This window comes from Eurytemora carolleeae, unplaced genomic scaffold (assembly GCF_000591075.1).
Source record: "Eurytemora carolleeae unplaced genomic scaffold, Eaff_2.0 scaffold616, whole genome shotgun sequence".
In the NCBI taxonomy this organism is placed as follows: Eukaryota; Metazoa; Arthropoda; class Copepoda; order Calanoida; family Temoridae; genus Eurytemora; species Eurytemora carolleeae.
Window position 1 is genome coordinate 114,394 of NW_019396576.1, and position 59,810 is coordinate 174,203.

General features: G+C 32.4%; 4 protein-coding genes across 5 annotated transcripts in view; all 4 read right to left on the reverse strand.

The window, feature by feature from the left end:
* Positions 1–9,203, reverse strand: part of LOC111705783 (MTSS1-like protein) — a 41,278-nt gene extending 32,075 nt beyond the window's left edge. Inside the window, exons 1-2 of the mRNA XM_023478449.1 lie at positions 8,903–9,203; positions 6,348–6,483 (exon numbers count right to left, since the gene is read on the reverse strand). Of these exons, the coding sequence (XP_023334217.1) occupies positions 6,348–6,483; positions 8,903–8,977 (211 nt within the window). The 5' untranslated portion in view covers positions 8,978–9,203. The remainder of the gene's footprint in view (positions 1–6,347; positions 6,484–8,902) is intronic.
* A 23,211-nt stretch (positions 9,204–32,414) lies between these two features.
* Positions 32,415–45,583, reverse strand: LOC111705784 (centrosomal protein of 83 kDa). The gene is made up of 18 exons (XM_023478450.1): positions 45,426–45,583; positions 45,054–45,122; positions 43,275–43,342; positions 42,412–42,481; positions 41,435–41,528; positions 40,931–41,004; positions 40,276–40,369; positions 38,442–38,517; positions 37,827–37,889; positions 36,738–36,833; positions 36,101–36,305; positions 35,537–35,723; positions 35,006–35,232; positions 34,624–34,692; positions 34,477–34,563; positions 33,676–33,786; positions 32,558–32,653; positions 32,415–32,450 (listed from the first exon to the last, which is right to left on the reverse strand). The coding sequence occupies exons 1-18, from the start codon at positions 45,576–45,578 to the stop codon at positions 32,415–32,417; spliced, it is 1,875 nt and encodes a 624-aa protein (XP_023334218.1). The 5' UTR covers positions 45,579–45,583.
* A 2,791-nt stretch (positions 45,584–48,374) lies between these two features.
* Positions 48,375–48,967, reverse strand: LOC111705786 (histone H1.1). Its single transcript, XM_023478453.1, has one exon. The coding sequence runs from the start codon at positions 48,922–48,924 to the stop codon at positions 48,472–48,474; it is 453 nt and encodes a 150-aa protein (XP_023334221.1). The 5' UTR covers positions 48,925–48,967; the 3' UTR covers positions 48,375–48,471.
* Positions 48,968–57,359: 8,392 nt separating this feature from the next.
* Positions 57,360–59,810, reverse strand: part of LOC111705785 (serine/threonine-protein phosphatase 4 regulatory subunit 1) — a gene marked incomplete at its 5' end in the record, with an annotated part of 23,082 nt that continues 20,631 nt past the window's right edge. For both annotated transcript variants that reach the window (XM_023478452.1, XM_023478451.1), the window contains 4 exon segments: positions 57,360–57,592; positions 57,689–57,782; positions 58,651–58,743; positions 58,888–59,001. In XM_023478452.1, the coding sequence (XP_023334220.1) occupies positions 57,375–57,592; positions 57,689–57,782; positions 58,651–58,743; positions 58,888–59,001 (519 nt within the window).

The following is a 59,810-nucleotide window of genomic DNA, read 5'->3' on the forward strand; positions in this document are numbered from 1 at the left end:
CCCCCTCCTCCATCTCCATTATCTTTTGCTGTGTACAAAGGAATATCCCCCATCACGTTAGATTTCATTATTTACATTTTTAAAATGAATTTCCTAGTGCTTTGATGTAATCATTTAACCCATGAAATGCATACTCCTGTATTTTAACATTTGAATTTTTAAATTCATCACTTTAAATTTTAACACTTAAAGGGACTGTAAGCGTAGTTTCGATTGACCCTCTATGCGAAGATTGCATTACCCGATTCACAACGGTACCTTAGAAACCTTTAGTTGATCAATAATTTTCTTAAATCCTGTCTAGAGTCAATATCTATGCAGATCATAACACCATGTCTTTCCATTTATTAAGTCCTGTCTAGTGTCTATGACTTTTCCCTCTATTGTGTCTAATATTTCGTCCTAGTAATATCTTCTAAATCTCCTAGAGTAAAGAATAAAGGTATAATCCTTCCCTATTCAAGCTTCTCTGCTTCTCAGTCCCTAGCCTATATTTGGAGACACAGCACATTTATCAAATCCTATTTAGATATATACGTTACAGTATACATTATATTCACACCGAACTCAGTACAAGAATTAAACGTACATTATCAGTGTACTATCAAAACGCATCTTTCTTTATTTTTTTTACACAAATCAAAATATATTTGGAGACACAGAACATTTATTAAATCATATGTACATTACAGTATACATAATGAAAGCACACCTAACTCCATACATAATTTTTTTTTTTAACGAAATTAGGAAAATGTATTTCTCTATCAAGACTGAAGATATGTTAAAAAGCTTGCAAATGGTATTTTTTTATTTGCTCAATAATTTTTCAAAACGACCAATATGTTTTAAACGCGTTGAATATGTTATGAAAAATGTGCTGAATATGTTTAAAAATATGCTATGTAGGATTCATAACGTGCTAAATAATTTAGATATTTCAAAACGTGCTGAATCTGTTTCAAACCGTACTGAATCTGTTTCAACCGTGGTGAATCTGTTCCAAAACGTGCTGGATCTGTTTCAAAACGTGCTGAATCTGTTTCAAACCGTGCTGAATCTATTTCGAAACGTGCTGAATCTGTTTCAAAACGTGCTGAATATGTTTCAACCGTGGTGAATCTGTTTCAAACCGTGCTGAATCTGTTTCAAAACGTGCTGAATCTGTTTCAAAACGTGCTGAATATGGTTTTAAACCTGTTGAAAATTAGCTAAAATTAACTAAGCTTTGGCTGTGTGTGATAAACCTTTGTTAGTTCATTATACAGCGTAAAAACTAGACTTTTTTTGGATGTTTTACAGATGTAAACAACACTCATATTAAAGGGATTGTGAGTGTAACTTCAAGCGAGCCTCCATGCAAAGATGGCAATGCCCGATTCACCCTTTAAAGCGTTGTCTTATAAAGTATGAATTAGATATCAATGTTTATAATTTAGAAAACTGATTATTTTCAAATGTGATTTTGCCACTAAAGGGACTTGCGCATTTTTACTGCTGGAAAACATGGAACCGTTGAGATTCGAGCATTGTTATCTTTGCATGGAGGGTCACTTGAAATTACGCTTACAGTACCTTTAAGTAATTGGTAAAGAGACTAAAGAATTGAGTCTTTGCCACAAACTCAAATTTTCTAAACTCAATATCTGGGTAAACTATTTGATCTTACCGAATTCAAAGGTTGAAAAATGTAAGGTCTGCGACATTGGATTGCAAAGATATTGGGATTAGAAAATCAGAGTTTGTGACAAAGACTCAATTCCTTTGCGATTTACTTAACAATCAATTTATGATTTAAAAAGAAAAATGAAGGCACTGTAGAACAGGTTTTCTCATTTTTACACCCCATCTTTTATAAACAAAATATAGCACTGTGGAGTTGGTAGCACTAGTCTAGTCTAGTCTAGTCTAGTAATTTTAATCAATTAAATCTCAAAAATACAAAATTACTAAATTACTTCAAACCGAGTTTAATTGAGGAAAAGGGGTTTAATTGCAACTAATTGAATTTCCCCCTACATGGATTTACCCCCCCCCCCTTTTTTTGTCTGATTTAGATGGAGTGGGGAAAGCAAAAATCCCCCCCTTTCTCCCTTCTGTCTGGTTTAGGGTGGGGAAATCACATTTATTTTTATAGCTTCCTGTAAGATTCTACTATTGAGACGTCTAGTTCTAGAATATTTTACATGAAAAAACCATATAATGTCCTAATATTCTGCTGAATACAGGATGTCTATATAAACATGAAAATTTAAATAAAATAAAGTATATTTGCCTGCTTTTATATTTTAATATCTTTATTTTATATCCACACTATAAAAAATGTGTAACTTTTTTTCGTACACACTGAGTCGTTACTAACGATCTTTAAGATATTGTCATGTGGAACACCTTGTAATGGCGTTGTACACTGTACGCTGTACAGTCTAAATCATATTAGAATGTGTTTGATCTTTTTAAAGAAATACACAAAAAAACGCAATGAAATATAGTTAATAAGAATTAGAACATTTCATCGTTAAATAAAAAGTTATAAAAAGCTTGTAGTTTATGTAATACATAAATCATGTTTGGTGGCTCTCCTGCAGTACATAAAAATCTTTGCATTTACACCCAATCTTAACATTGGCATTTATACTTGATCTTTATTTTTAAAATCTTTGGTAAATTTTCTCTAAAATCTGATCATAAATGTTTCAGCAGGAAAGGTGGGAGGGAGAGGAAAAGAGTTATGTTCACATATTTAAGAGGGGGAATATGGGGGGAGGGGGGGGGGGTATAAGAGATATTGAGAGAGTATATTTCATTTTATGAAATGTTTTTCTTTTAAACAGATTCAGGGAGGATATAAAAACAACGGGATATTTATTCTTTATTTACTCGGGACATAAATATATTATTTGAGCTTTATATATCGGGGACATAAATAATACTTTTTAAATCGGGTATATAAATTTATTATTTTTATTAAATATGTTACTTTCTAACTAGCTGCAGTGCTAAAATTGTTACATAACAAGTAAAACTAGGACCAATGTTGGCCTGCATATCATCATAATTATTATGTAATATGTTGTAATTTTGATGCCTTCTCTTTACTGTGCTCCGTAATAATGAGTAATGAGTGCATCCGGATAAGTGCGTTCGGATAGTGACTTAGAATAATTGATTCCGGATAAGAGCATCAGAATAAGTGCGTTAGAATAAGTACATAGGGATATATGCCGATTTGCTTTTAACTTTACTGGGGAATTCGTTAGAACCACATAAATGTTTTTAATTTGGTTTAAAAATTCTAAGTTAAGTAACTCGACTTCTGTAGAGTAGGCTTAGATTTCCAGCTTGGGTTTGAAAATTCTAATTTGAGTAGGTTGGTATTAATCATATAATCTCTTGTTCCAAGATTTAAGTATGTCGTTTCAAACACTTCATGTGAGTTAAATATACAGTATTCAAGAGCTTAAGTCATCAAACACTTGAAGTGTAAGCTTTCATATTGGCGTTAATGCATTTTTTCTCGGGGGGGGNGAGCAAGTAAAAGGACAGAAAAAGCAGGGAGGAAGTGAATGGGAGGAGTGGAAGGTTGAGAGCATGGGAAGTAAAGGATAAAAAAGGCAGGGAGAAAGAAAGAGGAGAATACGAAGGTAGGAAGCAAGGGAAGTAGAAGATGGGAAATTAGGGAGGTAGTATGCAAAGTAATAAGCAGGATAAATAGGTTATAAGGAGCGAGTGAAGAGGAGGATAGGAAGGTAGGGAGAAAAGAAAAGGACAAGAAGGTAGGAAGAAAAGGAAAGGGCAGGAAGGTAGGAAGAAAATAAAAGGACAGGAAGGTAGGAAGAAAATGAAAGGACAGAAAGGTAGGGAAAAAACGAAAGGAAAAATAGAAAGGTAAAGGGCAAGAGACGGGGAGGGGGGGGGGTAGGATGGTAAAAAGGAAGGAAACCCGAGGAGAATAGAAATTGAGGGAGCAAGGGAAGGAGAGGATATGAAAGTAGTTAGCAAGGGAAAGGGAGGATAGAAATGTATGGTAAAATTGTGAAGTGGAAGATAGGAAGGTATGGAGAAGGGAAGAGGTGGATAGGAAGGTAGAGAGCAAGGGAAGGGTAAGATAAAAAGGCAGGAATCAAGAGAAGGGGAGGGTAAGAAGGTATAAAGAGGAAGTGTAAGGATAAGAACTGATTTAATCAGCTCCCAGGGTTTAAGTGTTTGTTCTACCCTGGATATATTCAGACCACAGCTCCAAACCTCTACATGCAGATTTCATCAACATCAGAGAGAAAAAGAAAGAGAAATAATTTCAATTCTGAAAACCTTTCGAAGTTGTCTCAAATAATTTGTAATTCATCAAAATGCAGAAAAAAATAGTTTTCTCCGATTTTGGAGATTATTATTTAAAAATAGAAAAGTTACGAAAAATCTTTTTTATTTGAAATTTTGAAAATCTGAAAAATGTATCGCTTTTAATTGCAATATCCAGTTTGTAGATTTACGCCTCCTAAACCCCAATTTTCCATGTAACACAAAACATAAAAGTTGGCCTGTAGAAAAATACTTTAAGAAAACTTTTTTAATTAGTCATATAAAAATAAGAAAAAAATCTAACTTTTTTTGGATGTGATTAATTTTCAAACCAGGAGATATTTACTAGATTTTGTTCTGAAGGGGACTAAAATTTTCGTTTTAGAGAAAAATTTTCCATTTTGGTTTCCACTAAAATTGATTTTTGGATTTGTGCATCAGAGAAAAGAAATCATGTATTTTCTAGACATGCAAACACGACGATATCTTCCTTGATCATCATTTCATCATGAGCTAAAGGGTAAAGTTTTGAGTTGGGCTTGCCAAGCTTTGAATTAAGGGTCACTTAAAATTACGCTCACAGTCCCTTTAAGGCAATGCTCGATTTACAACGATACCCTTAAAATCTTCGACTTTCTCATTAATCTACAAATTTAATTGTTAAACACTTTTTTTGCAAGCTGTTTTATATTAAACAAAAACTATACTTTCTACATAGAACTGGCAGAAAAAAAATTCTCACGAATTTTTGGAAACCGTTTTAAATATAAAGTATTCGATAATGTCAAGTTATACGTAGTACGTATCAGGACAAGAGCTCTATTTACTCGATTAACAGTCAAAGTTTTAAAGGACATTGCCCTCAATGCATAGAGGGTCACTTCAAATCACACTTTCAGTCCCTTTAAATTTTTAATTCTTTTATTCAAATTCATGAAATTTCAGTAAAAAAAAATTTAAATAAATTTACATCGTTTGTGTATAAATAATGATTTATGATGTTAAAATGAAATAATAAAAAATTTCTGAACATTATTTTTTGATAGTTTTAATTATATATTTATAAGGATTAACACATTTTTGAAAAAATATCTACCCCTTGTTACTCAGTTTAAAATATATAAATCACAGCTAGGGTACAGGGCAAGGTTCAAGAACATAAAAGATACATTTATCAAAACCAAATCTTCTGTCGAACACAAATATTTATTTAAAAAAGCGTGTTTTATAAATGTCAATAATCTACATTTATAGTTCATCGTTTCGAAATATATTAATACTCTTTGATTTTAACATTGAATTGTTGCTCTCTTATCGATTTTTTTCCGTGGATTTTGAAAATTAGATTTTAAGGGCAATTTTTTTAATTTTGATCATCCACGAACCTTCCCTGAGGTCTAAGCTCAATCGGTTGAACCATTGAAGTTTACTGGATACAAGACAGACAGACAGACAAGTAAAGTATATATATAGATAAAATAAGTACTAAAATTAGCTCCAATTTGGGAAAATGTACTTTTAATTTTCAAAACTAAAAATATTATTGTGTATTTTGGAAGAGTTGTTTTGAAGCTTATGTGTTTTCATTAAACTTTCAGCTGTGATATCGAGTTATATATTTATATATTGTACAAAAATTCAGATCGAAGGTTGAAAATGGATCGATCAAGATAAGTTTTCATTTATAGGTGTATTTGTAAAGTAGTAATCTTTGTTGTCTGTTAGGATGTTTGTTTGTTCGATCATAACTCAGAAACCTCTTAGCAGCAGATTTGCCGCAAATTTGAATTGGGAACTCAATAGAGTCTGGTTTCAAAATTCTTGGTGAATTTACTGGTACGACTTTGTGCCTTTGTTGCTCCACTAGTTCTGACTATACGTACAAGTTTGAGAAATGGATATTTATTTAGTTTAAAATATTAGCAATTGAAAACATTTTTCTTCTTCTCAATATACTCTTTAAAAATAAGAGTTATAATAAAAAATTTATGATTTTAATCTTTTTTTAATCTTGCGGCCAGTAAGTTTGACGCGTGATGGTTTATTACCTTTAGTACTTGTTGCTGAGTCTGCTAGCTTCTGAAAAGTATCAAGAAATGATCCAAGTACTGTAGTTGTAGAAACAAGCTGGGTTTGCAGTTTAGTCGTCTTCAAAACTAGCTCATCAAACAGGGGGAGTCCAGTCTGGAAATATATTTATATTATGATAAAATTATAATTCTTTCCCTTGTTCTCATATTTATATTTATATTTATTTTATGATAAAATTATATTTATATAATAATCAAACAGGGGGAGTCCAGTCTGGAAATATATTTTTATCATGATAAAACAGGGGGAGTCCAGTATGGAAATATATTACTATCATGATAAAATTATATTTATATAATGATCAAACAGGGGGAGTAAAGTCTGAATATATATTTATACTTTGATAAACATGGAAGTCCAGTCTAAAAATTATATTTATATTATTATCCAACATGGAAGTCCAATCTGAAATCACATTTATATTATGATTTAACATGGGTTGGACAAAATAAATAAATTTTTATTTATGATCACACATTTATTATTATCTTTTTATTTTGTTTGGTTTAGCAAGTATATAGATATATGATACATTTATCAGATAAAAGTGAATATGATATATGATGATGATAATGATGATGATGATGATAATGGTGAAATGAATAATTGTTCTTCACTATTTATTTCTCGGGTTCTTGTTTTAATGCATTTATGGAATATTGTTGTGTTTTTTTAAATAAAATCTTGTCTATGTGTTTACTATATAAAATCTTGTCTATAATTTTACTGTATAATCTTGTCTATGTGTTTACTGTATAATCTTGTCTATGTGTTTACTGTTAAATCTTGTCTATTTGTTAACTGTATAATCTTGTCTAGGTGTTTATTGTACAATCTTGTCTAGGTGTTTACCAATATCTATGTGTTTAGTGTATATTCTTGTCTATGTGTTTACTGTATATAATCTTGACTAACTGTATATTGAAAACTCTTGTCTTTATAAATAACCCTTCTAAGAAAGCTAGGTCAAGTGTATAGAGTATAGACATTAAAGGGACAGTAAAGGAAAAATGAAAGGGGGTATAGGCTGAAAGCTAATCACTTTAGCTTTTCATCGAGACCCTTGAGACGCCTATCTGAAGTTCCTAACTCGAGAGTTGATATAAAGCTGTTTCAAACTTGTACGAAAATGCATATATATACAATTTCGTATAGAAATAGTAGGTTTAAACAGACCATGCTCAGAAAAACAGCAACCAATCTGAAAAAGATGATATCCCAGAGAAAGCTAATTGTAATTTAGGTTTACTTTTATATTTGTTGTTTCTATTTTCAATAGATTTCATTCATAATATTATTTTTACTTCCGTATTACTTGACCAGAAATTCCACCAATTGCAGTGCAGTAAAGTGGTCACGTGATACAGGCAGAGACACGTGACCAGTATACTGCTCTGCCATTGGTGATAGTTCTGGTCACGTGATTTAAGTTTCAGATTTTCAAAATTTTACATATATGAATTTTCGTATAATTATAACACAGTTTTATATCATATTCTCGAGACAGGAACATCAGATAAAACTTTCATGGGTCGCGATCAAGAGCTAAAGTGATTAGCTTTCAGCCTATACCCCCTTTCATTTTTCCTTTACTGTCCCTTTAAGTATGAAAAAGTACAGAATGTAATAGAAACTGATTTATACATTTACAGAGACCATGTATAAAGGTGTGCTGATATACAGTTAGCCATAAAAATACGGAGATACAGGAAGACGACATGATAAAAAACTACTATGCTATTTTTAAAAATATTTTTTAGTCCCAAATAATACTCGCGCGCACGTACCTACAAAGATTTAAAATAAGCTTTAATACCAAGTGTAGATTAAAAATATCATCTATTAAATAAATTTGACCAATTTCTGTCACAGCAAAAGAAAATAATCGAAATTTAGAAAAAAATAGAACTTTTTCTATTTTTATTTATAAATATTGACAATACAATCTAACACGATATGCCAATATGTGATATTTTCTGACATGATAATTAGGATTAAGTTAATTATTCAAAGGGGGTCAGATTACGTAGTTAAAATCCTTATTGGATTCAGGGGGCTTAGAACTCCTATAAACCATTCACCCCACCCCCTTCCCACTTTGGAAAAGTGATAAATATGATTTGCAGGGGTTTTAGCCCCAAAAGGAGGCTGAGCCATTGATTGAGTCCGCCCCAGACGAATTCCTGTAAACCTTCGATCAGGATATGCAATATGTATTTATATAATATGAGAAAACAACTGGTTTATGTTTGAATCCGTGACATTTCAGATTGTAAATAGGATACAAGCCGAGCTCAGAAGGAGGAGGAGGCCTGAAAATGTTTATTTTAAAACTGTCTCCGAATCAAAACATTGAGAGGAAAAAGTAAAACATGAACTAGTTTTTATATCAGAAAATGCGGGAATTTCGGTCAAACGAGGGAGAGGAAAGGGGAGCAAGGGAGTGGGGAGAAGAAAGGGGGAGCGGGGGAGAAGAGAAGGAATGCGCAAAAACTGTCCAATTTTCACATACCTTGCAATCCTGTGCAATTTTTTGCACTAATCCTGCCAAGGAATGCAGCTTCTGAAAATCTGCCTCTTTACTCATTTTTCACTTTTTTCACTTTTTAAAACTTTTTACACTTTTTACACTTTTTTCTGTTTCTTCGCTTCGTTGCACTAATCACTGCTGTTAACACACATTTTAACAAATTAGAAATGTTCTAAAACATTTCCCACAAGGTATAAGAAACAGTTTCATCTTTTCCTTGGGTCTTTTATTTTTCATTTTCACATTTCTCCACGCTTGTTTTCAAAATTTAAAGAAGATTAGTAATATTATATTAAACTTTTAAACAGTTCATAGAATTCTGAAAATAATCTAGATAATAAATTTATGAGAAATATATTTGATATTTCAAAATAAAAGACTAATCATCCACTTTGCTTTCACTACTCCACGTGGACATCATGGTTTAGATATCTTGGTTTAATTATAGTCAGCAAGCTCTCACTTTCAAGCCAGTTTTCTACCATTTAAATGTATTTTATGGTATCTTTACGTTTTTGGGCTTTATGCTTTTAATAACAAACAAACTAACTGTAGAGTATTACGTTTTGTCAGATAAATGTTTAATGACAAATTTTACAGAGTTTATTTCTTAGCAGATTTTCAGGTTTAAGGTGCTTAACCGCAATTATAAGTTTTGGCAGTAAATATCGAGTTCAGTCGCTGAAGTTAAGCGTTATCCCATTCAATCAAAAGGTTCTACCTCTGGAGTCCGAACCTTCTGATCCAGGTTTGAGGAAAACAAGATTGCAACCTATGTTTATGGTGTCTCACTGTATTTAAATGTTTAACAGTAGTCGGCGTTTATATCAACGCAAGGAAGACGAATTTCTATTTAAATTTTTACTTTTAACAAGCTTTTTTCTAATTGCAAGTTTACAAGTGAAGAAAAAAAGGCTGTTAATTTACAGCTTCCCTTTCTTTTCTTGTTGTATGCGTATTCATGTTGTTTGAAAGCTGGGTAGAAATCAAAAATTAAATTGAAGTATTCTTCATTGTATTGATATATACGAGGACTGTGTATATTGAAAAGAGAGAACAAAGGGTATAAAAGTGCAAGAAATATCTAGATCGGTTTATATACAATACATTATATATACGATTTACAGAGAATACAATTTTAAGAAACCTTTAGAAACCAACACAAAGATGTCAGCTAGATACAGGATAAAGAATACAGGATACAGGATACAGGACTAGGATACAGGGTATAGGATTAGGATACAGGACACAGGACACAGAATACAGGCTACAGGATACAGAAGCAGGAAACAGAATACACGGATAGGATACAGAACACAAGAGCAAGAAACTGTATACAGGATACAAGATACATGATACAAGAGTAAGAAACAAGATACAAGGGTAGGATACAGAACACAGGTGTAAGAAACAGGATACAGGATATAGGATACAGGATAATGAAGCAGGAAACAGAATACACGGGTAGGATAGAACACAGGAGTAAGAAACAGGATACAGGATACAGGATACAGAAGCAGGAAACAGAATACACGGATAGGATACAGAACACAGGAGTAAGAAACAGGATACAGGATACAGGATACAGGATACAGAAGCAGGAAACAGAATACACGGGTAGGATACAAAACACAGGAGTAAGAAACAGGATACAGGATACAGGATACAGAAGCAGGAAACAGAATACACGGGTAGGATAGAACACAGGAGTAAGAAACAGGATACAGGATACAAGATACATGATACAAGAATAAGAAACAGGATATAAGGGTAGGATACAGAACACAGGTGTAAGAAACAGGATACAGGATAGAAGATACATGATTCAAGAATAAGAAACAGGATACAAGGGTAGGATACAGAACACAGGTGTAAGAAACAGGATACAGAAGTAAGAAACAGGATACAGCATAAGGATACAGGACACATGATACAGAATACAAGATACAAGATAGTACTAGAACAAGGAGTAGGATATTGATTAAATCAATCTAAGATGACTGTTGCCAAAACTGTATTTTTGTTGTGAAGAATTGTCTAGTGAAGATTTGTTTTTATTTTCCTCTCTTCCTGGATCCCACCCCGTGGGCCTCCGATAACTAGATAAAAGAAAAAACAAAACAAAAAATAAAAATATTTTCCAGACTGTCTTAAATCAAAAAAAAATAATAGAAAAAAATATTAGAGTTACCATGTAACCTTTCTAAGCTCATAATAAGCATATATTGGTTGGAAAGATATAGGGATTAGAAAACAGAGTTGTAATCCATATCCTTTAATTTATATGGTTTACAAAAGTTTGGTCCCAATCAGTTCAGCTATTTTGACGTTCTTTGTATAAATCAAAACCCAGCAGAAAAAAAAACAAAAATGGCGGATAATAATTTCCAGCTTAAGTCTGACTAATTGCATAAATGTCACAATTACACATTTCGGGTAATTTATTTATCCTACTTTTCATCCTTATCTAGATTATTATTGGATAAAGCACTACTTCAGATTTAGGTTTAAAGATCAATTCCTAGTTTTCTGATTTAGTAAATTAAATTTTACAGGGACTTATAGATAAAATTATAAGTGACCATCCATTAAAAAAGGTGTATGCTGATTCAGAACGTTACCCTTTAGCCGGGATCTAAGAAAAATATTAAAGATATACTTTTTCTAGGTCTAAAAATTCATCATTTTAAATTTTGATTTCTCTTCATAAGTTTAATGCTGATTTTGCAGCCTATATAAATAATAAGAAGGGTTAAGAAGTTTACCCTTTTAAAGTCATAACAACGACGCTAGGTTCAGCATTGTCGCTAAAATTAAGGTTTAAAGAGCACCAACGTTAATCGGTTAGGAAATTCCTTAATCGGGGAATCTGTTGTATTTTCCTGAACAGTCCCTTTAATGCTGTATTAAACCCCTTCACGAAGATTTAAAGTAATTGGACTGACTTGCTACAAACAGTTTATATTGAGGTGTTAAACAAGATTTATTCTAGAATAGAATTTATAATATACATTTGGAATGATATAATGACAGGAAGGATATGATAGGACAGGAAGGATATGATAGGACAGGAAGGATATGTAAGGACAGGAAGGATATGATAGGACAGGAAGGATATGTTAGGACAGGAAGGATATAATAGGACAGGAAGGATTTGATAGGACAGGTAGATTATGATAAGATATAGGAAGGATTTTATTGGACAGGAAGGATATGATAAGACAGGAAGGATACCAAGACAAGGACAAAAGACAAAGATAGGAAATTATAATAGGACAAGAGTAGAACAAGAAAAGAAAAGAAAATCAAAATCAAAAAGAAGATTTAAAGAATAACACAAGATAAGATGGAAAGCAAATGAAAGCCCTCTCAGGATAGAACAAACTTAAGGAAAAACAAAGAGAGAAAATGAAATAAGAAAAAAAGAATGGAGAAATAAGAGAAGAGATAAAAGGATAAAAAAACCAAATGCATTCGACAAAAAATAAGAGAAACAAAATGAAAAAAGTAACAATGGGGATAAAAACATAACAGTACTGTGGAGGAGATTTGAAAAAAAACATTTGTAACATTTTTCTACGCAAGCAAACGTAGTACAATAACTGTGCTATATATCTTTACTGTACACTTCACAATGTACATTGTACACTTTATGATTAGACCAAAACTATAAATCCTTCCTCCCTGGTTCACTTTGTAATAGAGACGTACAAAGTCTGGGAGTAACTAGCAACTAACAAGGAGTGTGGGAGAGGAGAAGAGACCGGGTGCTGCGTAGAGACAATATTTACAAGTTTATAGGCTCTACACAGTTCAACCCCATACATACTTCCGCATTTCACTGGAATTTATGCCAAGGGTTTGACTTCAAATTAATCTGTTTAAAAGTATCTTTCTTCTTCAAATTAATCTGTTTAAAAGTATCTTTTTTTTCCAAATTAATATGATCAATAGTATAGGTTTCTCCTCCAAATTAGTCTTTTTAAAAGTATCTTCTTTTTCAAATTAATATAATCAATAGTATATCTTTCTTCTTTAAATTAATCTGTTTAAAAGTATCTTTCTTCTTCAAATTGATATGATCAATAGTATATTTTTCTTCTTTAAATTAATCTGTTTATAAGTATCTTTCTTCTTCAAATTAATATGATCAATAGTATAGCTTTCTCCTTCAATTGATGTATTTATTAAATAATGAATGATGCAGTATTGTTTAAGATGAAGGTGGAGCCCTAAAAAGTTCAGAGTTCTGAAAATGTTTGATATCCCGAAAAGGGTAGAAAAATACAAATCTGAGTTCTTCATCTGTTCCATCTCATTTTCTGCAATAAATATAATCTTTGTCTTTCCATCTTGGGTTTTGTATTTTTCATTTCTTTCTTTTTGATTTTTAAACCTAATCTGGATTTAAATGGGATCTACAGGGTTACCCACAAAAAAACGAGAATTTAAATTTATTAACTTTATTTTAATTGACCCTCCATTTACAGAGTGTATTATGTCATTATCACAACGAACCCCTGTAGATTATTATCTGCAGCGTTAATGATGGAGATAAAGTTCTTTTTCTCTCTGAAAAATTGTTATTTTCTTATATTTTTTTCTTTGTTTCTGCTGCAAGTCAGTTTCATAGAGAAACCGCAATATTATGCTGTCTGTGTTATTTATCCTTGATTAGACAAGGATTTAATAAAGGGTATCGTTGTAAATCGGATATGTCTGTCGATTGGAACGTAAATGTATCGAGGTACCTTTTATTACAACCTGAAACTCTGATTTAAAATATAGACTTTGAGTAATATCATCTCTTTAAATAATATAGACTTTGAGTAATAATAGACTTTGAGTAATATCATCTCTCTAAATAATACAGACTTTTAGTAATATCAACTCTTTAAAGAATAAAGACTTTAAGTAATATCATCTCTTTAAATAATATAGACTTTGAGTAATATCATCTCTTTAAATAATATAGACTTTGAGTAATATCATCTCTTTAAATAATATAGGCTTTGAGTAATATCATCTCTTTAAATAATATAGACTTTGAGTAATATCATCTCTTTAAATAATATAAAAACTAAAAAGTGCTCCCTAAGAAATTAATTTATAAAGAATAAACATTCTGGCGCGAAAAATAATCATTATTTATTTCGAATACTTCAAGTGCTGCAAAAAAGTGTAAATAAGTGGTATTGTCAATTAATTAAGATCGAATCTAAATATAAGGCCTGGTGACACTTCAAAGTCATGACTTTTTGCAAGGAAGAGTGGATGTATGGAAGGAAGAAAGGAAAAGCAGGAACCGACTTGACTAGATGTTTATAACTCGGGTCAAAATGAAAATATGTTAAATTTTAATAGGATTAGAACAGGTCGAATATTATTAATATGAATTATATGAATTTAGATTTTATATTCTGCATATTGTAATCAGTTTCTTAATCAAGCATGCGCTTGCTCAAGGAGAATTAAATAGAAGGAGGGGGCGATAGGGTTTCCGTACACTTTGCTGTGACGTTTTTGACCTGCTGAAGAACTAGTTTTTGCTTAACAACAATAATAAAGATTGTAAACAATAACACAAATGATAAACAGACATCTGGCATCTCTGGCGCGTTAGATGAAGATTCACCGTAAACTAACTCATGTTTGTTTACATTAGATCAGCTGCCTTTGTTATTGTTGTTACGCCCCCTTCTTCTATTCAATTCTCCTTGCGCTTGCTCATGAAAAATTATGATAAAGGATTTGACTAATATAGCACCTTCAAACATAAATTCTATATCTATGACTTTTTTAAGTTATGATAATTGTCTTTGCTACTTGCTTCGTAAAAAAATAAAGGTGTAGAAGGTGTAAATATAAAATATCATAGACTCAACTGTTTACAATGTAATTAGTGGCCTAGATATACCCTAATTGTACGATTCTGTTTGTTTGAACGTACTGTACAGCTATAGCTTCTACGAGGTGTAATCAATATATCAATCAAGAATAGATACATCAGTGTTCGTCTAGTATCCGAGGAGGATAAAAGCATTTAATTTTGATAATTTGGAAAATTCTCATAATAGTTTCCTATCACCAGAATATTTCATAGATTATTTTTGTGAAAATGGATTCCATGTCAGGCTGTGACATCCGTCTTGTGTTTACTTTTCCGCTCAAAGACAGTACATAACAGTACAAAAAAATGCGTATACCTCTGAAATAACTTTCCTTGCATTAGTTTCTTGAACCCCATTAGCAAGGGTTCAAGAATTATGTTTGCCAGACGGCTTTGTATGCTTTTAAATTGTAAACTAAGTTGAAAAGCAAGATTTAAAAATTACAAAGATCTGGGTCAAATTTGTCCCAAAGTCTCTGACATAGGACAAAAAGGGATTACATTGATTATGGATCTCAAATGAATCAAAACCAGAAAATAAATCCTCAATAGTCCTTCATACTTTCGATACTCAATCTCTCTTTCCGTTTGATAGCTCTTAAAGGATCTAAAACAGACTCTGATGGATCAAGTTTGGGCCCATTCGGAAAATGTTCATATTGTTACGAACGAAGCTGATTACTTTCGGAATTTGGAAGAACGCTTCTAACAAAACAACAAAGATCTGATTTATATTAACTAGTATAGGTAAAGTGAACTTAAAAAAAAAAAAATTTGCGAAATTTATTGTATATTTATTTCACTGAACTTTTTCAGAGCCCAAAACTCTATGCTATCCATCCAATCAAATTAGAAGTTTTTTTATCTAATTACGAATTTTAATGTAAAGTCCTACAGTGAAAGAAAGTGCAGTCATTTGGGGAAGATGGGGGGGAAGTCGGAGGGAGGGATAGTCGTGAAAAATATCTATCTATCTATCTATCTATCTATCTATCTATCTATCTATCTATCTATCTATCTATCTATCTATCTATCTATCTATCTATCTATCTCTAAGATCACCCTATTTCTCTCAACCCAATGATCTAATTAACTCTAATTCATAGATAACAACATTCTCTATCCTAACACTAAGACTATAAGTGTACTAACCCTAAGTAGGATGCAGCTTCCCAAAAAAAAATACATTTATCCAACATGTCTAAAAAATCCCAAACTGTTGAGATATAATATTCTTCTTGTGAGGAAAAAGTTCTAATGTGTTAACGCGCAAAGGAACTAGTCTTTGCCACATACTCAAATTTTCTAATCCCTATATATAAACCTTTGATATTTTAAACTTTTATATTTATTCTAATAGAATGCATAGTTTGAAATATAAAAGGTCTACGGCTTTGGATTGCAAAGGGAATGGGATTAGAAAATCAGAGTTTGTGGCAAAGATTCAATTCCTTTTGGAAAATGAAGCTTTGGAATTCGGTTGTATTGTAAGACATAATTACTGTACCGTAGTACTTGTGCTTAAATGGAGTGACCGGCAAAGTATGGTATTTGAACTGAGAATGTAGTATTGTGGAGAAATTTTTTAGGATTCATTTGAGGCATATAAAACGTTTTAATGACTTATAATTACTGAGTTTGGGCGCAAAATCGACGTTCAAAATCATCCATTTGGGTGGTTACGTCTTAAGAATAGATTTTTTTTAATTATTAAATAACGACAACAAAAATGTAATAAATATTCTACATTAAACCAATTATTTGGTTGTTGTTAAGGCAGTTCTTGAAAAAGACTTTACACATCCCTGGGATTTTTTCAGCGACTTCCCATAACTTGCTCACCACAGAATATTTGAGCAAACTAAACTCAACATTTTTGGTTTTTAAATCCCATATAAGATGTTTTAATTGAACCTTTGTGCTGTTTCATATTGAAGTAAAACTTTAATCAAATTCCGCAATTTCATGTATATCCAAATACCGCAACTAAGGAAAATATTTTAATAGTTTTTTAGTATGCATAACTGAAAATATGCAATACTTACAACATTGACACTTCAGAAGCTACTAAAGATCTATATGGAGCAACTGCTTGAGGGGGAAAAATTTCTAAAACAATTAAAAAAACCTTATTTGCATTTCATAGCTCTAAAATTTGAAAAATGCATTATTTTGCATATTTGTTTTTTAATGTGCTGTAAATGTTAACCAAATAACGCACTTTACTCTACACTGAGTTTGGTCCTAAAACAACTTAACAACTTCCAACATCGTAAGAAATCAAACTTTTCTCAATGAATTCAGAGATATTTTTATCGATTCCATATTCTTTAAAAGTTTCCTAAACTTTAGTCATCTTTCACTCACAAAATTGTCATCTAATACATTTTCTCTATATTTTCTTTTTTCAATATACTTTTTTATCGCATGAGTTGCATCTATAATGGAATTATTGGAAATCAATTTTTTTCTAAGAAAACAACAGTTTTTTCTTATTTTCTTTACTTCTTTTAGGAGGATAATTTGTAAAGTTTTATCCTTTTTATGTCATCATAAATATTAAAAATGTATCCCAAATTAAAGTATTTTCATTGGGATTTTAAAAATTTGTATTTGCAAAATAAGATGAAATATTTGTAGCCTAATTGTTGACAGATAACAGCAACACGCCAGATGAACTTGGATTAAAAGGCCCGTCGGAATTCCGGGGAGGGAAATATATTTAGTCCGGATAATTCCTTTCCGTTCGGCCGCAAATACACACAACAGAGTAACCCCGTCTCAAGAAAATCGATAACAAAAGCTTTATTTCCTAAAAATAACATAAATTATAGATCATGGTTACTTGTACAATGTTATAATAAATATTAATAATAGAAAAAATCTTACGATCTATTTTGGTATGGTACAGGGAAACTTATTGTTGATCAGTATTGAAATACGTTTTTAAACTTCTGAAAAAATTACAGTTGAATATTTAACGAAATTCACTAATGCTTCATATGAAAATATTCTTGCTTAACTTTAATGATTTCACAATAACGAAAATGTTTTAAAGCTCCGTGGGGCGGAGAACAACGAAAATGCGGGCTGACATTATTTGGTTTGGTTTGTCTCCGAGAGGAGATTTTAAGTTGAAGACGACATTTCTCAGAGGTTTTAAAGTTAATGGTTAACCACTAATATATTGATTATAAATGTAGAATTAATGGTAATGTAATACTTGAAGTAGAAAGGTTTCTAGACATTATCCTAATAAAATGTAGAAAAAGGATATTTTCTAAACAAAATTTAGATATTTTCTAAATAAAATTTAGATATTTTCCAAACAAAATTTAGATATTTTCTGGGCAAAATTTAAATATTTTCTAAAAAAAATTTTAATATTTTTAAAACAAATTTTAAATATTTTCCCAACAAAATCTGACATAAAATATAGTTTGAAAGGTATCCCTCATGATTTTGTAACAGCAGAACAAAAGATTATCAACAAATTCTGAATAAAGTAATTGAGTATTTGATACAAACTCTGATATTCTAATTCCTAGATCTTTGGATTCCAATGTCGTATACCTTTGAAATTTCAAACTACGACTTCTGTTAAACCAAATAATATAAGTTTGAAATATCAAAAGTTTACGACATTGGGTTCCAAAGATATAGAGACTAGAAAATCAGAGTTTGTGGCAAAGACTCAATTCCTTTCGTGCAATCATCGTCAATCCTTTGTGGATAACCCTGTTTATAGTAATTCCTTTTTTCTTCTAAAACATAGAATACAGGAAATAAGCATATAGTACAGGATGAACCACAAAGAATGAGACTTCAAAGACGACTGTTTGGAATTTTTACGGTCTGTTTCTTATATTCATGATTCCCTGCAACTTTATATTTTTTCTTTATTATAAAAATCATTAATTTTCAAAGATTATATTAAAGGCAAAATACTAAATTTACTTAAATAAAGAAATTTTAAAGGATACAATTAATGCAAAAAAATTAGAAGCGCAAAGCACCTTGAAATATGTGTTTGAAGATACCTAAGACCCGGAAAACTAGAAATAATACTTCATGTACATGTACATAATACATATACATGTACATGAGCACAAATTTTGAAGAATTTTGAAATATAAATCAAACGAGTAAAAGAATTCACTGTTGAAAGGTGGGTGGAGGGCAGAGGGGGGGGGTTAGCCAGGGTGTATAGGGTTAACAAGATATATAATTTAGGGAGGGGGGGGAGGTTAGCCAGGGTTAAAAAGCTATATCATTTAAGGAAGGGGTGTAATAAATCTAGTTCCCGAGATTACGCTACTCAAAGTCTGATTAAAGTCTAACTGACTCTATCTCTAGCCAAAACTCAAGGCTCTGTATACGTCCGTATAACACAACGATTCATTTAGAACTAATTTATTTATATGCAGGTGAAATTAAACTGACCGGACTGGCCGGACAGGGTCAACATAAAAATAGATAAGATATATTACTAGCATGGATAACATAGATCGTACTAAGCATTACTACAGAATATGCTACANGGGGGGGGATGACCTAAAATGTTAAGTATGCTATGGTTAAACTAAATACATTACCATCTTTTAATTTTGTAAAATTGATTATTCTATCAAAAAAAATATATTAAATATTCATCATTTTGAAAAAAATTAAGTTTTTATTAGCTCACAATTTAGCTCAGTTAAATAGGAATTAAAAAATATATTTATAAGTTCTAATACATATTTTTTAAATAGTCAAAAGTTGTCTTTCATAACTTTTTTCTTTTTTCTTCAAGAATGAAGCAGGAAAAATTTCAATGATGAAGAAAATGAATAAATTTGCATGAATTAAGTTTAAACTATTCAACACACAGATTCTATTTTATTTCATTGCACTATTTATTTCATTTATTTTATATTTGAGAAATACAAATGAAAATATTATTCCATCCGTAACATGAATTAATATGTATTTAGTTACTGACTAAAGTGGGACTGTTCTAAACAAAAAGTCGAGGTTTTATTGATAATTAATGTCAATTCCCACTCTTTAGATTTTGAACCTTTTTAATTTTCCATCCAGGCAATGGCGACTGTTATATCAGGTTCCAAAGATAAAGGGATTAGAAAATTTGAGTTCGTGGTAAGAGCTCAATTCTTTTAAGTGAAGCCATACACTTGTATTTTCTGAACCATCTGTGTAACCCATTAGTGTAAAACTCTTGGTATTTCAAGCTTCATGATTTAGAAAAATTCTTAGTTTGAAACATTTAAGATCTACGACATCATGTTGCTGGTCCAAAGTTCCAAAGATGACTTTTAAGAGAAAAATTTAAGCCAAGTAAGATCTGCTGTTTCGGTGGTTTTATAGGACAGTTGTATACAGATAAAACATATAATGCTACGACATACATTAGTTTGAAAAGGAATTGAGTCTTTGCAACAAACTCTGATTTTCTAGTCCTTGTATTGTTCCAACCAAATGTCGTAGACCTTAGATATTTCAAACTATGAATTATGTTGGCTTAGCTGATCTAAGTTTGAAATATCAAATGTGTACAACATCAGGTCGTTAAGATATTGGAATTCAAAAATTTAAGTTTGTGGCAAAAACTCAATTCCTTAGCGACGTATTTTCTCTAACTTTTAACAAACCAAAAACCCAAGATGTCATCTTATGAAAAACAGATATTAAACATCTAAGAAAACCCAAGATGTCATCTTATAAAAAATAGATATTAAACATCTAAGAAAACCCAAGATGTCATCTTATAAAAAAACAGATATTAAACATCTAAGAAAAGAAAGTGAATTTTTAAAATATTTTTGTATTTTTTTTATTGTCATAAAAAAGATTTTTGTGCAAATATAATACATATATAATGTAATATATGTATGTTTATACATTATACATATCTAGGTTGACATTTGACACACATTGTACATCCTAAAATTAGATTAAAAGTAAATGATATCTTATACAACACACACGGTTACAAATATATCTCTTTACATCAATGCATATATTTACACTTTTCAGAAGAACTTTTGGAAAATAAAAAGTAGAATAAATATCATATTATAGAAAATACCTCTTGATTCATTAGAGGGATCTAAATATTGCCTATTTTGTTTTCCAATTACTTCTTAAAATCTAAGCCTAAGATTAATATTTTATTATTATCACATATGTCTAGGGCTACAAAATTAGTAAAAGTTGCTTTGTGAGGTAAAAGTCAAAGGTCAAGGCTGCGACAGTTCAAAGTCAACCTAGTCTTAAAATTGATGTCACTTTTTAAGACACTATGGATCTATGTGACGGAGATAAATCTTTCTTCAATTTTCTATTGTTGTAATACATAATACTGTCTACCTAATATAAAATACATATTAATATTGACTACCTAATATAAAGTACATATTAATATTGTCTACCTAATATAAAATACATATAAATATTTTTAACCTAATATAAAATACAAATTAATATTGTCTACTTTATATAAAATACATATAAATATTGTCTACCTAATATAAAATACATATAAATATTTTCAACCTAATATAAAATACATATTAATATTGTCTACCTAATATAAAATGCATATTAATATGCTCTGCCTAATATAAAATACATATTAATATTGTCTACCTAATATAAAATACATATTAATATTGTCTGCATAATATCAAATCAGAAAGCAAAAAGGGAATGTTCTGAAGGAAATTTCAAATGACGTAATTTTGATTCAGCAAAGTTTTTCCAAGGATTTTGCAACGGAGACAAGGAAGTAAATGAACTGAATCTATCTGTTTTCAACAAAGGAAAACATCTTTGTCTTTATTACATTAAATAACATATGTGATATTTTGTTTACATTCTGATACCAAAGTATATTGGAAGTAGCATGTTAAGTACACCCCCCCCCCCTGGCGCCTTCTCTTGAGAACCCTCTCCCCTCTGTCCAATATCTCTCCTAAACTTTTTATCATCAGCTTTATGTCAAATATATAAGAAGGTAAGGATAGAGATAAAAATATGTGTCCAATGACACGTCCAACCAAACCCAACCAGACTCTTAGAAGATTATCGAAATCAATATGGTATTCTACCTTGATCGAACAAAACTTCTTTTCTTTTTTATAATATGAGAATACAGGAGGATACAGGAGAATACTTTAGAGAGCTAAAGGGACAGTAAAGGAAAAATGAAAGGGGGTATAGGCTGAAAGCTAATCACTTTAGCTCTTGATCGCGACCCATGAAAGTTTTATCTGATGTTCCTGTCTCGAGAAACTGATATAAAACTGTGTTAAAATTCTAAGAAAATTCATATATGTAAAATTTTAAAAATCTGAAACTTAAATCACGTGACCAGAACTATCACCAATGGCAGAGCAGTATACTGGTCACGTGTCTCCGCCTGTATCACGTGACCACTTTACTGCAATGCCATTGATGGAATTTCTGGTCAAGTAATACGGACGTAAAAATAATATTATGAATGAAATCTGTTGAAAATAGAAACAACTAATATAAAAGTAAACCTATATTACAATTAGCTTTCTCTGGGATATCATCGTTTTCAGATTGGTTGCTTATTTGCTGAATATGATCTGTTTAAACCTACTACTTTTATACAAAATTGTATATATATTAATTTTCGTATAGATTTGACACAGTTTTATATCAATTTCTCGAGACAGGAACATCAGATATGACTTTCATGGGTCGAGATCAAGAGCTAAAGTGACTAACTTTCAGCCTATACCCCCTTTCATTTTTCCTTTACTGTCCGTTAAAATGGGGGGGATCTTTCACAATATATCTTCCATGGTTCCTCCCCTATAGGTCTACACCGGGGAAAAGTGGCGCAAAAACATATTTTGAAAATAAATAGATAGATATATTTATATAAAGAGAAGGAAAATTGTATTAGGAAGAGAATGTCTGCAGAATAGAAAAGTGTATTTATTATATCCAGGTTTATATTCTTCAATTCCTAGTAGACTTGTAGTAAATGCCTTACTCATAGAACTGCTTGCAGACCCGTATCAATCCAGGTACAAATCTTAACTATTAATGCCAAACACGGGCACATCTCGTTAGCTATCAATGTTAACATGGACACAAGCTGGTAAACTATCAATGCCAAACACAAGCATGATCTCGTCAGCTATCAATGTCAACACGGACACAAGCTGGTAAACTATCAATGCCAAACACAAACACGATATCATCAACTCGTTCGCTAAACGAGGAACAATTAATTCTCTGACTGTAATCAAAGCGGAGTCTATTCCAACTGACGTGTATTTAGATATCTATGTTACAGGTTAAGCTAATATACATATTCACAAAATTTGCGCAGATATATATAAGCGAGGTTAAGCTAATTACAATACGTAGCTAGGCTAATCACATTACAAGTTTTGCGTAGTTAAGCTAATTACAATACGTAGTTAGGCTAATCACATTACAAGTTTTGCGTAGTTACGGATAAGCGCATTTAGATTTACAGACAATGTACAACATAATAATTTATCTAGGTATGTTCAAATGTATAACTATGGGATTTGGTGCGGTATTTATTACAGACTAAAGTGAGAACACAAAAACATTGAAATTATCGTCGTCTGATTTTTATAATCATATAATGTCATTATTTGCAATTGAACTATTTGTGAAAAGAGATAATTCAGTTGCAACAAATACAAATTACAAATATTCAACAATATTTCTAGTTCTCATTGCAGATTGTACACGACTGTATTAGTTAGTGTTGGGGTCTGTTTCATTGTATCGTTTCTAGATTGTTTAAATTTGGTATTGTGTCCCTTTTTATTGTATTTTGACGCTATTTCATTTTTTTATCGTTTTCTAAAAAATTTAACTTTAAAAATTAATAAAATTCTCCTATTTCAAATTCTGCTAACAAAATTAAAATACAGTTATTTCTAAAGAAATGTTGTTAACAAAACAAACAAAAATTGATCATAGATATTCTTCATATTTGAGACAAAGTAAATATAAAATACTTGTAACACCCTGCATAGCTGAGCCACACTGCAACGTATTCTGAGCCACCCTACAGGCATTTTGAAATACATTATTATCGGACATGGAAAATAATTGTGAAAGAAAAGTTAATAAGAACTGTAAAGTTTTTGTTGCAGTGGTATTAAACAAGTTCTTAAAAAGATTACAACAATGAATTTATTTATCTTGACATTTAAAAAGTTTTATTTTGTAAAGAAAGGATTAAGATTTTAAGAAGGTGGCAGAGGGAACGGATGAATATAAGAGTTTGAAAAATAAACAATTAAAGATAAGAAACGAGTAAAAGTGAGAATAGGTGAAAAGTTTGAAGTATAAGTTAAATATGAGAATACATATGTATTTCTATATCTATCTATTTATTTATCTTGTACTGCAGTATATTTCTCCGATGGTCTCTGAACCAGGTCGAGTATAAACTCTAAAATATTTGAACCAACCAACTAGAAATGGATTTACCTTGGACAGCCATTGCTAACGAAGTTTTATTTGACCTTAGATCAAAGAGGATTTGCCTCAATAAAGCTTTCAGTGCACACTGCAGTAATCTCCAGCAAACTGACCGAGTCAGAGGCGTATTCAGGGGGGCTATTGGGGCTCAGCCGCCCTCTGGACGCTGAGCCCCCCTCCCTGGAAAGAAAAAAATTTAAGCCCCCCCCCTAGACAAATTTCTGAATACGCCCCTGGACCGAGTATATGGGAGGGTGATGCGGAAAGTGGTACCATCAATGATTCACACACTTTTTGATCCACATTTAATTTTTTGATTTTTTCTCACTTGAACAATAACACGATAACAAAATCACATAACGAGTGCTAATCCAAGCCAAATCAAAAATGTTTTTCTTCTATATTTACTTATCAACTGAAACAACGTATTGCAAAAACCATTGTTATGGAAATAAAAATATTTTTTTTAAAAGCCTTATAGGCATACTTAAATCCAACTATTATAACTATTTATAACACTGCTATTTTGGTTCGCAGTGTTATACAGTTTTTGGACAGAAATTTTCTCTTTATTGAGAAGGGACAAAATATAATTTAAAAATGCGAGAACCTTCGAGATATAGAGATAATTTAAGTCCAAAAACTTTACAGCACGTTGTGCCAAAATAATAGTGTAAGATAATTTTATGAAACGATTGTGTACTTGGCTTATTTCAATAGGTATTTTTAGATCAAATAAGCTTTGAAACAAAGCAGAATTCAATATATAAATTTGATGTCAATTCTATTTTCATTTAAAGGGAGTGTTCGCGAAAAATGACCTATAGTCATCGATTATCTTTCGCCACATTTGTATATAGTTTATATTTTATAACATTTTATATTTTTAGAAAACGTTTTAACTGATTTCGAAAAATGTGAGTGGTCCGCGGCATTCTTAGACAGTTGCGCAAGAGAAATAATCAAATTTAAAACAAATTTATTAAAAAATATTAAAAAATATAAACTATATACAAATGTGGCGAAAGATAATCGATGACAGGTTGTAATATCTGAATGATTTGTTTCTCCTCATAGACGCAACAGATATAAGTAAGATTAGTAGCCATCAAAAGCGCTTTTTTATCGCATTAAGCCTATACCCCCTTTAATTTTTCGCGAACACTCCCTTTAAATTAAAAAAATATTTTGGAAATATCCTAAATTTCTTTGAGAAAATCCGGGAACAAATCAAAACTTTATAGCACACGTGCTATAATGTACAGCTAATTTAACGTTATTGCAAGATGATTATTTTATAGCACGTTCATTATGAAATTCAAGATGAAGTGAGGAAGAATGATAAAGTACACAATAGTTTCATAATCTTGTTTATTTTAGACATGCATTGTTTTAACTTTCCTATAATAAGTTCAAAGATTTATTCCGTATTTTTTCCCAGTAATAAACTTCTACTATACTACCCTTCCATATATTAGATTCAGCTTCTCCTTTCTAGCTTGAGATACAGGTTGATACAGAAATAACGTTCTCTCTGTTGTTGAGTAAATAGTCTTTTTACTTTTTTCATCCAATAATTGCAACGGCATTTTGCCGTAGAAAACATTTTGTAAAGGAGACGTTTTGTGGTGGATACGGTTTGTAATTGCCTATAAAAAATCACTTTGATCTCCAAACCCTGTAACCCATAAAATTCTCTGACCTCCCCCACCTCTCCCCTAGGGTGCCCCTAAAAAAAATTCCCAGATGTGCGACACATTTTTTATGAAGCAATAGGGTAAAAATAGTATAATACGAAATTTTGGCATTTAAAAGAAATTTTCCTACATGGCCCAGCCATTCTACCGTTTTTCCCGCCATTTTCGGTTTTTTTTACCATTCTTGTCTAAATTGGGTTAACAAGATTTTGAAGATACCATTTTGGAAATCATTTAACTTGGTAAAACAATATTTGACAATCTGGGATTTTTTTAGGAATCTAACTGTAGACGTGTGTACTGTGTACTGTGTATATCTCCAGGGTGTAGTTTACTTTATTGCGTCTGGACTTTTTATCAAGGTAAACTAAAATAAATATCAGGTGGAAAACTTTTCCAAAATTTTCTTCAGTTTTCAGGGATTTCCCAAAAAATGGAATAAATAATCATTCCAGTAATTAAAATAGAATCCACATTCCTACATTTCAAAGGTTTTGTTGAATTTCATAAAAATAACGATTGTTATATAAAAGGAACGGTTCGTAGACGTACTTGCTAGTGACCTTTTATTTATAGAGCGGGTAGTCTGTTTAAACATAGGACCCCGTATACCTTAACTAATCAAGAATAAGGTCCTAGTTGTTCTTAAGGTTTTTGTGGTTTCTATATCTATGATTTTCGTGTTCATTCAAAAAAAAACATTTTAAGAAAGAAAACGACAATATCTTCCACAATATTTCTTAGATAAAGGTTAAAGGTTAAAGGTTAAAGGTTAAAGGTTAAAGGTTAAAGGTTAAAGATTAAAGGTTAAAGGTTAAAGGTTAAAGGTTAAAGGTTAAAGGTTAAAGGTTAAAGGTTAAATGTTAAAGGTTAAAGGTTAAAGGTTAAAGGTTAAAGGTTAAAGGTTAAAGGTCAACGATTAAAGGTTAAAGGTTAAAGGTGAAAGGTTAAAGGTTAAAGGTTAAAGGTTAAAGGTTAAAGGTTAAAGGTTAAAGGTTGTATCTTCCTAGAATCAGCCATCACACTATATCTTCCAAGAATCAGTTATCACACTATATCAAAGGTTAAAGGTTAAAGGTTAAAGGTTAAAGGTTAAAGGTTGTATCTTCCTAGAATCAGCCATCACACTATATCTTCCAAGAATCAGTTATCACACTATATCTTCCTAGAAGCAGCCATCACACTATGTATCTTCCTAAAATCAGCCATCACACTATATCTTCCTAGAATCAGCCATCACACTATATCTTCCTAGAATCAGCCATCACACTATATCTTCCTAGAATCAGCCATCAACCTATATACCTTCCTAGAATCAGCCATCACACTATGTATCTTCCTAGAATCAGCCATCACACTATATCATACTAGAAGGGCTGATTCGTTAGGTGTATTATTCCATTTTGCCCTATATATAGTCTCGATGTGTACTGTACAGCTTGCTCTAGCACATAGATTCAGCCTCCTTATAAACAGTCTCATCAATTTTTAAGACAGGACTGACTTTGAAGTGTCGCAACGCCCTAAGCTTTGATTTTACCGCTCTAACTCACTTAGGCTTTTCTGTAGCCCTTTACATGTACATTTTAGCAATGTAAAGCACTTCTTGTTAGATTTGGTTTTTTAGAAGTAATTGGCAAAATTCTCAACGATTTTTGCTTGAGAGCGTGAGACCATTAAATCGCAGTGCTAGCTGCTTAAAATTTGGCACGGTACTTGAAATGAACCTTAGTTTACAGTCCTGTGAGATTACGGCGACAGAACCTTTAAGAAAACATTAGAATTTAAAATGCTTTAAGAAATATTGCGTCAGACTAATTCAATTTCAAGTTTGAGAATTTGTTAATAAAGTTTTCTCAACTAGCAGCCTCTAAAGGTTTTAAACAAGGTCTTAAAGGACTTGGTTATGAATACTACCTGGAGGCCTAGGAGCAATCGGCATTTATCACTGGCAAAAAACATCCAAAACAGATTGAAATAAATCTTACTACTCCGCCAGGCTACAGGGTTACCCACAAATGATGAGACTTTAGAGATGATCGCACGAAAATTATACTGCAGTTTCCTTATGATTCCTTCCAACTTTAAACCTGTTTCTTTTTTGGCTAAATCATATGAAAACCTCATTAAAAGACTGTATTCCAGGCAGAAGGTTTAATTTAACCTTTGGAACTTCATAATTTAATAGTTTCAGGTCGTCATTACAGTCTCATTCATTGTGGGTAACCCTGTTTATTTCTTGATTAATCATTACCAATGACATTTTTAATTTCATAAATAAAAACGTGCCTAATTGGTAACAAAGTACTGAATCGGATACGAAAACGTGCAAAATTAATAAAAAAAAAACTTAACCAAAACCTGTTAACGTGCGGAAAAGTGCATAAAACTTGTTCACATTGAGTCTTATTCTAAAATGAGTGATAATGCTTTTAGAAGACCTGTAAAAGCCTAAGAAACTCCTTTTTATATGTTTATATCGAGTATTTCTATTTGTACAAATTCTTATAAAAGAGCCAATTTCTTTCCTAACTATTATTCTTGATTCGATTCACTTTATCCAATCCACAATTTATATTGACTTCTAAATTCCTATTTGAACATTCTAAATCTTAGAAAAGTAAAATATTGAAAATGTTCAATCTATACTCTGTTAAAGAAAACCATTTCGAAAATAAGACTAAAGGTATTTTTTATATTAATCTTACAAGGATGTAAGAGAAAGAGTACTGTCCCGTCTAAACGTAAAATCAGCATGTCTACAGTATACATACAAGCTCAGCTCGAAAATCTTATATGGTGGATATTAAGATCAATGCTTGATCTTCTATATTTGTTAATCCTCAGATTAATTCAATCTTTTTTTGATATCTAGGAAAGTGTCTAAAATTCAACCAATCAGAGTGTCGTTTGCAGAAACCGAAAATCCAATCAAAGCCAGGAAATCTTGCGCGCATTCAATGAGTAGGTCGGAACTCAACAGGGATATCAAAAAGAGATTAAGCAGATAATCTAAAGTGTCCATAGTAGATATCGAGATTAAGCAAACGGGATTCAACACAAGAGTGTCCAGCTTTGGTCTGGCCGCCCAAAATTCGGTTTGGTGCTTGAAGTAAACTATCACAGAATGATTTTGCTAAAACCGGAATTAGAAATTACAGTTTTAAATGATATAATTTTATTGTCTTTATTGACAAACTAATTCAGGTCAAAAGATGTTGTCAAATTCTGGACTGCCTGAAATTATACATTTGATGTTTTTAAAGCAATATTCACTCCGAACCTAGATGTACACGCTCTAACGCAAAAATCGAGCATGTTGTTTTACTCCTACTCCTTTTAAACTTACAATTGTAAAATGCAAATAGATTGTTAAGTAAAAACAGAAAAAAAAGAATATAAAATTTCACTGATTTCACAAAAAGATTAGCACTTTAGTCTTATGCATTATCACTTTTATTTATAGTTTTTCAGACAGCTGTACTGAAAGTGTACGCATTCTGTGTTGCAATCTATTGTACTTGACAACTTTTTTGGTAAAATGTATATTCATTGGGTTACAAAAAAGTATATATATGTGACTAGGTTGCGACTCCTTAAAATTGAGGCTGTAGTGTCTAAATATTTGATGAATAACTTTTATGGTTGTTTATGGATATCAGTGTATTCCAACGAAGAGGACAGAGAATGGGAAAACATGGCTGCATGTTGAAGTTGAAATTTTTATTTTGGTACACCCATCATGGCACAAAGATCCAGACTGTCATCCATCTTCGAGACTGGGTGTAGTGTTGCAACTTGGCCTTTGTTTTGACCTTAGTAATTCTTTGATACTGTTTTGCTTGAGAACTTTCAAACATTAGATCACTGTAATGGGCGAACACAGCTTTGAAAAGTATTGATTAATCTTTTATACCCTTTTTAAATTTTCTAAACAGTCCCTTTAAGTTTGTTGCCTGGCAAGCTGTTTAACATTGTGCTTAAAGGTTTTATTTCCTAGATTTAGGTCAACATCAGAACTCAGGTTTTATAATATAAATACAGGGAGACACACAAATAATGTTTATTATATAAATACAAAATAATGTTTATTATATAAATACAAGGAGACACACAAATAATGTTTATTATATAAATACAGGGAGACACACAAATAATGTTTATTATATAAATACAGAGAGACACACAAATAATGTTTACTATATAAATACAGGGAGACACACAAATAATGTTTACTATATAAATACAGGGAGACGCACAAATAATGTTTATTATATAAATACAGGGAGACACACAAATAATGTTTATTATATAAATACAGGGAGATACACAAATAATGTTTATTATATAAATACAGGGAGACACACAAATAATGTTTATTATATAAATACAGGCAGACACACAGATAATGTTTACTATACAAATACAGGGAGACACACAAAAAAAGTAACTTTAATGACTACATAACAATTCCTTTTGAATTTTGTCTTCTGCCTTTTATATTACAGTGTGGACCACTTTTTTTAACGTAAAAATGTAAATAAAGTTTTAATTCTTACCACTGATATATTTCTAAAAATGTTAAGGACACTTAAAAAAAAAAATTTAATTGAAAAATTCTCAGCGTAATTTCTTAGCTTAAAAAAGGCGAATTCCACAGTTTTCAGGTGTTTAATATATACAAAATGATTTAGCTACTGAAGAAACTAGTTTACAGCGGCAGTGAACCGGCCATGAACGTCAGAAAAAAAAATATTTTAAACCTTACGATATTCTCTGAAGTCTCATTCTGTGTGGGTAACCCTGTATATAATATATATACAGCACATAAACCCAATAGTTATTTTATTGAAGCATGCTTTATACCATTACCAACCCTACCCTACATATTTAATCATTTAAATTTATGTACTGAAGTGAGACCCGTAAAGATGTGTACAGTACTACATAACCTCATTTCATTTAAAAACTTGATTTTTAGCAACTAGCAAAACTACAAAATTACACATGATATTCCCTTAATGTCGATTTCCTTTCTCCAGAGTATTATGAGTCTCACTGTATGCCCTGTAGCCTATAAGCCTCCAGTTCTCAATGTTGTTTTATTTGAAGTAACTTTGTTCGCTCTTGAACACTTTAGCCATTAAGTTTGTGTCAAACTTTGTCAGAAAAAGTTGGATCGGAGAGCAGAGGATAGAAACTTTAGAAGAGAGAGAGGGATTAGGACTGGGCGTCGTTATCAGAGAACGAACGATTAATTGATGAACGAACTGAATTTTCCGTTTACAATGACATCGTTTTGAAAATCTATGACCTAAGTCACGACCGTTCTTCAAGAAACTGAAACGATAGTAAACTAACGACCGTGGAAAGAAGTATTTTTTTGGATGGAAAAACTTTATTTTCTTCTTATTTAAAGATCAATATTTTAATATACGTTATAAATATAAGGTTACTTATCCCAATTCTTATTAAACGTCTTTAACAATCAACTTAAAAATCATGATTACAATTAGGAACACAACATTTTGGAAGCGAGCATTTTAGAAAATAGGAAACGTGAAACGTGAAAGCCCCATGTTAGAAAACGTTGAACGAACAATCCAAATGAATGTCCTCGTCAGCAAAGGTGGAACGAATCGTTTTATGGCTCAAGACCAGCCCTAGATAGGATGAGAAGAGGCTGAATTAATTATTAGAAAAACACTTAGATGCAGGGTTCAGGATAGTAACTATACATATATCTACTCCAGGCTTCAGGTTTGGTGGATATAATATATTCAAGGTTTGGTGGATATCATATATTCAAGGTTTGGTGAATATCATATATTCAAGGTTTGGTGAATATCATATATTTAAGGTTTGGTGAATATAATATAATCGAGGTTTGGTGAATATAATATATTCAAGGTTTGGTGAATATCATATATTTAAGGTTTGGTGAATATGATATATTCAAGGTTGGTGAATATCATATATTCAAGGTTTGGTGGATATAATATATTCAAGGTTTGGTTAATATCATATATTTAAGGTTTGGTGAATATCATATATTTAAGGTTTGGTGAATATCATATATTCAAGGTTTGGTGAATATCATATATTCAAGGTTTGGTGAATATCATATATTTAAGGTTTGGTGAATATCATATATTTAAGCTTTGGTGAATATCATATATTTAAGCTTTGGTGAAAATAATATAATCAAGGTTTGGTGAATATCATATATTTAAGGTTTGGTGAATATCATATATTTAAGGTTTGGTGAATATACTATGAATATAATACAGTAAGACCCACAAAACTATAGAATATGAAGATTACTACTAGTACTGTATATTCAAGTTATGAATTTAGATAGTTCAATAAACAATTATTGTGCAGGTTAAACAGGCCCAGTTCACTTAATCAGTTGAAACTCAATATACTGGTTAAACTGATTTATAAAAAAATCAAATAAAAATGACATTACTTAAATATCGTCTTCCTTTTTCCCAGTTTTTAGACCGTACTGTAGGTTTGATGATATAAAAAGTGTGTAACCTGTAAAGATTGTATTCTCAGCTGATCTAAACTGTCCAAGGAAGCGTTTAAATTTTCTATTTCCATTTCTCCTTCTCTCTTCTGTGTTTCTACATCCTGAACAAGGAAAATATAGAGTTTAATCTATATTTATATTTTTGTTGTCGGATAGCAGCAAGATTCTCAATAATGAACAGTAATACAACAGGATAACCCACAAATCGAAATCGATAATGCAGAGAAACTCTTTATTTCCTAAAAAATGAAATGGATAATAACATATAAATTATTACAAAGTTTTATAATTTTATAATGAAAAGATTCTTACGATCTAATAATTGATAAGAAGGTTAAACTGTCGCGGAGTCCTAAGACGTTTTTATATATTAAAACTTCTGAAAAGAATGACAATTAATTGTTAACGAAAGTCACTAATTCTTTATATGAAAATATTCTGTTCACAATAATAAAAGTGTTTAGACTCCGTTACCGGAGAACAAAGAAAATGGGGCTAAAAATTATTTGGTTTGGTGTCTCCGAGAGGGGATTTTAAGTTAAAGACGACATAGGGGGGGGGGTCTTGTAGTTAATGGTTGACAATTTTGCTTGTTTGTTGGTTCGTTAGTTTATTTCTTTGTATTCAATAAACGTCAAAAAAGACGATTTTCGGGGAAACTCAGCTGGAAGATTTCCGGCTGCAGTCGAAATTAAAAAAATGTGATCTGTAAAATTGTTGCCTTTATGTTTTTTTAAATCCCTCTGTTCAAACAGAAAGAAATATTACGTCTTGAAAATCAAAGTAAATCTTGAATTCTCTGTACAGAAACATCTGATCAATATAAAACTAAAAAACCATTTTTTTAAAATGTTATTAAAATATTTCGATCCTGTCATCAACACTTTTTTTATCGCAAATGCTTCCTTCGCTATATTTCTAAAAGTATCGACTGTAAACGTACGTAATTCTAAGTTAGTTTCCATTATAAAAAAATGACATGTCATTTTCACAAATTAGCAAGTGCGGATAAAATACGTCAACACTCCGTCATCCTTGATCAGACAAAGGTTTAAAAGGTATCGTTGTGAATCGAAGGTTACTTAGAAATATGCCTACAGTCCCTTTAATATTGATAGCTTACCTGAAGGTTCTGAATAAGATTACTAAACTGTTTCTGTTTCTGTTTAATCTCCTTTAGTTCAGATTTAACCTGATGATATTTCTCCGGACTGACATATCCTCTCATACACTCCTATATCATGCAACAATAGGCTTAGTTATACAATTCTTAGCTCTCAGGGCGCTTCGTGCCCATCGTCTTGTTACGGTTGCTTTACCTTCTACTCAGTATAAGATTCTTTTTATCGTTATCAAACCGTAGAACACAAAAATTTAGCAGGTTAGCAGGAGAAAAAAAAGGTTTTCTTGAATGATATCTTTAAATTCTGACCACACCCATCCCTCTGGAGAGGGGAGGAAGGCCAACCACATCAATCTCTAGTATTGATAATATTGAAAGGACGAGGATTTCGATGTGGTTCGGACGAGAAAATGATGAGAATGTGGTTCGGACTAGAGATTGATGTGGTTGGCCTTCCTCCCCTCCTCTGGATCATGTGAGGTTCCACAAAAAAATTGGACCCTATCGTTTTAACCTTATTGTCGTTTAATGAATCCAAGCAAAGGCAAAAATATCCAGGAAACTAATTTTTTGTTACAATTTATTGTTTCTTCAGAAATCAATTGAAATATGCGTAATTGGAATTTTGTACTTTTACACCAAAAACATATTTTTCCTTTAAAAACATTTCCCCTTCAAACATTTTTTTAGTGCTTTGTAAAACAACGCATATTGGCCGTGTTTTTTTTCTCACCCTGTAGATTTTCAAACACATTCAATAACATAAAAATACATAAAATGCAAAAATTTATTGATTTTTACCTTTCTTAATGTTGACTCCTCCTTCTCTGCGGTCGCAAGTTTTAATTTATTCCTCAGCTTATGGATCAGCTTCTTGTATTTAGCTATCTATAAAAAGGAGGATTGAAATATTAACTAGGTTTTTTTTTTATTTTTTTTTTTTTTTACCTTTTCAGAGAGATTTTTTTCTTTCCCCTCAATTTGATTCAAAATTTCTCTGTTCTGCTTTTCAAATTTCTATTAAAATATTAAATATATGGATAATATTATGATAGGAGGTAGGTAGATAGATAGATAGTTAGATAGAAAGATAGATAGATAGATAGATAAATAGATAGACAGATAGATAGATAGATAGATAGATAAATAGATAGATAGATAGATAGATAGATAGATAGATAGATAGATAGATAGATAGATAGATAGATAGATAGATAGATAAATAGATAGATAGATAGATAGATAGATTGATAGATAGATAGATAGATAGATAGATAGATAGATAGATAGATAGATAGATGGGCAATGAATATGATTTGTAATTTCAAACCTTTATCACAGTATTGAGTTCATTTTCTCTTTTCTCCGCTGTTTCTATTATTTCTTCTCTGTCTTTTAATATGTTTTCCACGTCCATTTTAAAATGGAGATTTCCCTTGCGCAGTGCCGCGTTTTCTCGTGATAGTCTTTGCATGTCGTCTTCTATGTTTAGTAGAAAGTCTTCTTTTTCTCGTTTCAAGTGTGTATTTTCATTTTCCAGCTGCTTCATGGTAAATTCTAGGTTAAATATTAAGAAAAGGAAGATATTAGATGCATATATATAATATATATTTATATATATATTTGAAATTTGCCGAGATTCAAAATTAATTGAAAATGTTCAAATGTTTAATATCTCAGTCAGTTTTAAAGAAACAAAGAAGGTAGACCACATTTTGGAAAGATCATTAGATGTTCAATCTTTTTTTGATGCAAATTTATCAATTATCGGAAATCAAAGAATATATTCAAGTCGTCTCTTAATTCCCATGTTTATTGGGAAACCCTGTAGTTGAATCAATCAAACACAATGTTATGTTACCTAATGATTGAAGCTTAGCAGTAAGTTCTCCAAGCCTGACTTGATACTCTTGTTCTGTGTGTCCCATCTCCCTCCTGGAGCTAATGTATCCCTGCTCCAACCCGGTCAACTCAACCTTGTGCTCTCTGTGGATATCATCGTACCGGGATTTCAACTCAGTGTATTTAAACTCCAATTCAACTTTTTCCTAAACATTAATATTATTCTTTAAAGGCTTTGTATGCATCAGTTTAAGGGACCCTCCATGTAAGGATGGCAATGCCCGATTCACAACGGTACCCTAAAAAAGTTTGTCGGTTCAAGTAGGAATTTATAGATTTCAATGTTTATCATTTTAAAGTGGCTTCCGCATTTCTTCTGCAGAAAATGTTAAGGATTGATCAGAATTTAAACAATTTTAACCTTAAAAAAACGACAATATCTTCCACATTAATGTTCAGATAAAGGGCTAAAGGTAAACGTTGTGTATCTGGTATTGCCATCTTTACATGGAGGGTCACTGTACAGTCCCTTTAAACTTCACAGTATTAATGGACAGACTTTCATCATTTTTGAACATCTTACTTTGTTAGCATTTTCCTTCTCTCTCCTGACAGATGCCAACTGTTTAGCTGTCTCCATCTCCATTTCTGACAGCTGAAGATGTGATGACTGCTTTATCTGGTCAGCAGCACGATGAGCAGCTTCCATTTTGCTGCGTAGATCAGCAGACAGCTGTTCGAGTTGCTCTATTCGACGCTCCTTCCTCTCTACTTCATCTGTGCTGCTCCTATTTATTGTTAAGCATGATAAAAAGTTGATTTTTTATCAAAATACACTTGGGTTTTTTTCAGTTTTCACTTGCTCCTGGGGTTTTAATTCAATGCATTTTGGAATTATATGGAAATTATACAAACATATAAAATTCAAATATATTTTTCATTTCATTCCTAATTTTTGAAAATCGGAATTTAGATATCGTCTTTTCAAATCAGCTGATTATAACATGATTATCTGAAGATCGAATTAGGTCCATGGTCCTTGAATATTTTTTTCTTACGGGAAAACTAAATGATTTGACCCCCAAAAAATAAATTAGTTAACAGAAGCATGGAATCATTTATGCAAGAAAAAGATTAAATCAATTCCGTAGAGTCGTCTTATTCTTTTTTGGATACCCCTGTTTAAAAATACAAAATTAAACAAAATCTATTTTTTCTACCTAAGTTGACCCTCTAAGCTGTCCTTTTCTGATTGCAGTTTGACCAGCTTAGATTTCAGGACTCCTTCAGATTTGAGGGCTGCGGACTCATTCAAACTAGATACAGAGTTTTTAAATTCTAAAGTTATATTTGGACTTTTGGTCACAAGTTCATAGAGAACTGTTGTGATTTGTTTATGGAACTGTTAATAGGATTAGTAAGTTAAAAGAACACATTGAAGATACAATAGAATGTGACACTTAATGTCCTTTTAAAACTTTTTTGACATTTCTCGGAAATTTCTTGACGGGTTGGCGATTATATTAATACAATGAAGTCGATTTTTATTGATAATACTTTGTTCCCTAACAAGCATTTTTCAAATTAAAAGTTTACAAGTAAACAAACAGAAACTGTTAATCGACTTATTCTCTTTCTTTACATGTTTCGGTGTATCTGCTGTAATTGAAAGATTGGGAGATATAGGGTTACACAGTACCCACAAAGGATGAGACTTCAGAGACGACTGTGCGGAATCTAAACAGTCTGTTTTTCTTCTTTGCAAAATCGTTAATTAAGCCATTTAAGGACAATAGTCCAGACAGAAGACATAAATTAACCTTGGAAATATCATATTTTAAGAGTTTCAAGTCGTCTTTACAATCTCATCCTTTTTGGGTGTCCCTGTATAGAAATTAAAAAAGAAAGTCGTTTTCATCTACTGCAGCATTATTTGAAATTTCTGCTAAGTTTTCAGTCCTCTCCTCTAGTTTCTAATCTTTTCTTCAAGTTTTTTGTTATATTCACCATTTTCAATTATTTTCTTTAGTTGCAATCATTTATCTATTTTTCAATTATTTCCTTAAGTTTCAATCATTTTCGTTAATTTTCAATTATTTCTTCTAGTATTACTGTTATATTCTCAATTTCTTTAATTTAAAGTTAATCAATAATTCATATTTTTGTCCGTTTTTATCTTTAAAACAGTTGGGAATAAGAAAACTACATTAAATAAATTCTTTATTTGATGTTGTTTTAAACAATGTACTTTTTACTATTAGCTTGAAAGTAAACCTTATAAGTTATATGGGTCTACACTGCGCAAATACCTGAGTTGGCTGATCGATTTTTGTAATTCTGACTCAAGGTGCTCAATACTTCCAAGCATAGTTCTAAATATGAATATTATTATATCATCTAATGATAAGTAATGACCTGAATCCAAAGGTTGTGTTTGGACTTTTCTGCTTGATTTAGTTTTTAAGTTGTATTAAGGGATCTGGCAAAGATAGAAAAAGTGTTCGAGAAATTAAAGAAAAAAAAAAAATTACGTACAGTCGTCTTTAATTCTCACACTTTCTTGGTTCAACATTTAGAAACGAATTTTTTAATTATAAGCTTCATGATTTGTATTTTTTGTAATATTATTTTGTCGCATGCAAAAGATTGAATTATATACAGTCGTCGTCATATATATATATATATCAATACAATGAAGACGACTTTCGAATTTAATATTTGAATTACACCAATCTTTAAAAGAGCACTTGCCTCCACATTAACATGGAAAAAAATAAGCTGTCAATTAACAGTTTTTTTTGTTTACTTGGAAATTTCTTATTCGAAAAAAGCTTGATAGGAATCAAAACTTGAATGGAAAAGTCGTCCTCATTGTATTGATATAAACGAAACTACATAAAATTATCAAGTATTATTTCTTGCACCTGTTTTGTTTGTTTAAATCATGAATACGTTTCTCAAGTTCCTCTTTCTCTTCCTCCAGTTTTAGTGGCACTCGGACTACAAGTATTGATCAAATAGATTCTAGTTCAATAGATGGCAACGTAAAATTTTACATTTGTGACGTCGTGTATAATTGGTCCATTTCTCCGTTGCCACCTATTGTACTTGATAATCTATTTGGTATTGATTATAAATATTAGAAATGCGATTGCAAAATATGAATTATGTCTGATAAAATGTTAAAAAGTGGTGTTTTTTTTCGTACTAGCCTAAGCAATAAAGTCGCCTTAAAATCTAATTATTCAAGAGATGAAGAAATTGGGTATTTGCCACAAACTCGAATTTTCTATTCCCTATTTCAAACTTAGATTATTTGATCAATCAGAATTTATAGTTTGAAATATCTAAGGTCATATGATATTTGGTTGCATCAGATGTAATGATTAGAAAGTCAAAGTTTGTGTCAAAGACTTGAATCCTTTACACAAAGCAAACGGTTAAAAGAATGGGAACTTGAAAGACGACATTATTATATATAAGAAAACTAGGGGAAAAAAGACGACAAATAAAAGACGACATTGCTGCAAAAATTTAAGCTACACATTCCGTGAAAGAAAGGAAGAGAGAAACAATTGTAAATGTGACCAAGAAAGAAATGTAAGAATAGTAATGCATGGTAATGCTCGGTGTCTGCCTTATAGAAACAGAGCATTAGGGGTAATGCTCGGTTTCTGCCTTATAGAAACAGAGAATTAGGGAGTAATGCTCAGTTTCTGCCTTATAGAGCATTAGGGGTAATGCTCGGTTTCTGCCTTATAGAAACAGAGCATTAGGGGGTGATGCTCGGCTTTAGTAACCGAGCATTAGGCCTAATGCTCGTTTTATGCCTTATAGAAACCGAGCATTATGGGTAAAGGTCGGCCATTATGACCATTTCGTAGGAGAGCCCCAACTTTTCATTGGAGACCTCCAGATCATCATTGGAGACCCNTTGAAACCCCAGATTTTCGTGCCGACCCCTAGATTTTCAAAGGAGACTCAAATAAACTCATTGGAGACCCCAGACTTTCTTTGAGACCCACAGATTTTCTTTGGAGACCACTAAATTTTCGTTAGAGACCCCCTGATTTTGCTGGGCCCCATATGTTCGTTGGAAACCCTTTCTGTTCGTTGGAAACCCCTGATGTTCGTTGGAGACTCCAAAATTATAATTGGAGACCCCAGATTTTCGATGGAGACCCCCAGATTTTCATTGGAGATCCCCAAGACTTTCATTGGAGACCTCCAAAGAAAATATGTCGGTCTCCAAGAAAATCTGTGGTCTCCAATGAATTTATTTGGGTCTCCAATGATAATCTGGGGGTCTCCAATAAAATATTGAGACTCTTCATCGAAATGGTCGTAATAACCGACCAATACCTCTAATGCTGGGTTTCTGCCTTATAGAAACCGAGAATTACTCCCTAATACTCGGTTTTAAGGCGAGAAAGTTATAGAGTTCCCAATTGTACAAAGAAAGTAGAACACATTAGACGTTCAATCCTTTTTTGATGCACTTTATGTCAATTATCAATTTTCAGAAATCAAAGACGATATTCAAGTCGTCTTTCAATTCCCCTTTTTATGGGACACCCTGTGTGATAGAGTTTAACCCAGAGAACTGTGGTCGTGAATTATGAAGACAATATACAAGACAATCCCTATAGTTTCGCCGCTACGTGCCACCCTAAACTAAGCTTTCTGTCCCCTGATTTGCATTTAACTGATCGAATAAATAATGGTATTTAGTGGAGAGTATTGTATACTAATACTTACTTAATTGTTTTTTCTCTTTCTCTAGTGATGCTAGTTTGGTTTCTAAAGAAAATACAAGTTCTTTCATAGAACTGTCAACTTCTGCTAAACCAACCTAAAATACAGGGTGTAGTGTAAAAAAAACATTTGACTAAAGAATCTACAGGGTGTTCAATTTTTCAAACTTTATTTAATGAATCAAGAACAGACAAAATATCTATAAAGATTAAATTTATAGAATTTAAAAAAGATATTTTTTTCAGTCAACATTTTTTTAAATCCCCACCAGCCATAAACCTTCAAACGGGTTTGTGAGTTGCCACAAAAAATGTTGGCCGTGTTGGTTTAGCCGTTTATTGGATACAAACAGAAAGACAAGCCAAATTTAGATATAAGGTTCTCAACCAAGGATGAAACTTACTTTGACGATCTTAAAATCTTTTTATCTCTGAACAATTTAAAGAATGTGGTATAATTTCTTGAAAGTACCCTTGGACTTTGATTGATCTTCAAAATATAAAAAGAATGAGGCAAGTTTAAGTCTGTTTAGAACCAAGATTTAAAAAAACTAGTTTCGTCCATGTTCATCGTCATTAGTCTCATCCTTAGTGATTAATCCTGCATCCGCCATTTTAAATATACATCAGACATATATTATCAAAAGTATTAGTTTAACCTGATATGAATGCTTCAGATGAGAGTTTTCTTGAATTAGTTCATTTATTCTAGATTCTTGGTTCTCCAGATCTTCTGAACATCAAAATATATAATTTATTTTTGATCAAAATTTATCAACTGTGATCATTTTTATGTTTAACTCTTAGTATAACGATATATTTGCATTCATATAAGTTGTAAACCTGCTGAGTAGAGGAGATATGATTGCTATTTACTACAAAAAGTCTAAAAACGCTATTTTGTTGTATTGTCGCCGTAAGGGCGTGCTCTGGAACAGAAAATTGTTATTTTGAAAATGGATATATATTCTCTACATGTGCGTAATAATAATAATAGTCATTTCGATCAGTAAAAGAAGAAGAAGAAGAAGAAGAAGAAGAAGAAGAAGAAGAAGAAGAAGAAGAAGAAGAAAAAGAAGAAGAAGAAGAAGAAGAAGAAGAAGAAGAAGAAGAAAAAAAAGAAGGAAAAGAAGGAGAAGAAGAAGAAGAAGAAGAAGATTAACCTGTAACTGATTTCCATCTCTCCCTCCAGGATGTTTCCACTTCTTCTTTAATTCGCTCCGTCCATGCTGTCTTTATCCCTACACCAGAAGGACCCTAAAGTAAAACCATAAAGTTTAAATTATCTAGAATTAAATCCATGTAAACTTCACGTAAAATTAAACAATGACGTTTCATGCCAGCAGTGCTGCTGTATTGATATTCAAAATTTCATGGAAATAAGTCGGGAAAACAAACCCTGACAACAAACCATGAACACAAACCATGAAAACAAACCCTGAACACAAACCATGAAAACAAACCATGAAAAACAAACCATGAACACAAACCCTGAGAACAAACCATGAAAACAAACCATAAACACAAACCATGAAAACAAACCATGAAAACAAGCCCTGAAAACAAACCATGAACACAAACCATGAAAACGAACCCTGAAAACAAACCATGAACATAAACCATGAACACAAACCATGAACACAAACCATGAAAACAAACCATGAAAACAAACCATCAACACAAACCATCAACACAAACCATGAAAACAAACCATGAAAACAAACCATGAACACAAGCCCTGAAAACAAACCATGAACACAAACCCTGAAAACAAACCATGAACACAAGCCCTGAAAACAAACCATGAACACAAACTATGAACACAAACCATGAACACAAATTATGAACACAAACAATGAAAACAAACCATGAACACAAACCCTAGAAACAACCCCTAGAAACGAACCCTAGAAACGAACCCTAGAAACAAACCCTAGAAACGAACCCTAGAAACGAACCCTAGAAAGAAACCCTAGAAACGAACCCTAGAAACGAACCCTAGAAACAAACCCTTGAACCGACCCCTGAAGAAGAAAAAACGAACCTGCTCTTTGAAAAGAATGATTTNACCTACTGTGTTCCAATCTGGTGTATAAGTCTACTGACCCTAGAAACTACCCCTGAAGAAGAAAAAACGAACCTGCTCTTTGAAAAGAATGATTTGAGTTCTGAGTTCCGTAGTTTCTTGAGCTGCTTTCTCCGATACCACCCTGATAAACAAATAGGTATCTAAATTAAGAATATTATATTTAAATCCTGCTTTGTTTTAAAATTGGACAGGTTTGTTGACCTATAAGAATCTAAGATATGTGTTCTCTATTGCCTGTTTGAATTTTTGAAAATTTTATTGGACAAAACAGTTTATTAAAACGATTTAAACAATATGTTTTTTTCTTGTCCTTTTGTGCTAAAATCTTATAAATATGGATTATAGAACCTCTTATAAGTAAAACAAAAACTTTATCATTAAAAACCAATACCAAAAAAAACATATGATTCCCTAAAAGACTAACATAGTTTTTTTTTTTTTTTAAGAGCATTTGATAAGTCCGTAAAGTGAACTTGAATTTGTCCAGGCGCGCTATAATTTTACACATCATCTTTCCGTTAATCCTAGTTTTTATACAGTAGATTAATAATGTGGAAATCAAATTAATTACATTATATTTTCATTTTAATTGGGTCTAGAGATGTATAAGATGTGTGTCCAAATAATTGGCGCTCATGCTCTATACATAAAAGATCAAAAATTCAAAACAATATGCAGCACCTGTCCCCACATCCTCCCCTCCCCGCTTCCGCCTCCCCACTCCCCGCCCCCCCTCTTACGCTACGACGCCCCCTGTGAGGGTTAGAGTTTTGAAATTCCCCGCCAAAAAATGGGCGGGAAAATCATCTGTTTTTATCTACCAAACAAGGTCTTAGTATCCAATGATCAATATCCTGAACCTCTCCACTAACCTTTATACCCCCTGAGCAATAAGCTCCCCCCCCCCCTTATACCTGATCTGATCTCTGAGTTCTATATTCTCCTCCTGAACTGATCCTAACTCTGATTCCAAAACTTTAACCTAGATTTTAGATTGAAGTAAAAAATGTAATTATGGGTAATTATAATTCTTTAGCTCTTTAGTTCTCTAGTTCTCTAGTTCTCTAGTTCTCTAGTTCTTTAGTTCTCTAGTTCTCTAGTTCTCTAGTTCTCTAGTTCTCTAGTTCTCTAGTTCTCTAGTTCTTTAGTTCTCTAGTCTCTAGTTCTCTAGTTCTCTAGTTCTTTAGTTCTCTAGTTCTTTAGTTCTCTAGTTCTCTAGTTCTCTAGTTCTCTAGTTCTCTAGTTCTCTAGTTCTCTAGTTCTCTAGTTCTCTAGTTCTCTAGTTCTCGAGTTCTCAAGTTCTCCAGTTTTCCAGTTCTCTAGTTCTCTAGTTGTCTAGTTCTCTCATTCTCTAGTTCTCTAGTTTTCTAGTTCTCAATCTCTAGTTCTCAATCTCTAGTTCTCTAGTTCTCTAGTTCTCTAGTTCTCTAGTTCTCTAGTTCTCTAGTTCTCTAGTTCTCTAGTTGTCTCATTCTCTAGTTATGTCGTTGTTAAGTTCTCTAGTTATTTTGTTCTCTAGTTATTTAGTTCTCTAGTTCTCTAGCTCTTTAGTTCTCTAGTTCTCTAGTCCTTAAGTTTTCTAGTTCTCTAATTCTCTAGTTTTCTAGTTCTCTAGTTCTCTAGTTCTCTAGTTCTCTAGTTCTCTAGTTCTTCAGTTCTTGAGTTCTCTAGTTCTCTAGTTCTCTAGTTCTCTCATTCTCTAGTTCTGATGTTGTTAAGTTCTCTAGTTATTTTGATCTCTAGTTATTTAGTTCTCTAGTTCTCTAACTCTCTAGTTTTCTAGTTCTCTAGTTCTCTAATTCTCTAGTTCTCTAGTTCTCTAGTTCTCTAGTTTTCTAGTTCTCTAGTTCTCTAGCTCTTTAGTTTTCTAGTTCTCTAATTCTCTAGTTTTCTAGTTCTCTAGTTCTCTAGTTCTCTACTTTTCTAGTTCTCTAGTGGAATACTATATAAACCTACTATATTTCAACCTGGTGTTTAAACCTACTGTGTTCCAACCTGGTGTATAACCCTACCATGTGTTCCAACTTGGTGTATACAATGTGTTCCAACTTGGTCTCATTCTCTAGTTCTGTCGTTGTTAAGTTCTCTAAACCTTTTGTGTTTCAACCTGTTGTATAAGTCTACTGTGTTCCAACCTGGTGTATAAATCTACTGTGCTCCAACCTGTTATATAAACCTACTGTGTTCCAATCTGGTGTATAAGTCTACTGTGTTCCAACCTGGTGTTTAAACCTACTGTGTTCCAATCTGGTGTATAAGCTTGCTGTGTTCCAACCTGGTGTATAAACCTACTGTGTTCCAACCTGATGTTAAACCTACTGTGTTCCAACCTGGTGTAAAAACCTACTGTGTTCCAACCTGGTGTATAAACCTATTGTGCTCCAACCTGGAGTATAAACCTACTGTGTTCCAACCTGGAGTATAAACCTACTGTGTTCCAACCTAGTGTAAAAACCTACTGTGTTTCAACCTGGTGTATAAACCTACTGTGTTCCAACCTGGTGTATAAACCTACTGTGTTCCAACCTGGAGTATAAACCTACTGTGTTCCAACCTGGAGTATAAACCTACTGTGTTCCAACCTGGTGTAAAAACCTACTGTGTTTCAACCTGGTGTATAAACCTACTGTGCTCCAACCTGGTGTTTAAACCTAATTTGTTCCAACCTGGATTAAAACCTACTGTGTTCCAACCTGGTGTATAAGCTTGCTGTGTTCCAGTTTAAGTTTTGAATAGTTCTCTCTATGGTTCTCGGCTCTTTCCTAAAATAAATCCTTTAATTTTTTTTGAATAATTTAATACGTGAATAAAAACAATTGGTTAAACAAAATTTTGTAGTAAAAATCTGTTTGCTTGCTGCCTTTATTTAATATTTTAAATCGACAATGCTTGCTTGTATTTTACGACTAAAACGTAAACAATTTAGCGCTTTTGGAAGATAATTACCATTTAAAACAAATAAATAATATGAATTTTTTATGAAAAAAATTTAAACCATTTTTTTTCACGCCGCTTCACTGTTACGAATCTGTTTGAAGCTGGATATAAATTGTATATTTGTAAACCTGAACATCACAAAGTAGATCTTGCAATTCTTGATCCTTCTCCAGCAGGTTTAGGACTCCAGATAGTTCTACTTCTCCGAGTCTACCAGGGAGTAGGATATCTGAGTCTGGGAGTCCCCCAGACTGATCTTGGAGTCCTACTCCACTATACATCTTAAAAGTCTAAAAATTAGTATCTGGAGATATAATAATTTTCTAAAAAGTAAAGAAAACTTAAGTTTGCAGATATTTTTATTGAATAAAATTCTGTTTTTGAAATCTTTTAATTATGAAATGTCGGATCGAAGCATTTAAAAATGCGCTTTGCGGCAAAATATTTTGATTGAAAAGCTTAAAAAGTTTAAAATTTTTCAAATTCCAATGATTATCATGATTTGATACCAATCAAGGGTAAACAGCGTGGGAGTAACTTTAAATATGAATAGTCTGGGCAACGCCGAGCACTCAAGTAAGTCTATCATAAAATGTCAAATAAATCTGTAAAATGTCAATTAAATCTGTAAAATGTCAAATAAATCTGTAAAATGTCAAATAAATCTGTAAAATGTCCATAACGTGGTAAACAGCGGGAGCTATGTGTGCTGATCCCCCCTTCATGGAAAGGAATTATATATAAATCTTTGCCACAAACTCTGATTTTTAAATTTTAATATCTTTGAAATCCAATGTCACGTCATAGACTCTGATATTTCAAATTTTGAATTCTGTTAGATTAAATAATCTTAAGTTTAAAATAACAAAAGATTACACCTTCAGGTTGCAAAGAAATAGGGATTTGAAAATTTGAGTTTTGGTTCCTCTGGAGAAAAAATATTTCAGTCTAGCTACGAATAAGCGGTTTATTTTCTATAGAGATCTAATCATCTATAGGTCAATAAAAGTAAATGTAAAATAAAGTTTAGTTTAGTTCTCATTAAAATATCATTTAAGATTTCTCAAAAATACAAAATGAAAAATAATTTATGACGATCGTGTGATCATTAGGATTTTTCAATGATCGTAATCTAAAAGAACTATTGGGGTGTCCTGTAACAAATAGAGATGGTACAAAGATAAAAGATACATAGTTTAACATTAATGAGAAGATTTAGAATAGTTTCACACTGCCTTTAAAGGGACTTATGACGTAATTGCACGTGTTCCTTCATGGTTAAAGAATTGCGTTGTCAGGATACCAAACTGTTTAAACCTTTAATCCTTAATCTGACAATTTCCTCTTTGGTGCATAAAGGAATTGAGTCTTTGCCACCAACTCTAATTTTCTAATCCCTATATATCTTTTCAATCCAATGTCGTAGACCTTTCAAACCATTAATTCTGTTAGATCAAATAATTAATCCATGTTTGAGATATCAAAGGTTTACGCCATGTGGTTGCAAAGATATATAGAAATGGAGAAAACTTGAAATTGTGGCAAAGACTCGACTCCTTTGCAAATCCTCTCAAATAGAACCCCCAATTTCAAAATTATCTAGTTTCAGACAAATATATCATTTTATTTTTACTGAGACAATGAGTTTATGGGTACACTGCTATAATTTCTCTTTATTTAACATTGAGAATTAAAACTTGGGATACTTAAAACAAAACAGGAGTTTTTGATTGATAATAAATATATCTTACAAGGTTTATTAATCAGTAGGTTTTTATGGTATTTTTGTCATCCTTTTCAACATCAATGCAGGTCTACTTACTTATTTGAATATTAAATTTACGGAGAGTAGGTTTTAAATGAAGGAACTGAGTTTTTGTCACAAACTCAAATAGTCTAATCCCTATATCTTTACAATCTGATTATGTAAACCTTTGATATTTCAACTTAGATTATTGGATCTATCAGAATTCATAGTTTGAAATATAAAAGGTCTACGAGATTGGGTAGTAAAGATATAGAGATTAGAAAAGTAGAGTTTGTGACAAAAACTCAGTTATTTTTGACAAGTCTTTTTATAAATAAACTCACACATACAAAGTCATCAATAGATTTTAAAGTCAGAACTTTTGTGTTATCCCGTGGTGGTCATACTTTGCAGGGATATCCCTTCGTGGTCATACTCTGCAGGGATATCTCGTCGTGGTCATACTTTGCAGGGATATCCCTTCGTGGTCATACTCTGCAGGGATATCTCGTCGTGGCCATACTTTGCAGGGATATCCCTTCGTTGTCATACTCTGCAGAGATATCCCTTCGTGGTCATGCTCTGCAGGGATAACTTGAATTGAAAGAGCAAGCATTTAACCACAAATTTTAAAGTATCTTCATTGGATATCGAAATAAACAATATTCACCCCAAAAAAACTGTTTTCTTGTTAGAGAAGACTAAATAAACTATGCAGCATGGTTTGTATAGTAAATGGTAACTATGGAATGAGAAAGCCTTAAACCCGGTTTTATGTTTAGTGAATATACTTTCTTTACCTCCCTGGGTGTTATTACTCGTGTAGATGAGAAAGCTGATTTTTTTTACATTTTTATATATCTAAACTTAATGGACATCTCAGAACTTTTGTATTAATCCCTACCCGGCCTCGAACAACCTCTCCTATTGTTTACGCGGGTTTACTCTTTGTACCTCTTCCTTCTCCCCCCCCCCCCCGGGTGAAAATGTAGTAAACCTTGCAAAGAATGTCAACGTTTATCACATTGCAGAATGTTCTACACATCAAATTAGACCGAGTCAATGGGTCTAAATTACGATTTGGTGGACAAATCAGAAAATCTAAAAAGAATTAATCATTTTGAAAAATTGAATAAGGCTAATAGAATTTTTTTGCAGTAAATGCTAGATTTTTCGAGTATTATGTCCGTATTCTGGCGTTAAAGATTGGAGATAATCTAATATGATATGGGACGCTCTGTAACATTTGCATCTTTCTCTTTCTCTCTCTCTTACTTTAAAAAGTTTAATTTATGAAAGACTTCACATTTATTTATATATATATAAGTTAATTCAGGTACATAGAAATATAAAATCTTAGACATGACTATGAGGATGAAAATTTATAAATGAGTATGATGATGATGAGGGGCGAAGTAAGGATTAATTTACTTCTTGGGGGCAGCCTTCTTAGCAGCAGGCTTCTTAGCTGCGGGCTTCTTGGCAGCAGGCTTCTTGGCTGCGGGCTTCTTGGCATTGGCTGCGGGCTTTTTGGCGGCCTTGGGCTTCTTCTCAGCCTTGGCAGCAACTGGGAGCTTGAAGCAACCAGCTCCCTTCTTTCCAGCAGCTCCTCCAGCAACAACCTTCTTGGCGGCAACCATCTTCTTGAGGGCAAGCTTGACACGGACCTGGGCCTTGGCAGCATCTCCAACCTTGTTGTTGGCGACGATGTACTTAAGGATGGCCTGACGGCTGGATCCGTTCCTCTCCTTCAGGGCCTTGATGGCAGCAGCGACCATGTTGGCGTAGGGAGGGTGGGCGGCGGCAACCTTGGGCTTGGTGGCCTTCTTCACCTTAGGGGCCTTGGGGGCGACAGCGGGGGCAGCGGCAGCAGCAGACATGTTTGTTGTAGTAGGTTCTGGTAATAACAGATATCGGATAGAGAACTGACAGAAGCTATGTATGTGTGGAGAGAACCGAATAGAGAGCGGTTCTCCCATCCCGCTCCGAAAGTTTTACTAGGCTTAGTTGTATGAATTTGTGTTTTCATCCTGACTTTCTATGCGAAATACAAACCAAAGAAGATATATTTCTGCAAATCTAAATTAGCCAAAATGTTCTAAAAGATCTCAGCTTTTTGTACTTGTAAAAAAAATATTTTAATGCATTATTGATTTTGGTGAAAATCTGAGATTTTCCGATAAAACCATGTTTAAACAGAATGATATCCGGAGAAATTCTAGATTTATTTCAAATTCTTTTTTCATTAAGTTAAATATAAGAACACAATAATAAAATTAAGGTTTTTATTAATCTTTTTCATAAAAACATATTTTCAATAAAAAGAATGTTTCTAGTATTTTTTGGTGTGTAAAGTTGAGAATGAAACACAAAGATTCTACACTCTACACATCCAGGCTATATTTCTAATGCACAAAGAACCCCACAAATATACTTTCACCCAAACCCACCCTTGATTTTTACAATATTTATTATTATTTTTAGGGAATAGGTTAGAAGTTTTTTATTTTTAAGAAACCCGTGTTTCCTGTAATTGCTATGACCTTGGAAAATTTTAGATTAAAAGATATTTGAAAATAAAATTATAATAAATAAATATTAAATCTGACCATTTACTACAAATAAAAACTGCGTAAATATTAAAATGGCATATCATTTCTTTGTTATTATTAATTCGATCACAATTTGGCAGGCTATAATAGTAAACAATTTTTTTTTGCTTTTTCTCATTTCTTTTCTTTTCTCTGGAAAAGTGTATTGCGACAATTCTCCGTAGGTTTAAGATGGTTGAATTAAAGCCCCAAAAATTAAGAAACCTAAGGTATATCACCCTGCAGGTTGGTTCAGGGTGGTATATCACCCTGCAGGTTAGTTCAGGGTGGTATATCACCATGTAGGTTAGTTCAGGGTGGTATATCACCCTGAAGGTTAGTTCAGGGTGGTATATCACCCTGCAGGTTAGTTCAGAGTATTATATCACCCTGCAGGTTAGTTCAGGGTGGTATATCACCCTGCAGGTTAGTTCAGGGTGGTTAAAAACAAAACTTAAAAAAGACATTTATGATAAAAATACAAATACTAGGTTTTCTGTTTGTCAGTGAGCTGTTTAGTGTTTGTCTCGTGAGCTGTTTTTCTGTTTGTCTGTGAGCTGTTTACTGTTTGCATGTGGGCTATTTTTCTGTTTGCTTGTGATCTGTTTACTGTATGTCTGTGATCTGTTTACTGTTTGTCTGTGATCTTTTCTCTTTTTGTCTGTGATCTATTCTCTGTTTGTCTTTGAGATGTTTTTCTATTTGTTTGTGATCTGTTTTCTGTGTGTCTGTGATCTGTTTTCTGTTTATTTGTGATCTGTTTGTCTTTTTGTTTGTGATCTGTTTTATGCTTGTCTGTGATCTGTTTGTCTGTTTGTCTGTGATCTGTTTTCTGTTTGTTTGTGATCCGTTTGTCTGTTTATCTGTGGTCTGTTTTCTGTTTGTCTGTGCTCTGTTTTCCGTTTTTTTTGTGAGCAGTTTTTCTGTTTGTTTGTGATCTGTTTTATGTTTGTCTGGGATCTGTTTTCTGTTTGTCTGTGACCTGTTTTTCTGTTTGTTTCTGATCTGTTTTCTGTTTGTCTGTGATCTGTTTGTTTGTGATCTGTTTTCTGTTTGTCTGTGATCTGTGATCTGTTTGTCTGTGATCTGATTTTTTGTAATCTGTTTGTCTATTTGTTTGTGATCTGTTTTTTGTGATCTGTTTGTCTGTTTGCTTGTGATCTGTTTTCTGCTTGTCTGGGTTTTGTTTTATGTTTGTCTGTGATCTGTTTTCTATTTGTCTATGATCTGTTTTCTACTTGTCTATGATCTGTTTTCTGTTTGTCTGTGATCTGTTTTCTGCTTGTCTGTGAGCTGTTTTCTGTTTGTTTGTGTTTTGTTTTATGTTTGTCTGTGATCTGTTTTCTGTTTGTCTGTGATCTGTTTTCTGTCTGTCTGTGATCTGTTTTACTTTTGTTTGTGATATGTTTGCCTGTTTGCTGTTTGCTTGTGATCTGCTTGTCTGCTTGTTTGTGATCTGTTTGTCTGTTTGCTTGTAATACGTATGTATGTTTGTGTACTGTGTGTCTGTGATTTGTTTGTCTGTTTGTTTTTGATCTGTTTGTCTGTCAAGAGTTTGTGATCTGTTTGTTTGTGATTTGTTTGTTTGTTTCTTTGTGATTTATTAAAAGGGACAGACCGGCTATATGAGGTAGTTAAACTGAGTAATGCAGTGTTGTGGAGAAATTCTTTAGGATTCATTTGAGACACATAAAACGACGTTCAAAGTCGTACTTTTGGGTGAATACGTTTTCAAAATTGTTTTTATTTTATTATCAAATAACGACGACAAAAAATGTAAATTAAATTCTACAGTAAACTAATTATTTGTTTAGGAACAGGTTGATAATCTCACTTTGATCACAGATTCTCTGCAGATTTTCTGGAATTTCAATTAAAAAGATGACATTTGTAGAATTTGAAGAAATCTGCGAATAAATTCATAGAAAATAAGAAATTCAATATATAATTATTGACAAATTTCTTTTGAGAAATATTTTCCTAAACATCTAATTAGTTTACTATAGAATTTTTACTATATTTTTCCATTTTATTATATTTTTTATTCTATTATTATTTTTTCATTTATTTTTCTTTTTTTCATTTATTATTCTTTTTTCATTTCTTTTATTTTTTCATTTATTTTTTTCATTTCTTATTCTTTTTTTCATTTCTTACGGTTTTTTTCATTTACTATATTGCGAAATCGATATTCAAAATAACACACATACGGATAAAAATCAGTATAGGATTGGGTACCCAGAGATGGTCCTAAAATACAATTAAATTTTTAGTTTTTCGTTCTTTTCGAAATTGTTCAATTTGATGTTTAAAAAATGGGATATTTTTGAACTTGATTTGAATATCCATATCTTTACAATTTGAAAAGTTAGTGACTTATTTAAATTTCTCGACACAAAAAAAATTGGTTTTGTCTTGCAATTTTGACTTGTTAGAAAACGTCCTTTTTCAAACTAAACTTTTTTTATTGAATGTTGGATTTACATATTTATTTTTTAAATTTTAAAAGGGGATGGTGGAGTTGGCACATTTGATGTAGGGGGGGGGGGCCTGCCTTCATTTTTGGTTCAAATCTTCAAATTTTTTGGGTGCACGCCTAATTAGTGATCGAAATCTCTAATGATCGAAACCTCTAATGACCTCCACAAATAGAAAATATTTCAACTATGGCTTTATGCATATCAAACGAAAGCTAGGAACCCAGGGAATACAGTAGCAGCAACAAATTCAATGTTTGACCTTCTAATGACCTCTTACGACCTCTAATGACCTAAATGACCTCCAAAAATGAAAATGTTTTAACTATGGATTTATGCATATCAAACGAAAGCTAGGAACCCCAGGAATACAAAAGCAGCAACAAATCCAGTGTTTGATCTTCTAATGACCTCTTACGACCTCTAATGACCTAAATGACCTCCGAAAATGAAAATGTTTTAACTATGACTTTATGCATATCAAACGAAAGCTAGGAACCCCAGGAATACAGCAGCAGCAACAAATCCAGTGTTTGGTCTTCTAATGACCTCTTACGACCTCTAATGACCTAAATGACCTCCGAAAATGAAAATGTTTTAACTATGACTTTATGCATATCAAACTAAAGCTAGGAACCCCAGGAATACAGCAGCAGCAACAAATCCAGTGTTTGGCCTTCTAATGACCTATAACGAACTCTACATACTTACATACTTATTCTGAGTGTTAAATTCTGGACAAAACGTGATTGATTTTAAATTGAAAACGTTTTGAACTACAGTTTAAAGTTAAATTAAAAACTTTTTTTCTGCTTATTCCCCTGAGTTAAGTCGTAAGATTTCTGATGTATTTAGATTCTCGTACTACAAGTAATTTTCTTGCAAGGTCCCAAACCTTCTGTATAGTACGGTGCTAACTTTTAGATGGATAAATGTCCAGGAAGGTTAAAATGTTCTCCTGTAGGCTGATATATGTTGTATATTTTCTCTCACTCTTTCATCTAAGATCTTGTTGTCTGTCCTGTATTGTACTGAATTCCCATGTTTATTGGGAAACCCTGTATAGTTTCTTACATGTGATACAGTTAACAACAGTTCTGTCAAGTCGTCTGTCTATTCAATTATGATTTGTCAAACCATCTGTTATTTGTCAATTTTTAAATATATTTTTCCTGTCCATTCACATTTTTTATCAAAAGTTGTTGTCCATCCACTTTAGTAAAAATTAAATATAGAGTCTGACCACGTCAACCTTGTTGCACCGGCTAGTCCTGTTGAGTGTCTGCTTAATAGACACAATGTCCGGGTGATACAGTACAAACTGGGATCGGAAAGGTTGACTCGGCTCGGAAATTCAAATGCCCGTGTCCAGTTATGATTAGTCATATATCCATTTATATATTGTCTATCGTACACAAATGATGAGACTTTAACGACGATATAAAACCCTTAAAATATGGCAATCCTAAGGATAAATTTGATCTTCTGCTAAAAATGCCAAACCTTGATTTGCCAAAGAAAGAAGCTACAGGGTGTCCCACGAAACATGACAGTTGGTAAATATTTTAGAATGTCTTCTTCCATAATTTGTTAAGTGGTTTAATACCAAAAACAATAATAAAAATATTATATAGGAGTCATATTATCGTAAAATTAACTTCAAAGTAAAATATATTTGAGCAAAAGATTTTTTAAGTAAAATAAACTGCAAACAGTCTTTAAGATCTAGTACAGTGTATGGAAGACGACATTCAACTGTTATGTTTTGTGGGACGCCCTGTACCTGCCGTGAACTGTAAACCCAAGAAGAAGGAGTAAACAAATATAAGGAATAGACAGTATAAATTCTATACAGCCGCCTCTCAAGTCTTATCCGTTGAGGGTAACCCTGTATTATTCGTCTTTTCCTCTTTGATTTCGTCTAATCCATCCATCGATTGACAAATTGTCTATAATTACTAATTAGACAGAGGCCGAATTTAAAGAATTAAGTCGTGGCGTAAATAAGCGAAACCCCGGTTTAAGTGAAACCAACCAAAGTTGAGCCGCGGCTTAAATTTAAGCCGCGGATCAAATTCTTTAATAAAGATTATTTGTGGATCAACAAAGTGCGGATCATGATTGCAGGTGCATACCGATGATCGATAGACATATTACAATTGTCTATAAATATAGACAGATAATGAGATTAGGGATAATTAGACCTTAGAAATATTTTCTAAATAAAGTAAACTCATGCTCATTATTCTATTTAATTTTGACCTGTTGGTTCATTTACAATTGTCTATAAATATAGACAGATACCGAGATAAGAGATAATTAGACCTTAGAAATATTTTCTAAATAAAGTAAACTTAACGGGTAGCCGTAGTACATTTGAATTTCCAAGCCGGGTCAACCTTTCCGGTCTCACTTTGGATACTGTACCTAGCTCTATGAACAGGACTAGCCGGTGCAACAAGGACCAATGTTGACGCGGTCAGACTTCATGCTTTATATTCATCGAGATATTAGTAATAGAGGGGGCATCTGGAATTTTAGACTTCTTGTTGTACAACCACTGTACACAATGACCCGATCAGAAATTCTACCTGGGGGGATCATAATTCGTAGATCAGTTTTGAAAGTTATTGTTTGAAAGTAAAAGCATAGAAAACAAGTCCATATGATTTTTGTAACAAATTTCACTGTACAGTATAAACCTAGCCAGGCAATATTAGGAGAGTTATGCCCGCCCCCTGTTTATATTGGTTGAATTTACTTTTACTAAAGTGGCAGATTTACGTGACTCATGCTCATTATTCTATTTAATTTTGACCTGTTGGTTCATTTACATTAATTATGTTTAAATGGGAGGCATCATGTAACGGAAAAATGTCAAAATTTTCATCAGAAGCAGCCTTTTTAAAATGTCGTCTTTGAAAAGATCTTTAAAAAATAAAAATGGCATTGGCTATAGTCTACATATAAATATATATTTATTCAAAGAAAAAATTGTAAAAATTAAGCGCAATTTTCTTGAGCATATAATTTTTCTGTTAGGCTGTGTTTCTATGAAATTGGAACGATATAGTTTTGCAATGAAAAGAATATAAGCGTTATAAATAATGGAAACTTAACAATTGTTGAAAAATAATGTTTAAGACTAGCCTAGTTATATAAGTGAAAACTATGTTTTTAGGAAGATATTTAGGCCTCTTTCCCAATCAATAAGAATGTCAAAATCATTGCCCTTATATAGCTTCCAACCCTGTTCTAGGTTCTGGTTCTAGCCACAGCGCTTGCACTCTCCCTTTGTAGGCTATAAGCATTGATGTGTAGTAAAAGACAACATTTATAATCTTCTCTCACTTCCTGTGTTTATGAACGAAAATATGCAGTGTCCCACGAAACATAACAGTTGGTGAATAGTTAAAAATGTTTTCTTCCCAAATATGTCAAGTTGTTTGTTACCAGAGAGAATAATAATGAATATTTTATATTCATAGTAAAATTGATTTTTTAAGTAAAGTATATTTGCGTAAAGTTTTTAAAAACTAAATAAACTGCAAAAAGTCTTTAATATCTAATATACAGGGTGTCCCACGAAACATGACAGTATGCAGGACGTCTTGAATGTCGTCTTGATTTTTGATATAATTTGCTGCGTTTATTTGTCAACCTAATTTTAGAAGTAAATTTCTAGAGATAATATTCAAAAAATTTCCCTTGTCCTGCCATTTCCAAAATGTGGTCTGCCTTTTTGTGCTTTCAATATTGCCCGAGATATGAAGAATTTCGTTCAGATTTCGACAATTTTGCTTTTATTTAACAAAATTGAAATCTGAACCAAACGATCTTTATATCTCCGGTAATATTGAAAGCACAAAAAACGCAGACCACTTTTTGGAAATGCCAGGGCTATGAGAATTATGTGATAATTGTTTCAAGAATCATATATGTTAAAGTAGATACAAGACTAAATGTCACAAATAAATTCAAATACCAAAGACGACTTCCAAGTCGTCTTGCTATTGTCATGTTTCGTGGGACACCCTGTAGTATATGGAAGAATCCAAAACTATTCACCTTAAGTGTCATGTCAAGGCAATATATTTTCATGAGATTTTGTTTGTTATAGAAATGATTCATTTAAAAAACGTTGTTGAAGTAGTAGTATTACATGGTGCATGCGATTATTCTATTTATTGTTTTCTTTTAAAATGAATAAAAGTTAGCAAAATATAACGTAATAATCTGTGCAATGTGCGGTCAGAATTGTCTTCGTATAAATTGACTTTGTGAACGCCCAAAAGAGTTCCGCGCAGGCAGCGTATGCTCTCTCGCTGACTTGTAATTTGACGCTGCCTGCGCGGAACTTCTGTGGGCTTCGGCCTCAAGGTTATTGTGAAAAGACGACGTTTAGTGATCTATCTGTATTGTTATTAATCTATGAATTAAACGACGAAGATACCAACGACGACATTTCGAAAAGTATTTAAATATTTGGCAGAATGAAATGCTTCAGAAAATCTGCTTTATTTAATCAGCCATGTTTACGAGATTGTCATTAACGTAGCAGACTTGACGACCTTAGAACTTTTAATTTAAGAACTTAAATCTTTCTGCATTAACTATAAATTCAAGAATTCACGTAATTGACGAGCTCGTGAGAAAAGTAGGTTTACAAGCTGTCCAAAATATTTTTTAGCAGCCTCAAAATTTCGAATTAAATTTTAAGGATACTAGTAAAAGTGAACTTGAGAAAATATACAGTTAAACCCTAAATGAGCCATACATCGAAAGAATTTATTAAATGTCGTCTTGACAATTTAATTTTGGATTCTTTCGATGTATGGCTTATTTAAGGTTTAACTGTATTATATCTAAACAATTCATACTAGTTTTATGTTACTAGGAACTTGGCTACTCCAGATTATTGCTACCAAAATAAAATAGACATCTCTCTAACTTCCAACTAAATAAAAAATGCGTATAATTCTTTGTATATTTCTAAAAATTGCGTATAATGTGTAGGAAAATAATGAAATCACAGCGACTAACATCTCTCGCCCTCTTCCTACTATCGCAGTCTACTACGGTTTTGGTAAAAAATGGCACCAGTAATCCAGTATTCTATTTATTAGAACGATTCGAAATGTATTGTAAACCCTGTTCCGATTATAAATTATCTCGGATAATATTTGTTTAAATNCACAAAACCCAGCAGAATGAAATATGGACAAATTTTGAACAAATAAAACTAAATCCAAGACAAAAGATTTATTTAGCAGCGATCTCCGCCCAGCTGGGGGAACCAGACACGCCCGCTTCTTCTTCCCCGGCCACCACAACCTCCATCTGTACAGGAGGAGGACAGTTGTTGACCCTGTGCCCAGAGGCCGCAGCCTCTCTCACATCTGAATCATCGTCTCTGGACAATTGATTTAAAGCCTGTACAATGAGGTCATGTGAGGCCAAACTCTCATCATCGTAGTATTCTGAACAAAGAGAAAAATATAAGAAAATTAAAATATTAATATTAATAATAAAAAATAATTATTGAAAAATAGTGAAAATAATAATAAATATATTACCATCTGGAAGAGAGTATCCTAGAACTTTTGCAACCTGCATTCTCACATTAGGAACCCGATCCCAACTCAAATCCAATAAATGCGGGAGCAAATCCTAATAAGAACATAATTATAAAACAGATATGTTGGAAATTTTGGATTTTTTTTTATCGTTTAGATTATGTATCGTTTCTCAGTATTATTAAGAGAATCTTACTTCAACTATATCTTCTGATTTCTTCTTTGATTAAAGGGATTGTATACCTGGGAGAAGGGTGAGTAAAGGGATTATATATCTAGGAGAATGATGATTAAAGGGATTGTATACTTGGGAGAAGGATGATTAAAGGGATTGTATACCTGGGAAAAGGATGAGTAAAGGGATTGCATACCCGGGAGAAGGATGAGTAAAGGGATTGCATACCTGGGAGAAGGAAAGGATGAGTAAAGGGATTGTATACCTGGGAGAAGGAAAGGATGAGTAAAGGGATTGTATACCTGGGAGAAGGAAAGGATGAGTAAAGGGATTGTATACCTGGGAGAAGGACGAGTTAAGGGATTGTATACCTGGGAGAAGGATGAGTAAAGGTATTGCATACCTAGGAGAAGGATGAGTAAAGGGATTGTATACCTGGGAGAAGGATGAGTAAAGGGATTGCATACCCGGGAGAAGGATGAGTAAAGGGATTGCATACCTAGGAGAAGGATGAGTAAAGGGATTGTATACCTAGGAGAAGGATGAGTTAAGGGATTGTATACCTGGGAGAAGGATGAGTAAAGGGATTGTATATCTAGGAGAAGAATGAGTAAAGGGATTGTATATCTGGGAGAAGGATGAGTAAAGGGATTGTATGCCTAGGAGAAGGATGAGTAAAGGGATTGTATACCTAGGAGAAGGACGAGTAAAGGGATTGTATGCCTAGGAGAAGGATGAGTAAAGGGATTGTATACCTAGGAGCAGGATGACTAAAGGGATTGTATACCTGGGAGAAGGATGAGTAAGGTATACTGATGACCAGCTCGCTACATAAAACTCCGAATGTTTGTCTTCGATTCCAATGTGTACTGTGCGCCAACTAGAATATCAAATATTTAAATCTTGCTTCAGATTATGGTTTGATTGAAAATATCTTAACAGAAATTTTAAAAATTGGTATCATGATGCAATAAGCAAAAAATATTCAAACAAATCTTAAGTTTGTACTTCATGACCACTGTACCTTATCTGCTAGTTCTCCATTGAGGTAGTTGTTAAGTTCCGTATCCTGTAGTTGGATTATATTCGATAGTACAACAGTAGCAGCTATACGTACTGCAGCCACCTTGTCCTGTACATAGATATTAAAAATATAAATATAACTATATAACTAATATAAGTAATATAACTCTTAACTAATATCTATCTATCTATATAATAAAACAAGACATTCGTATATATGTGTTGCGTATAACCGGCCAAACGACTGGACCGATTGAGCTGAATTTTTTTTACGGACACTCATGGGTAGCCTGGGTGTTATTCAATTCTTTTTTAATTTGTCGAAATTTAAAAGATTTTTTTTTCAAATTTTTTATTCCACGGGCAACGCCGGGCTCTTCAGCTAGAATATAACTAATATAACTGATGCAACTCTAACTCTAAACAACAGTATAAAAAGAACAGTACAACAGTATAAATTGAAATGACAGATTCTTTTCAATTTTCTTAATCATAGCGACTTTTCTTTATAACAATCTTTAAGGTGAACTGTGTAAATGTACATTGTACATTCTAGAAATGAATGTTTTCAAATATGTACTTAACGTTATCTTAACATTTTTCAGTAAACAATACGTTTTATTACTTTGCGTAAAAGTAACGATGAGAAAAGAATTTGAAAGATAAACTTAATAAATATTCCGACTAGTGACGTTTATAGGGTGTCCCAACAAATTAAACTTGCTAAATGGCCAACGTCCAGAGTAAAAACTGATCTTGAACGACAAATATTTTGACACCAAACCTTGTGAACGAATTTTTGGTTTTTGGTAACCTAGTAAATAAATCTGAGGCCCACTGTATCCGTCCCTCCATGTGAACTAGTGTATTTATTTGGATCAACAGTTTTCAACTTTATCTTTTCTCTTGTTAACTATACCTGAT

Excerpts from the sequence above, each read along its gene's own strand:
- LOC111705784 (XM_023478450.1), bottom strand. The coding sequence starts at position 45,578 with ATGTATAGTGGAGTAGGACTCCAAGATCAGTCTGGGGGACTCCCAGAC. Across the intron at positions 36,306-36,737 it reads AGCTTAGAGGGTCAACTTAG|GAGCAGCACAGATGAAGTAG; the intron begins GTAGAAAAAATA and ends AACAATAAATAG. Across the intron at positions 33,787-34,476 it reads AGGAGTCAACATTAAGAAAG|GAGTGTATGAGAGGATATGT; the intron begins GTAAAAATCAAT and ends TGCATGATATAG.
- LOC111705786 (XM_023478453.1), bottom strand. The coding sequence starts at position 48,924 with ATGTCTGCTGCTGCCGCTGCCCCCGCTGTCGCCCCCAAGGCCCCTAAG.